Source organism: Cyprinus carpio, chromosome B4 (assembly GCF_018340385.1).
Source record: "Cyprinus carpio isolate SPL01 chromosome B4, ASM1834038v1, whole genome shotgun sequence".
Lineage (NCBI taxonomy): Eukaryota > Metazoa > Chordata > Actinopteri > Cypriniformes > Cyprinidae > Cyprinus > Cyprinus carpio.
This window is the reverse complement of record NC_056600.1, coordinates 5,636,215-5,708,303: the sequence shown is the minus strand read 5'-3', so window position 1 is coordinate 5,708,303 and position 72,089 is coordinate 5,636,215. Positions and strand designations below refer to the sequence as shown.

Sequence of the window (72,089 nt, the reverse complement as noted above, 5' to 3'; positions counted from 1 at the left end):
AAGAAGCACCCTAATCAAATAGCATGACACTGCACTATTCAGACAGCCAATACAACTATGTTAATTGGAATCGACCGAGTGAGAGGTTTCACAGACATGATGTATCTTTCATGATGTAACTGTCTTTAGCCACTGAATAATAATTACTAGAGCCATTCCTCTCTGGCTTCACAGGTTAAGTACAAATCAATAAACATATAATCATAGATCAGTGCGTTTTCAATACTTCTTGTAAAACAGATTCTGATTGGTCAATATGCGGTTCCAATCATGGTAAAGACTTGATATAGCAAGAGTTATGAAACAAAATATACACTGACATTCAAAAGTTTGGGTTCTGTAAGATTTTGTAGTGTTTATGATGCATTTATTAAAATACAATAAAAATAGTAAAATAGTAAAATATTTTTGCAATTTAAAATAACTGCTTTCTATTTGAATATATATTAAAATGCAATTTATTCCTGTGGTGCAATGCTGAAACATGAAACATTTCTCATCATTATCAATGTTGAAAACTGTTGTGTCGCTTCTTATTGTGATATATTTTTAAGGATTCTTTGATGAATAGAACCTTAAAAAGAACAGCATCTGTTTAAAATAGAACTCTTTTGTAACATTCTAAATGTCTTTACTGTCAAATGTTATAAATTTCACGTGTCCTTTCTGAATAAAAAGTGTTTATTTCTTCCAAAAGTCATTTTTAAGTTACCCGACGTTTAGTTATTTATGAAGAAACACTTTGCCTAACAATGCTTTCTTGCCATGACTATATTCACAATACTACACAAACTCTCTGACCTTACCGCTTAATCGTTCACAGTTATGAGTCACCTGTGAAAGACTGGAAGAAACGTCTGTAGAGGTTATGATGGTGAAGACTGACCTCTGACATTTGAGCTCTCAGCAGGGTGCTTGCGTGTGTGTGATCTCCCTGGGCATCTAGGGTCACTAATAAGGAGATGTTTATGCAGAGTGTGTCAGAATCTTGGTGTCTTTTCCCCCCTTTCCTTCCCTTCTCTGTTTTCAATTATTTACAATTTTTGAGAACGAGAGAGGAAGAGGGAAAAAAATAAGGAGAAATAAGTAGTCAAGCTTTTGGACGTTTCTCGATGCCGTACTGCACTTTTCTCAGAAACATCATGCATTTTTAAAGTTAATAAAGCCTATTCCTTACCTTTTATCCAGACTTTTTAATGTTGTGCGAGAGAGGAGAAACTGGGAACATCAGAGTGCTACTCAGAGACATCGGCTGTGTCCTCAGGTTCAGTGTGACGAACCAGACCATGTCCCTGAGGAAACCGTGCACACATCATTATTACACTAATGACACGAAAATAGCACCAAATAATACAGCATTGCTACTCTAGAGGTGCTTTTTGGCTCAGAGTGGACTGCTGATAATAGGCATCATGTTTGAGCTTTGGTGTCATTTAAGTTTTTGTGCCGCTTTTTGGTTTTCATACAGTATTTATGGAAAAGCAGAATGACAAAGAAGAAAAACATGAACAGTTTTTTTCATGTTTAAATTTTAAGATTTAAGAAAGCTCTGTCAAAGCTGGGGTGAAATCAATAATTACTCATAAAAAATGTATTAAGAATGAGTAGATTAATTTGAATATTTATCACAGGCATTTTATGTAGGGGCCTAAATGTATTTTTTTAATGAAATTAAATGAAATTTTAAATTAAAATGAAAAAGAAAAGAAAAATATTAAATTAAATAAAAAATTAAATGTCTACTAAGAAATATATTAAAATAAAATTTGAATAAATCATACATTATATTATTAATTCATCAAAATAAATTTATGGAGAATAAATGTTACAATTTGCAAATGGCTGATTCTATGTTAACAAGATTTACATACAGTAATTACAGAGCAGCATTAAAAAAGGCTTTCTTCTTTTTGCTATTGTCTTCTGAAGACAAAATTGGCAGTCTAGTGGTACACGTCCTATGAATGATTTTTCTTTACCTTGTGTGTTTGCGAACTTTGGTTGTACTATCGGCTCAAACATGAGCATTTCCACTGAGCAAAAAGGTAGCGGGTGGCTTTGGTAGGGAGTCTGACTGAGATGGTCATAAATCAAGGCCAGCGTGGCAGGATTCCGACAGGCTGCTATGGCTTTATCTGCTGAACAGCTTTCATCCTCCTCAACCCGTTTATGCATATCCACTGGATATCCCACCTCCACGGTGTCCAAAGCTCGGGCTCAAGGCCTCTCCAAACCCACAGTCTTCCCAAAGATCCCTTCCCTTCCATGCTTAATTGATTCTGCTGGGGTGTCAAAAAAGAGAAATATATATCTCATCATTTATTTAGGCAAGCTTTGATATGGGTGATATTTAAAAAGGGTTAATACATACAGTATAAGGCTTCATTCTCGTGGGTGGGTTTAAAATTTCATGAACAACTATCCGAAAAATAAAAAAAGAAACAGTTGCAAGTTTAGAAAAATGCTTAACTTGATTATGAACTGACTGACTGAACAGTATGAATGCAGAGTACTGCTCTACAAAAGAAAAAAAAACGTGTAAATATGTAAAACTTTGCAACTCATTTTACTTTAATGTGACGTATTTCAGAGTGTATCCATTGAGGAAAAAATAGGGCATTTTATCCAGCAGGAAATGACATTGATCATCAAAACTGGCCTGCACATGACAGATGGTCAAAAAAAAAAAAATGGTGATGTCATGTGAAATCCATCCATCTCTCTACCAACCCTTCTTTTATTCAGCAATCCATCCATCCCTCTGCCAACACATCTACTTCTATCCATCCATCTATCTACCAACCTATCTGCTTCTACAGTATTCATCCATCTATCCATCTATCTGTCCAACCCTCTATATCTAACCATCTGTGGTACCTACCTACCCATGTAATTCTATCTATCTATCTATCTATCTATCTATCTATCTATCTATCTATGCATATCTACTCATTTACAGTATCCACCTAGCCATTCATCATCCATATCTACCCATTTACACTATCTACCCATTCATCTACTTCTATTCATCTATCTATCCATCTTTTCACCCATTTATCATCTATCCATCCATATATAAATACATCCATCCTATGTATTGTTTACTTTTTCATCTAAACACCAATAGAGAAAATATGTTTATTTCTTGGTCTCAATGGACAACTATCACTGATTTCAGATCTCAGACTCTCAGATCAGCCTACAGTCTCCTGATGTAACATGCCTGTAATCACTAGCACAGAAAGGGGAAAAGGAGAGGAGAGGAAGGTGGAAGCACAGGGACGGTGTCGGCCCGAGATGCCGGCGGAGCCGTGGAGAGAGAGCAGGGAAGGCAGCAGGCTTCAGCCCCTAGCATATTCATAAATCAGCTCTTTCAGGAGCTGTCAGCCACTCCATAATGAGGGTTATTATTCAGCTCGGGTGTCAAAGTTACTATCAAAGGACCGTCTCTGGAAGGCCCTCTCACTCTGCTCCTTGTTAAATAAACAGCGGCGTACACAAAATGGCAAACAAGACGTGGGTCAACCTGATACAGAGCAGGGCCACGCGGGCCTCTGGAGTAATTTACCCTTCGGGAATAGCCGACTGGGGAGATGGATGATATCAGGCCTTTCAGAAAGATTAATGGAGAGAGAGGACAACAGAAAAGAAGAAGTAAGAGGAACTGAGATGTTGGAGAGGCAGAAGGAAAGATGGCATCACATCTTTGTATCTAGAAAGGGGTAATAAAGTTTTTGTTCAATACTGGACATTTTGACCAAGAAATCCTAATATATATCCCCAATAATCTGTTTATGCATTTAAACAATGCATGCTCTTCACAAATTGGTGGTAAAAATAATTACCAACTATAAAAAAGCTCATTGCAAAAAAAGGCTGCTTACCTATATGCCATATATTAAGGCATATAAAATAAAGTTAAATGAATAACGACTAAGCTATCAAAATTGCAGAGCTCCGACAACTGACAGCAAAATTCCCCACATCACTTGACCTCTCATTGATAACAGTCTAATATTAAACCTCTAAGAATATATGCTTTAAAAAATTCATTCTCTTTATTACTTTGTTAATATCAGACAGTGGCCTCAGAGCTGAGGGTAGTATTAATTTTGAATACTTGAAGGGGGCAGAGGAGACGAGAGGGCGAGAACTGAGCTGTATGGCAAATGAAAGGGCTAATCTCTGTTTAACATTAACAAGGGCTCCACACATCCAGAGAGGCGCAAGATTATAGTTCTCAACGTGGGACTCTGGGTTATGGCTGCACTGAAATACTTGAATGTATATTAAAAAATGAACTGCGTTTTCATACACAGTGGGTAATGGAGCAACGTACGATGAAATACTTGAGTAATACTTTATAATATTTATTTAATAGCGTCTGATTAGTCAATAATGTCATTAAGTGGTCAAATATGTTTTCATAATGATCACTAAACTGCATAACTAACTATTGCTATAGTTGAATGTCTCTCATATCATATAACCATATTGATTCTTTTTAGATTAATTTTAAATAATTTTTAGATTATTTAAACAAACAAAATAAAACAACAACAACAATAAATTAACAAAATAAATTATACTTTTAATAATATAATTGCAAATATATACTTTATACAGTAATATAATGTAAAATGTAATAATAAGCATTTAAATAAACTTTAAAAATATAGACCTTTCAAAGATTCATATTTAAAATATCATGAAACAGATCTGAGACTGATTCCGTTGAATTATTTAATAAATTATTTAATTGATAAAAGTGTCACAATACTGAAAACAGCAAATGTATGAATTAATTTTAAATTTATCTAAAAAAAAAATTAATATAAAAATAAAAAAATTTATTATCATTATTATTAATTTATTTTATTTAGTTTTATTTTATTTTATTAGTATTTATATTCTGTAATTAGTATTTATGATTTATATTTATAATCTCGTGAAACCGATCTGACACTAATTACATAATGTTCAAATACCTATTTATAAATTAATTAGTTAAAAAAATTCACAATACTGAAAACAGCAAATCTGCTAAAATCAACAAAAATAATTTATAGTTTTAGAGCAGCAAGACGCATGTCACAGAAATGGAGCACAAAAATTACTTTCTACACAGAGAAAGGGTTTATAACATGATTATATTTAGTTGGCTTCTTGGGTGGTAAAATCAATTAAATCCCACGTTGAGTAAATGAGAGGAAAGCACTGATAGTTGCAGGCCATTCCTCAAATTGTCATAATTACCACAGCCAGAGGGGTCACCATCACAGAGCCCGTTCAAGGACAAAAAAAAAAGAGAGACTTTCCCGATAGGAAGAGGAAAAGCTTTCCTCTTCTGTTTAAAGAGGAGAGCAACTCCAAACAGTCAGGAGTCGTCATCGCGGGCATTGATTTTCATCTCACCTACCTGAAGGCAACAGATTAATCTTTTACATCTGTGAGTTTCAGACAGGCCTTCATACTGTGCGAAAAATCACCAACGTACCCGAAACCAATTAATGATTTTGTCATTTCGGTGCCAGGACACGGCATGTTTGTTAAAGTATCTCTGTGACGGTAATTTGCGCCATCTGTTCTCATAGTAGTGAAGAAAGCTGAAATATGTGATGCGTTTAAGCTCAATAATGTGTCATGTGACTGGTGGGGCCGTGTCTGGTGGACATGAAGAGAACATATGTTGTCTTCCAGCCCGCGGGCTGACATTGAAGATGAGAAAAGACAGTACTTCAAGGCAAATGCCGTCCCTGTAGAAAGCCTGCCAGAACCTATATGGCTCAGTGTATTGACAAATCTCTTGTGGACGGCACAGACATGGAGGTTTACTGCACTAGTCTCTTTCAGTCCCCATCGCTGTGATGGGAAGGACTGAAGTCTTCAAAACAGGACACCGTCCCGGGCCGGCTCGGGGGAAGCCTGATGACACATTGACTGACACCTTATGGGGCCGATGGTAAAAACAGAGTGGAGGTAACGGCTCATCTCTGAACTGAATTAAACAGCTGAAGATATGATAACCCGGTTTAACATGGCCCACTTGTTTATTACGCACAAGAGGTTGAGGTGTAATTGCAGTGCTGAGGTGAGACTTTGGCCTGAAGATGGATGAGATGGAGATAGACTCCTGCCATTGGAGACTGCAAAACAGACCAGAACCACCGGTGATGAATGACGAGTCAGAAGCTCTGTTTTCCCCAAGGAAACCATCCTGTAGAAAAGGTAGGAAAGATGACAGCCAACCCCTACTGCTTCTAACTCCTCATCCACACTCTTAAAAATCTTCCAAAACTGGGTTTTTGCAGTGATGCCATAGAAGAACCATTTTGGGTTCTCCAAAGAACCTTTTAGTGAACAGATGTTAAAAGAACCATTGATTTTCTTAGTGTGAAAAACGATTTATAAGAACATCTATAAAGATTCCATGGATGTTCTTCAAGGTTCTTCATGGAAACATAAGATGCCAATTAAAGAACCTTTATTTTTCAAAGTGTAGGCTAAACAGTGGAAGATTCTATACAAATCACTCACAATACTTCAATGGTGGCACAGGATAACGCAACGTTTAGTGTCAAAACATCTCAACGGACAGACGAGAAGAAAGGGAATGGGGTATCAGGGGAAGTAAGACAAAAAATAACAAGTGGCACGTCTGCAAATTAGCTTTGACTGCTCAACAAGGAGCTTGTGTTGACAAGGGAGAGCTGATCTGATTTGCTGACACCAGCAAAGGCAAAAAAAAAAAAAAAAAAAGACAAAACAAATCTAATCATCCCTTCCCATCAAGAGGAAATCACTGCCTTCTTTCCACAAAGACCCCCCTGGCTTAAATCAATTTCTAACAAACTTGATTCTGAGGCGGTAACGGGGGGAATCAACAGTACCTTTCAACTTAATTCAGTGCCGCGCTCTGGGAGAGAGCAACTTTCATCCATCACCATCATGTGCCGGGAGCACAGCTGTAACTCTATACTCACACGCTCATACACAACACAAGACCCGGCGGAGGGAAAACCCCTGTAAATACATCTCAACATCAGTTTACATGCCCAATCCACTCAATATTGGCAGGTTGTGATGGGAATCACAAGTGTTTCCTATAGAGTTCAGTTTTTGAACTACATAATTAAACTATAGTGTATTTCCAATTTATTAAAATTTAATTTATTGCCACAAGACACTTTTGTAAATGAGTATCTTTATACACCGAGAAATATCCAGCCAGTAAGAAAGTTGAGATGTTCAGTAACTGTGCTTGGATAAAAATTGTGTCAATCAAACATTTTGTGCGATTCATTAAAACTGGCTCATAAGAGTCATTTGTTCTTAAGCAAACAGTATGCTATCGACATTGCACAAAATATTGCATACTAAACTTTTTTTTTTTTAGAAAATTGAATTTTTTTTACAATGTGTTACAATATAATTTCACAGAATATCTAACGATTCATGAAAAAATGACTCTTAAGCAGGTTCTTTTAATGAATCAGTCAACAAGATTAACAAAGTTATGAGTTAACAAACGAGTCTAGAAGAAATGACTCTGAGTCAGTTATTTAAATGAATCCAAAGACTCAAACTTACTGAACTAACATCTGACTAACTGCCTGTCTGGATATATTTGAAAACAAAGTTATCAACATTTTCAAAGAGAGTTAGTTGGCAGAGTCAATTCAGTAGAAATATGTGTTACATGTACTAATGTATTTATTGCTTTTTTATTACAGTATTTTGTGGTAATCAGTGGCAAAACCATAGCTTCACAACACTATCTCACATTAAAAAGGATGCTATGTTTAGCAACTTCTCCATTTATGATGATTGAGAAACACTCATACATGCCTAAAAAGTCACCTGTTCCTCCTGAGATTATAAAGCGGAGGTGGTGAAGTTTGCACTCAGTTAAAAGCAAGATGAATCTACAGAGACAAAAAGTCAAGAAGATGCATTTAATAATGAATTTTGTTTTATTAACGTGGTTTTTAAATTGCTTAACGTGGTGAAACCGTTTCAGCCTTTAAATGTGGTATTATTCAGGTAGTTTAGCAGCAAATGTGTTAAACTTCATACTGTTTCTTTACCAGTTGACCTGACAGGGAACACTGACAATAGAAGGACAGTTTAAGCTAACACACGCTCCAGTGCCCCTAGTGGTGCATCGAGAGTGCAATGCATTCTTGCTAGCATAAAGCGTCTGCGTTCCCATAATCGCATAGAGAGTGCGTTTGGGCCCAAGACTGGCAGCTTGCACAGGTGAACATGCCTCGATGATTTGCGGACGGAAGTGAAGACCCTTCTGAATCGTTTCCCTTCTTACTTCACTCTGGCCATATCCTCCCTTCCCTCCACCCCCCGCCACTTCCTGTCATTAAGCCTCTCACTGCCTGTCCCTAAAATAATCCCAGCAGTTTTTTGTCAATCCACTAATAATTCAATTTAGCAGGCCCGGCACAGAGCTCCGCCATTAGTTTTGAGGACGTGATTTAAGATTGATGACTTGTGCCCCTTGGGAGTCTGTTTCATGAGGTGCTGGGGGGTGGCGGGGGGCGCCGCGGCCAAGGTGCGGAGGGAGAACAGGCATGGGAGTCGAGCGAATTAAACTTTGGAATTGATTTTCTTAAAATTTGAGTTGACTAATGTGACAAGTCGCAGCGGTGAACGGCGGAGCGCTGGGTTAAAAAACCCGTGGCCTGTCTCCTCCAGGCTTCTCACAATGACACGGCAGCGAGAAAGAGAAAATGTGTGTTAGGAGGCCTTGTGCGCGCACACACACACACACACACAAACATATGCTGCCGCTCAGTCGTCAACCTGCTGTCACTGACACAAATTACAGCCAGGAGAGAGAGAGAGAGAAAGCAAAGAAGAGAGACAGACCTCACATCACCACAGCCTCAGAGCTGCAGGTACTGCAGGTAGTGCTGACAAGGGACAGGTCACTGCTGTGACATTGTTGAATAATTCAAGAAAAGAAAGAAGGAATGAGGGGGGAAAGAGAGAGGGAGTAGATAAGTCAATGACAAAAAGTATAGAACATGTATGGGTGGATACTCTCGGCTTGTCGTAACACTCTGCTGCTGTGCCATCAAAAGCAACATATTGCAGTGTCTACAAGTTACATCACCGCAATACAATACTTCTGGTCTGGGAGGCCACATCTGCTAACATTTGCATCCGTCTGCTTGTCTGAGCACAAATCATGGCCTCTCAATCCCCCTGAAATTAAAGCTGACCTTAAAATTAAGATTCTTAAAGGCATATCCGCTATTTTTTTCTTTATGACAGAATGTTGACCAAAAAAAAAAAAAAAAAGAATACTTTGAAAAACGTGTAACTGTGTGTCAGTAGCACAATAAAAGCAGTTTTATTTTACATGAAGCAGGTCACCTGATGGAGGCTGCCATTTTAAGATCACATGATCAGTCAGCACCCCAATAGATATTACACACCAGTGTTATTTTAGTAATATTGAGATACTACTGTAGTTTTTATTAATATTTGTAATCATTCATATCTCGTCATTTTATTTTTAAAATTTCCCTTTTCATTTGAGTTAAAGTTTTAGTCAACATGTTGCATTTTTGTCATATTTAGTAATATATTTTTGTATGTCTATATAGTTTTTATTCATTTTTATTTCAGTTGTAGCTTTAGTTATTTTAGAACATCAAGGTAAACTAAACTCAAATTAGAAAAGTTTAGTTAAAGGGATACTCCACCCCAAAATAAAAATTTAGTCATTAATCACTTACCCCCATGTCGTTCCAAACCAGTAAAAGCTTTGTTTGTCTTCGGAACACAATTTAAGATATTTTGGATGAAAACCAGGAAGCTTGTGACTGTCCCATAGACTGCCAAGTAGGTAACAGTCTCAAGGTCCAGAAAAGTATGAAAAGCATCGTCAGAATAGTTCATCTGCCATCAGTGATTCAACCGTAACGTTATGAAGCGACGAGAATACTTTTTGTACGCGAATAAAACAGTAACAACTTTATTCAACAATTTGTCTCCTCTGTGTCACTCCACATTAGCGTAGCACCATTTTGGAGAACATGAGCTATACGCAGGCAGCTTACGCTCTTCTGTATCAGCCGCGCTGCACTGATGCGCTGTTTTTTTCTTTTCAAATCAAAGCATAAATATATGTAGAAAACATATCCTTGTAGCGCGGCTGACACAGAAGACAATCTGACACAGGGACAGTCACAGGCCTCCCGGTTTTCATCCAAAATATATATGATTGTGTTCCGAAGAAGAACGAAGCTTTTACGGGTTTGGAATGACATGGGGGTAAGTGATTAATGACAAAATTTTCATTTTGGGGTGGAGTATCCCTTTAACCTTTATACACACACAAAAGCTAACATATAAAAAAATCTATTCTATTATTTTTGAAAAAAAAAAAAAAAAAATTGGCTTTCATCAAAATCACTTTTCAAAACTACTTTTTCTTTTTGTTGTGGCAAGATTATTTTTTCTGATAATTTTTTCCACAACTAACACTGTTTCCATTCAGGTGTTTCACACACCCTTTTTATGATCCAGTGGATTGCTGATGTCTCGCCATGCATTTTTCCTCATAGAAATCACAAATACATCACACTGACAAAGTACAATGGGTTGTGAAGGCTGTTTTGTTGAATTGGGGTCTAGGTATTAGGCCCTTTCAAACTTCACAATAAAACATAGCACGTTTACACTCAAAATTACCACCTACTAGACCACCAAACAGACTGAATTATTTTCTTCATTAACAGCAGCGTGGTTGTAATTCCCTGGCCAATGCGAGTCACAAAGTGTTCCCGTTTGATCCAATGGTGCAATTCAGAAACGACTTAAAGAAGCGGTAAGCAAAGACAGCCAAGCGATGTGGCCCCTGATGAGTGAAGGCTGGAATTGGTTTCACGCTCGAGCGCAGCCTTTAAGACAAAGTACCTCAGGAGATAATTATAGTGTCAAGCATCCGCCAGGCCAGCCGTTGACGATTGGCCAATATTTAGCTTTAATTAAATCAAAGCAGAAATGTAATTTCTCCTGAGTGATCTTTACACAGAAAGTCGACTTTAGAAAAACACAACATAAGTCTTAACGTGTCTCCTTTCGTCCCCTTTGTCGCTGCCTTAGTTTATTTTGCGACTAAACACAATGGCCAGCATACGTGAAACCTGAAAACTAATGAAACGATGAACTTTGACAAGTGTTCATTCACCTGAGAGGCAAAGATTTAATGTGTTGATTTCAGACTTTCTCAGCTTGGGCTCATGTGACATCTAGGTCTTATAGGTCTTAACTAAATCACAAACTTTTCTGAGATTTATTATGATTTCTAAAACATAATTTTGAATCAAATATACATTATTTACAGACTGAATCCCTGCATAATAATATAAGTGTTCTTCTTAAGGTTGGACAGGCTGCATTAGCATGAATAATACAAGTCACAGGAAGTAACAAAAAAAAAAAAAAAAAAAACTGAAAAAATAATTTTCCATAAAAATAAAAAAACACAACTCACCAAGGAACAAGCACGGCTGCTTTAACCCAAAAAAAAAAAAAAAAAAAAAGACGGACAAGCACGGCTGATTTAATTAAAAATGTGTTATTATTAAATAAGGTGGATGTGCTGATTCTTTTTGGTTTATTTGGTTTTTTTAATTGGGTTTTAAATGTTTTTGCAAAATTTTTGCCAAATATATATTTTATATATGTTTTTTATTTAGATAGGACAGGTCAACAGGAAGCGAAGGCCATTGGCACCAACCAGCTGTAGAAATATACGATCCTACATTAATATGAGCCATTGGACCATAAAGTTAAAAAACACGCTTCAACATGAGGCCAAGCTTTCCGAATATTGCTGAGAATGGCATAAATACAGTGAATATGTGCACATATCTGCAGTAAGAGTATCCTAAAATAGAATTTAGCTGAGGGTGGAATCACACTTTTCCTTTCCCACAGACTTGACTTCCCACTGAGGTGCCTTGATACAGCACTCTGGGAACCTCCTCCTCCACAAAACGCTCACTGGAGACATCACAAATATTTGAGAAAATTTTTGGGTTTTCATGAGCTTGTATGCCCTAGTATTACTTTCAGTGCAATGAATCTAAAATATATGAAAGTTAAATTCAGTGCCTGAGCTTAAAGTCGTGCTATTGATTTCATTTGCTGGCATCCAACAGAAAGGGCTGAACTCTTCCCTGCCTGCTGTTTGGGAATATGGGAATGTTTGGCTATAATCATAGAGTGGACTATTGATCTTGCTATTTTAATATGTTGTGTGAGCAGCTCTGTTTGACTGCCTTTTTTCATTAGCCGAGGAGTATGTGTCTTTGAATTCAGGGAATTGAATTTGAATTTTTTTTTTTTTTGTTTGGTGTGTTGGGTAGGGCAGGAAAGGAAAGGTCAATACAAAATTAATATGGGCATTAATATTCTTAATGCAAACCTGACGCGTGCAAAGTCTTAGTTTTGACTGAGGTCTGCACAAAGTTAGATATGATTCTCTCGAGGCGGCCTGAGGCGCAGAACACCTGCAAGCGCAGGGCGCGCATTAATTGCGACTGTCTTGCGCACATCATAAACTCGCAGCTGATGCTGATCAGAGTGCTTCGGCGATGACTGTGAATCTCCTTCATTTTAATTGATTGTAAAACAGCGGGGAGAAAAGTGCTTCAGCAGCGAAAACATTCAGAGGTTGCCTCTGTGTTAAGAGATTTAATTACATTTATAATATGAGAAGGGATTTGACTATGCAAATTCCTTTAAACTGAAGAGTGTTGTATGTAAACACGCCAGTTGATCGGCACCCGGGAGGGGTGTGAAGGGATGATCTGTCTGAAACCGAGACCCTACACAAGATGCCGAAAAAATAATAAAGAAAAAGTACCGGGGTCTTCCCACTGGCATCTACTGTTCTTAAATTAAGCTAATTATAATTACTATAGACTAACTAACCCAAAGCTCAACTCCACTCTAAAGTTTTGCATTTAGTTTCATTACGGTGCTGTTTTACTCATGGGGTCAACAAGGTAGCTACATTTCTCAGATTTGACTATCTTAATGAGGACATCTGGAAAAATCTGGAGATATTTGGCCCGTATAAAGAAAGCAAAACCTGACAAAAGTACACGCATATACATACACACACATTGGTCTTGAAATCCAATCAGAAGTGGTCATAAAAGGCAATTTAAAGACTTTAAGACATCTGCATTACATACCAGGTGTAAATAGCAATCTGTCTCAGCTGACCACTTGGGATCAAATCACCAGACAAATATTAATACCAGGATAAATAGGTTTGTTTATGGGTAAATAACCAGAAAGTATTACGATTCTAGGCCAAAGACTTTGTCTTACCAAACTAGAAGTACAGTAGTGTGTTTTCCAAGTAAAAAGAGGGCTGTGCTAGAGAATTCCCATCTGTGTAGATGTACCTGCTGTTATTTATGAGGGCTCTTGTTTAGGCATGCACACCCAGATGCTTGTAATTAATCCAGCATGCAATTAGATATTGTTTCAATTCACAGCTGAGTGTAATTAACTTCTGCGGTCCTTCTCTCTGAGCAAGATAGCACTGGTTTGAATTAGATAGTATGAGCACGATTTCTAATCTCTAACCTAAGGCAAAAAGTGCAGGACTAATTTCATGTTTTCTTTCAGAAATAATCAATTTCCTTTGAAAGTGTTTCTGAGGCTGATTAGTTCACAGAGCGTTTAATTGGCATGTTGTTCAGATCATATGAGGACAGAGGTCACACTTGCAAACGATCTTGAAATGAGGAGCTAATACAGTAACTTTGGGTGCCAAATCCAGGTAGTGATGGGGTGTACTTGTTTCACCAGTCTGGTGAGGGCCATCTTATTTTTTCAATTAAATAATTATATTTGCAAGTACTGAAAGAACATTTGAATGGTTTATATATTAATACAGCCAAATTGTTTAATGCTAAGATTTACGTTTGAATCCTTTCCTTTGGTTGAAAGAAAATCTGGTCCTCCCAAGTCTTTATCCTCTAACTTTCAGCTTTGGAGTAATTCTATGGCTGCCTTCCATAAGACCTCCCTTTGGTTTGTGTTAATGGGGGCCGTTAAGGTCTTTTCAGAGTGTAGACGAGTGGAGCAAAGCTCCATTTATGTTGCTTATGAGGCTTTGGGTGAGCTGGGAAGCGGACCACCTTTCTCTCTGGCTCTGCTGGGCCGTTCTGCCATATCCTTCACTGGGGTGACGCTTCACGGATTCGCCTTGACCTCCCCACCATTTCCAGCCATCAATCTGAGGCCAAGCTGCCTTCTGCCTTTGTAGATGGGCACATCTTTTTATTCTAAATCCGCTCTCATTACAGTTCCTCTCAGCCGGTCAGTAAGAAGACCTCAGCTGAAAGTTGGGGAGGTAATTGAGCGTACCTTTCCCTGCGCTTCAGACCCAAAGCAAAGGCTGCCTGCCCGGCTCCTATTTGCCTAGATTCAGGATGTAGCGGCCATGGCTGGGCTGTCGGCCGGACTTCATCTGAGCGTTCATGTCTGGGCAGTGGGTTCGTCGCCTCATTATCAGCCGGTAGAACTGTCAGAAGTGGGAAAAACAAGGTTGTAATGTAATCTGGTCACTGGACTTTTTCCCTCTTCTTAATGACGGCCTTTCTCGTTCTCTCTGCTCTTCTGCTCTTCCTAGTCACGTCTGATAGACTCACGCGGTAAGGAGAACGGGCCGATTGCATAATATGATATTGATCTTCACCCGCGGGCAAGTGCCATTATCGCTGATAACCATGTAGACGAGACAAACAATCTAAAATTAAGAAAAAAATAGAAGGAAAGAATGCATTAATTCGCAGCGCAAACCTCTGAACATCTGTTAACTAGTTAGGCTTGGTTAATAAGCAAAATAATTAGGGTTTCATCTTGTTTGATTCCCTCAGCTTCTTCTTCTGTGTTCATATCTGGAGAGCAACGAGCGCTGCTACCCTCAGGCAGAGGAAGCAATAATATGAGCCCAGGAGAGCCATTCACAGGCAGGGAGAGAGGAGGCATCCAGAGGAGGCTCCCCGGCTCTCCACCTGGGCGTCTGGGAGGCTAAACGGTGCAGATATCGCTTATTAAACCATCTGCCTCATGCTAATTAGATTATCGCAGATAAAGAGAAGGAGTTTTCTTTGTACATTTTAATGAGATAATGTGTCAACCAATTGCACAGGGAAGATGGATGCAATTCGGGGACTCCGACTGCAGAATTTCAGGTGAAGGTGTGCAGAGGAACAGATGCGGGTTTGAGGGTGATTAATCGCGTATATCCAAAAAAAAAAAAAAAAAAAAAAACAGCTAAGGGGAATGAAAACAAAAACAGAGTACAGAACCTCTAGGATAAAACTTTTTATTCGAAAGCTGCAATGATGTCTTGGATCGACTTCCTGGTTCGAGGACACCCGAATCGGCAATTCACAAGCATTACTGAGTATTTCTTCAACTCACAATCCATATATCATTAAATATTATTAAGTAAATTTCAGATGCCCTAAAATCAGTATCAAAACAAACAGTGAAATAAACAAAGCATATCAATATTTATTATGTGAAAAAGATCAAAATCATTTCAATACTTATCGTGTGAAAAATATCAATTTTAAATAAATAACGACACGCTAGTGTCATTTCCTCCACAAAAAAATAATTTTATAACACTTTTTCTCAAAAGTGAAATGAGTGAGACAAAGTTATCATTTTATAACAGTCAATCTGTAATTTTAAATTTGTGTGTGTATGGTGATGTATGATTTAGTATGGGTTTATGATATAAAAAATTGCTAGCTATTAAATATGCCTTAAAGTTAATAAACAAAAGCCTTAAAGTTTTTTTTTTAAAGGTCAACATTTTAAATAATTTGACCTTTTTAAAGATTATTTTCATCACTGTACTTTGTGGTAGAAATTAATGGATGAATAAGAGTTTGAACTGAATAGAGGTGGTAGAAATGAAATTAGTTTGGAAATGTTCATGACTTTGGGTGAAAAAAAGTGAAAAGAGTGTAAGTGTGTTTCCACACATACATATGACTAAAAGAAGCCCCAAGTTAAAGGAACACCCTATTATTATTCATACTAAATATAATCGTAAATCTGGCACCAAACAAGACCAGTATTGATTTAGTATTGTACACCAGTAACAGGACTGACATAAAACACCTGGTCTAACAAGCACCTGGTTTCCCTTTTTGCCATACGTAGATAAATTTCAGCTTTGAAGGAGGGAAAACTGAGAGCTCTGCTAACTAATGAAGCAAAGGATATCGATTAGGCCCGTCACAAGAGGAAGGCATAAAAGTACACATTCAATAAGGGACTTCATATCCCGTCCAGCTAGTGTAAAGGTTAAGTGCTAAGAAATATTACCAAGATCAATACGCGACTGCAACTTCACATATAGCACGCCATGTCTTCTCACCTCTTCACAGGACAACTTACAGAACGGAAAGGAAGTCCCATTTCCGTGAAAAAGCTAGGAAGCTAGCACCCTGTGGCAAAAACCCCAGTTCATTGCTCGCCGCTGGTTAGCGGCGTCCTGTAATAAAGCCTTCGCTGTCATCAACAACTCAGCAGTGTAAACTGTAGCTTATTAAAATTTAATAACCGTCACTTTGTCTCTGTTCACAATAAATAACAAACTCAATTTCCTCCCCGTTACAGCAAGAGAGGCTCCTTAAGCAAGACAAATGAATGGTTTGCAGCACAGACTAACAACATTAACTGGCTAATTAAACAACAATAGAGGATGCCGGGGCTTCTTGTGATAATTATGCAATGTAGTTTAATGAAAAGGTTAACTGTGCATGAGGAATACGATGTCTTTGTCTCAGTGCCAGACCAGCGGGGGAGCAGAAAAACACATTTTCTGGATTTTCCTCACTAAAGGCGGCAAATGAAATGTGTTGCACGGCTTCTGCTTGGTGTTTTCTACAAATGCTAGCCATAAGTATCCCAGACAGCACAAACCTTAAATGAGGTATAAGCATATCCTTCGACGGCTCTGTGATGATCTATTCTCAATTCAGTTCAGTGGGGCCATGGCCTTGTGGTTAGCACGTAGCACTGTAGTGCTCATGTGGGAGATGTGGGTTCAAATCAGGTTCACATCTGGTCCCAACCCCATTCAGTCCTTTTCATCCCATCATTTCCAGCCAAATATACATTTGTACTGTAAATGAAAATATATATATACACATATACATCCACACACACACACACACACACACACACACACAGTTTATAGAAATTAGACATTTTATTTAATAAAGATGCAACAAACTGATCAAAAGTGACAGTAAAGTCATAATGTTAGAAAATATTTCTATATAAACACTTTATATAGTGTAAAAGTATTTTGCTCCACAAAAATATTAATCAGTACAACACTGATAACATTTTTAACATTGAAAATAATAAAAAAATGGTCATTGAACATCAAATCATATTAGAAAAATATGAAAAAAGCATATTAGAATGATTTCTGACAGATTATGTGACACTAAAGACTGGAGTAATGGTGCTGAAAATTCAGCTATATGCATCACAGAAATAAATTATATTTTGAAATATATTCAAATAAAAAACAGCTTGTTTATTTATTTGTTTACATGGGATATAAATCATAACATCTAAAGTAATGGATATAACTACATTACTTTCTTTTTGAAATGTAGTGAGGTTAGCCAGTTTATCATTGGTTTTGTCAGAAAATAAGTGCAATAGTTTTTCACAACGTCTATTTCCACAAAGATCTAAAAGATTGACCACAGCGCAATCTAAGACCCAGTTTACACTAGTGCATTTTCGTTTTAAAACGCATAACTTTTGCTATGGTTACGCCTATCGTTTACACTACTCCGGCATTTTCGACCCTCGAAAACGGAGACTTTTGAAAACAGCCGTATTATAGAGTTGTGAGCTCCAGTGTGGCTTCCTGGGGTTGGTCAGGTGTCTTACTGAGAGATCTCCTCCACTGGCCTTCTCTCACTGAAATGCTCTGAAAATGTAATTACAGCCCCTGCTGAGAGGTATGGATAGCCATTTCAGTCAGCCACATTTCCATAAGCTAAGCCTTTAAATATTCCATTAATTGATAATGTAAATGCCCTTGAGACGCAGACTTTAAGCTGGTAAATCACTACTGGGGCCTCCTTTCCATTGCAACACTACCGTCTCAGCGACAAAAGCTCTTCTAAAACCTTCCAATGGAGACCTAACGACCCTCCTGTTTCTACATCTACACAGCAAGCTGTTTTTTACATCTACATCCCACCACAAGTTTACTAGTATGAAGGGTTTAGGTGTGGTTTCCACTGTGAGCTAAACTCAAGCAGTCCCTTGGATGAAAAGGCCACACTGGCCTTGTTTGCTAGTCTTCAGATGATATTGTTAAATGTCACTCTAGTTTTGTGTACTGTCCTTCAGAATGGCTTTTTTTTTGCTGGATTTGAGATGTAGCAGAAAATGACAGGAAATTAGAGATCATGAATGCAATCTGAAGAGCTCAAACCTGTATTATTCAAATGAGAATCATCACAGCTCAACATGCCTGGAAAATACACAACACTCCTCCTAATCTTCTGAGCCACTGATGTTCTACAAAAATGAGAGAAAAAGGAAAGTTTATTAAAAAATGAATACATATGGACAGCATTATTTAAAACATAGCAAACCATGCTTAGAAATGTGTGCATATTCCAACCACAGAGTGTTTATTAATTGAAATAAAAACCCTCTAGAGGAGTCAAAAACAACCAAGGGATCAATAATGTATGGCTGCGCATTGTGCACACGATGCAGCTGTTAATTATTCAGTAAACGAACTGACATACAAGTCCATTTGTGGTTTTTTTAAACACAAAATTACTGTGCAGAAGAGCAGCTAGCTTTCATTTTTTCATGGCTTACGAGCTTAAAGAATTTATGATAGAAAAATATTTATCTCGTTTTGAAAGCGTAGGATGCAAATCTCCAATGATGAACCATAATGGATGATGTCTTTTCAAAAATAAATGCGCCGTACAGAGCATTCCCACTGCAGGCGTTTGAAAGGCTTTTGTCATGAATTTGTGATGAACTGTTGGTTGACAAATAGAAAAACATGAATATTGTAAGCATTTACACCGTTTTACTTACAAGTTGACACATTTAATATGCTCACTAAAAGCTAACAGGTTTAAATGACTTTTTCTCTTGCTGAGTGCAGAAATGTATTTTGCAGGAGTGATTTAAAAAAAAAAAAAAGTCTTGTTAAGAGATGCATTTTTGTTCTTATATAACATAGCATCTGTGCATAACATTTATATTAAAAAAAATCAGAATATTACCTTGTTCAGCACCTGGTCACTAGCAGAAGCATTCAAACTCATGCGGATACAGCAACAAAACTGCCACTATTAACAAAAATCATTAAAGCATGATTATATAACAAGAAATTATTAGGGCTGTTAAGTAATATATACAAAAAAAATATTCAAATGAATCACATAATATGCCGATTAATTAATCAAATGAATCACAGTTAAAGTTAATTGCATCAAATATGTTTTTAAATAACTATATATATATAAATATATATATATATATGATTTATAAATAAAACTATATATATATATATATATATATATATATATGATTACAAATAACTATATATATATATGTGTGTGTGTGTATGTATGTATATGTACATGTATATGTATGTACAGTATATATGCAGACTGACATGCAATGAAGTCATATATTTTTAAGATGCCTCTATAAAGTTCCAACTTCCAATGTTATTTTTTACTGAATTGTTATTTATTTGTGTTTTGTAATATAAAGTACAATTGCTAGTCTTAATTGCCAATCTAAGCATCTAACTATAGGGCCCAAAAGATATCCATCACACCCGTTTGTTACTAGTAAACGCCAGTGCCTTTGATCACTGGTTAGCTGCGTATACATTAATGATTTATTTTCCATACACCCCTGGAGGTATGCTTAAAGTATTTTCGCACCCTTTCTTTCCACCGCCTCATCTATCCCACAAACATGTCACCTCGTTACGCAAACTGACAGGAGTCAAAAAAAGAAAGCAGAGACGGTAAACAGCTACACGACTCCGGGACCGAGCATTGCTTTCAGAAGATCACAGAGCTGAAATTGCACCTGACATTTCAAAAGACAAAAAAGTTACGCGCGCACACGCTCCGCTGACAGAGTTTCTCCCCCGTTGCCCTCTCTGGGGTGTTTCTTTATTAATGAGCAGCACACATAAAACGCAACAGTATGACTGAGGGTGTCACTCATCAAAAAAACTCCATTCACAGCCGTCTCCTTGCATGGAGAGGAACCATTCTTTCTTATAAGGACCAGAGACAATCGCTGATTGCCCGGTCTTTCAGATGACCAGACCTTCAAGCCTCATTTTTCAGACACGGTATGAATATTGTATGCAAAGTGAAGCTAGTTTTTGGCAGCACAGGGAGGCTAGGAAGGAGCCGTAGATATACAGAGGAAGGCTTTTCCTCAAAGACGGCTTTACTCTGTGGAGATGTGTGTGCGTTTGTGTGTTTTTGTGTGCAGGAAAAAGTGAAACCAAGAAAATGCTTGAGTGAGTGACACTTTTTTTCTCCCCCAAGCAAGAACTGTTATTTTATTCTTCTAACACAACCTCTGGATGTTTTTTTTTTTCCTTTAAGATGTGAAGCAATAATGCGCAAATTTCTTTTCCAAGCAAAAAATCAAAGACAAAAACATTCCCAAAATAGGATCAACTCTGCATTTAATTGTCCGTATAATCAAAGAAGCTGAGCACAACAGAAGTTTTGGTGTGCACAGCAGAGGTGGCCGCTGTAACTCATAGCTGTGGGGCTAATAGGGTGGAGGGGGGAGAGTCTGGCAGGGACAGGTTTGATGTGGAGCTGTCACTGATGGAGAAGGTAGCTGAGCATGTCCAAAACACCAAACACAGACCTCTGCTCCTCCTCTGCTCCAAAAAACAGAATACAGGAACACAGTTGTTTGAATAATAAATACTTGTGGCACTCGAGTGGCGTGGTGCCTGCAGAGACGCGCGCCCAGAAAACGATGTTGATGTGTGGGGAAAGCCAGGCCCGACATATGATGCCATGAATAAGGTATACCGGAGACATCAATGCAGCTTCCGGATTTCCAGGTGCAGGAGTTTCTCTCTGGCGTAAATTGACACATCCTGAGAGGGAATAAACTTTTGCAGGAAAAGCAGCGTCCTTCGAAAAAAATTGCCACAATTCATTTCCCGAGTTGCTGACCAAGTCTGTGGAAGTTTCTCTACTGGTTTATGGTATCTTATTACCTGTATAAAACCCCACTGGAGGAATAAAAAAATTGTCTCTAGCTGGTCATTAGCTGGACTACTAGCTGATATGGCCGAGGTGACCATCTTGGATATTAAATTTCTGGACTGCTTATCAGTTACTATCATGTTACAGCTGACAACTGAACAACAGATGATGTTAAAATTCTATACCATTTTCTCTAAATAAAAATATATAAATAAAACTAAAATCAACAGTTTCCCAGAATAGCTTATTAGCTTTCTAATAAAATTATTATTGTTGCCTGTGACACATTGTAAGTTTTTCTGGACAAAGTTGTTCTGAAGTGAATTTAGAAGTCAAATTTGAAATTTGTATAAGATGGTTTATTAAATTATTATTTTTTTTATTATTAACTTTACAAAAAAATGTACTTTACAAAGGTGATCTAAATGTAAAAAGAGGAAATGAATAAATATGTGATACTGACTGATACCAGCAACATCTAATTAATTTATAACTGTCACCTTTGTAAATATGGAACAAAGTATTTATTAATTGTTATTGTGTCTGTTTAATGATCTATCAATTTTTGTATCTTGGGTGTGTGTTTTGTTTAGTGATGGATGTGATACATGAGATGATTTATAAAAATGAGAAGATACATATCAAGGGGTTTATGATAATAAATAATAAAAAAAACAACATGATTCATATATACTGTGCATCCTCAATCTCGGTCAGCATGGTAAGAGCTAGAAGACCGCAAAATTACATTCAGGTCTGGCTCTGTTCTGGTACGGAACTCTATTCACATTGGAATCTGCCAATCTGGTTAGTGCTGGCTAGTTAATATGACAACAAATGGCCACACTTACTTTCTAAACACAAGTCCCTGGCCTCTCTAATTCATCAGCATACTAAGAAAAATATGGCTTTGGAAACTTCATAATGACATTTGACCTTCATTTCTGGCTGCAAGGATGGAAAAAATAAAGTTAACTAATAGTAAAATAATTACTTATTGTTTTAGGCTACTTTAGTATGCAATGCAGCAGTTATTGCCGTTGAGATGCTCTTGAGGGCAAACTTCAGCATCCACCTCCCAGACAAAAAATCTAAAAAGTGGCACCCGGTGGCGTTTCAGGATGGGACATCGTGAACTCACATTCAAGGCTGGCTCCATTCTTGCGTGTAACGCTTTTCACATCTAATATTCTGTTTTATTCTGAAATATGACACATTATGAAGTAAAATGGGTTGCAAATGTCATTTCTGACTCAAACTATGTTCCAAGACACAGTTTGACCAACTAAACTTAGTATAACTTAGTTTTTCCACCAATGGGTCTACTTTAAATACAAAAAAAGGTTTAAAAGTTTAAAAAGGCTCTTCGTTCATACTTTGATAAAAATATCACCAGGCAGGTGACTAATAAAAATCAAACCGTATGCATGCAGGTACTAGTGGCGGAATATTTCATCCACTTTGGGACAGCTGTGCCTTTTGATGGCCCTGGGAATGGAGCCATTTTAGTAGTTGATGTGTCCATCTGTCGCCGATATCTAATACGCGGTTACACCATGCACCGAACATGACAGAAAATCATTAGCCACCATTGGCTGCTAACTGTCACATGAATGATTGAAGAAGCAGTGAAGCATTCAGTTTTGCGTGGCAGTTAAACGTCCGCCTGAAAGACAGAGAGCCCGGCGAGACCCATGATGAAGCATCTTGGGAGAAGGCCACCGTCACCCTCCAACAGAAAGTGAGCGGGAGGGGAAAGAGCACCTGTGTTACAACCAGCTAAGATCTGACACCGGGGTCAGTTGAGCCATATGGTGTCTGTTCTATACCAAAGAACTCTAAATGCCAGCTGATAGTGCAGTGAGTCGCTTTGCAACAAGATGTGGCTTTGCACAGCTAGCCGGACACAAAGAGGAAGTCAACACTTGAAGGGCACAAAGGGGAACGGAACCTTCTCAAAATCTCAGTAATCCCGTTCCCAAGGTGGTTTGAAGGGAGAGGATTTGCCTAGCAGACCAGTGGACAGGTGTGATGCCTGCAGACTGGAGGAAAGAGTCATTCTGACATCGCTCCCCCATGTGTGAGCCTCTATACTGTAACGAAAGGCCGTTTCCCGTTTTCTCCCCATACTGGGCCATGTAGAGATTCTCCACAGAGTTCCCCTGAGCCCTATCAGCTCCTCCTGAGAGAGAAAGACACACACACACACACACACACACACACAGAGAGAGAGAGACTCCTCAAGGGATTGACCAGTCTGTCTGTGTTCACTGACTACAGACGGTGTTATTCTGGCTCCCTCTCATCTCCGCAGTCCGTGTTCATTAAGGTCATTACTGTAAAATGTTTTTCCTTGGTTTCAAAGTGGGAAACACGTGAATTAAAAAGGTGGAAAATCGTCAAATTACAAATTGAGCCAGCACCTCAATTATTTGCTTCATTTGATAATAACATGTGGTTAATTATTCAAAGAGGTTAATTAAAACGAGGTTGATGAAACTGGAATAATGTGAGGGCTGCTAATATTTTCCCGTTTGTCCAACTTGCATGTCTGAGCTAAATATTTTTGACAATTAAATCCTAATTAATATAAACATCAAGAGATATTAAATCAACACTCACATGTTCACTCAATCATGTGTCTCAGCGCTTAATGGGTTTACCATAAAATGTACAGGAATATTATATTACTCTCATTCATTTTCTGTATGTCTACATCAAAATCATGAACAGCTTGAGACCTTGTTCTTTCGTTAAAAACTGTATATTATAAATATACAACAAGGATTATTCTCACCAACTAGCATCTAGTAAAGAAATAAGCAAAAACTAGCAGAACATTGCTCCGATTTACTACAGTTAACTGGTGTACAGTGTAGCTATGCACCATGAAGCAGAGAAACTAAAACCTTCTCAACCTGGTAAAATTACTGTAATAAATGACAATGTGACAAAAGACACAATGCCCAATACTACTACTACTACTACTAATAAAAAAAAGTAATTATTTGTTAAACATGAGGCCTTTTGTGGTCCGCAATTATCATCATCAATAATATAATAAAAGACACCCAAAGAGCCCATGTTTAATAAGTAATTACATTTTATTTTTATGTATAACTGTAGTTCATATACTGTTTTCATTTTTTCTGGTTTATAATTGCATTGAATTGAATTAACTGAACTGATAGGTGGTCAATGATGGCGTTATATCAAAAAGTGCTCAAAAATGGCTTGTCGATAAATTTATAAATCTGGAATTATGCATTCTATAAATGTGTAATTTAATCATACAAGCAAGCAGTACTGAAAAAAAGCAAACGTTGTGTTTTTATTGGTGTCAGTGTCAATACCGGGTTAAGTTAGCGAGCGACAAACAGGGAGGTGAAAGCACTTGCTCAGTCCCACTGGAGAGTCTTGACGTGAGCCCTACGGGGCATTATTATGGGACCTGGAGCGATGTTTCTGCTCCCAGTCTAACTGCCCCGCCAGTCAGCTTGTTTTATTTACTCTGAGCGCTGTGTCCGTCTCACTGATGTGTCTGCGAGGGCTGGGGAAATAAAGCTGTTCGTCTTTTTATGGCTGCCGGTACTGTTTACGGCTGATGTGTCCTAACCGCCAGCCGAAGCTATTTATCTGCCTCCAGACGTCCGGCTCACTCGCTACAATTCCCTCGTGCAATATTTCACCTCGAACTCCATTCTTCAAATGAAGTGTGTATACACGTGTTTGGCGCTCACTAGGTGAATATCTACACACATGAAAAGACATTCAGATGATCACAGTTGTTTAACAGTTTAAAAAGGGTTAAAATGGTTAGTAAAAAGGTTCAAAATCTTTCTTGCAGTACTTGTATGAACTTTAAAGGGATAAGTCACCCACCCCCACCCCAAAAAATAAAAATAAAAAATTGAATCTTAAATTACTTATCCTCAAGTTGTTTCAAACCTGTATGATTGTTTTTCAGCTGTTGAAAACAAAAAAAAGAAGATATTTTAAAGGATGTTGGTAACCAAACATTTGACGGCAGCCATTGACTTGTGCGGAAAATATACTATAAAGGTCAATGGCTACCATCAACTGTTCTGTTACTAACATTCTTCAAAATAAAATATTTGTGTTTAGCAGAAGACAGACACTCATACAGGTTTGGACCAAGTGGAGGGTGATTAATAATGACAGAATTTTAGGATTTTAGACACTACCAAGATTTACAATATCTCAAAATACGGAGATACTCAAATACTATAACTCTCCTCAATAACAATACTATAAAATATTTATATTTTATTCATATTAACTATTCATTAAATATGAAACTCTAAAATAATAGATTTAAAAACAACTTTTTCTTAGTAAAACTGTTTTGTTTTTTTAGGATTTCTCACTATGTATATGAAAACAAACTTGTTTCCACCAAAAGCATCATGAAAGAGTCTGCTGTTTTTCCATTTCCCCTCCCGTCTCCAGTCAGTAGGAACTGACCGGGATTTTCGACTAAAATATTTTCATCATGGGCTGGCAGCACCCTTTCATGCTTTCTCCTGCGGAGTTCATATAGACATGCTTGGTTTAAACCACCTTATTAAAGAAAAGAAAAAAAGAAAAAAGGGATTGCAGGAGGAGGGTGTGCATGCGGGGGAGAGAAAGAGAGAAAACGAGAAAGAAAAAAAAAAGATGCCGGGGCCTGTAGTAAATCCTGACACTTCCACGCACACTTGAATTTGGTTTCAAACACTTGTCTTTCCGTACCATAATAGATGTCAGCTCCTCTGATGTTGCACTAGCAGGAGGCTGAATAAGGTCTCACTCTTGTGCGTTTTGAAGCTATCAGTCGACGCGACTCTGTGTTGTGCCACATCAAAAAGGGGAGACACCGCGTCACCTGCCGTGCTCTGAGCGAAGTATCTTCAAATCAGTTGTCCAAGACATTTCCCCCTATTAGTGATCCACTCCCACACAGGCTTAAAGACGCAGACAGGCCCCTTTTGGATGTGCTAAGCGGGCCTCTGTGTTACAGCTGATAGATCATACAGCCTCGCTGCTTTTATTATTCCGTGTGGTAACATGTCCGTCAAAGCTCTGCGTGGAGAGGCGAGAAAAGAGGCTTGGGATGTAACGCAGGGATGGAGACACAAGCTGGTACGCAACTAATAAACAAAAGCGCACTTGTGTTCCCCAAGCCACTGCTGAGTGTGTTTGAAAATGCCATGTTTACTGCAGAGCTGCTAAAAAGGCCGAAAAGAACAAGAACACGGCAGAACGCATTATTACAGCTAATAAGCAGGCAGCTGGTCACAAATTACATTTATTTTTTCATTCCCATTTTTGTGGAAATCCGAATCATATAAAGTAGTCTCAGATAGACAAAACATGCACAATATAAAAAAAGTAGAGTTTCAGTCACAATATAGCACAACCTATTGTTACCTAACGCTTAATCATTGGGTTTAACATTTACATATGGTCAATTTGCAGTTTCACTGTTCGGAAAGACAAACTATGTCAAGTAACATGCATGCTTTGGAAATTTCATAGCTCTGGCACTCACATGGGTGACACAGGTTCGAGTCAGGCCTGTGATGTTTCCTCATCTATTACCCCAAATCTATTTTATGTCTCCTCCTCATGGTTTCTCTCTAAAATTCTCTCTCAAGAAACCTCAAAAGTCCTAAAATGAGAAATGGATCGAATGTAATTAAATGAAAAAATGAATAAAAATAATAATAAAAATGAATTCATTATGAATGAAACAAAACACATTTAAATAGAAATATATGAAATATTATTAACAAACTGCAAAGAAACTTAAAAATAAAGAACTGCAGATAAAATAAAATATAACTGAAACTAGTTTGAGGTGATGTTCTTGATTTCAGAAACCCCTGAAATACATGAATACATAAAAAGAATGAAAAAACAAATATACACATAAATAACATTAATAACATAATTAATCATTATTATTATTATTATAAAAACCCTTGCGAATGTGATTGACTGCAATGGAAGTGGTGTTTGGTGTATATGAAATACACTATAGGTACATCTACACTATAGGTATGTATACAGATGCAAGACTCGGGGGTGTCTGTTTGCCTGTGTGTGTGCATTTACTAAAAGCACGTGGGTACTGGAGGTGTGTGTTTTGGGGGTGAGTGTAATCTGAGTAGATCATGTTTTCCAGACCTCAGATGAAGAAAAACAGCTCTGGCAGTCTGCCGTTTCATCTCCTGCACTGGGGTCCAAAACAAAGAGAAGATGATTGATTGGATGATGAATAATTTAGAGGCGGAGAGCTGTGGGACGAGCAGCACAAGCGTGAGGCTGCCCCGCTCCTAGTCTCTTCTTAAAGATCGCATTACAAGAAAAAGTTGCCCTGATTATACTAATGTGTGTCACTGTTCATTTGCTAAACTGATGTATGGAAAACGAAAGAAGCCAAAACAGAGTGGCACTTTGGGAGGAAAGAAAACGGAGGATCCATGTGCAGCCCAACATGAACTTCCAGTTGATATAGTGCAGAGCGGATTCAACGTACCTGCTCACACTCAAACAGAATCCCTTCCTACAGATCTTTAGGCTGAGGTGGGCTCCTTATTACACGTCTCTATAATGTTTGAACATATTTAATGAACATGCGGTACAGCACACTGAATGAGCATAAATGTAAATGAGAACATCCTTAAAATAAAGCACCTCTCCTCTCAGTTAGGAACAGTTACAAAGATGCTGGTTCAACACCATCCCCCATTGCAGTTACAGGACTGACCACAGGGGGCGCTGATGTGACGCATTTGCAGCCACACAAAATGAAGTGAAGATACACACAGGGCTTTTTTCCAATATCAACTCCTGTGAAATTTCATTTGGATTGTAAATGTACAGTAATTTACTGTCATAAATGTGTAATGGGCCCCTGAATCCACCGACATTGTGCTGGCTAATCAACTCATTTGAAAATGAATAGAGATCTATTAAGAAAGAACTCAGCATTTCGCATGGTTAAAAATGGACTTTTCCGTTAAAAGCCAGGAACTTTTTGGGGGAGCATTGTCGGTGCTAGTCCCATTTTGTACAATTTCCTCTAACAGCCCAAACTTAGTTCAAATTTATCATAGCCATTTCAAAACAGATTGTTTGAATTAGATTATCGTACATGAAAACAAAACAGCATTAGCAATGTTATTTAAAATGTTAAAAAAGACCTTTTAAATAAAGAAAATAAAAGAGAAATTTTAAAAAGCAACAGGACAGTCCACTACAAAACTGTTTATTGCTTATGCTCATATTTATTTATTTTTTATATTTATTTTTTAAAGATTTAATGCAAAAATAAAAATGTAAAAAAAAACAATTAAGAGTTATCATATATAATATATATAATATATATATGATTTGCATTTACTTTATTAAATGAACAACAACATTAAAAAAAAGACAAGTCTAAAACAGAAAAAAGAAGAAAACGATATAACTTCACAACACATTGATGAAAAACCACTATGCTAATATCCCAAGAGGCAATCCACTGTAAAAACATGTAATCAAATTGAATTTCAATTTTGTGACCAAGTGGTGTGTAATGGAAAGATTGCTGGATGCAAATCACCTCCGCTCCTAGTCAGAAATCAAGTGGCGTGTGCATGCGTGAGTGTGTGTGAGAGCGAGAGTATAATTCACCCCCCGGTAAGAGTAAATTCAGAACGGTGAGGGTGAATCAGTGTCGAGGCGAATGATTGAGCCCTCTTCCTCAGATCCCGCCATCAACGTACAAATGAACAGCTTGGAGGTGAGATACCCAGTGAGGAAGAGGCGCTATCACACCAGTCGTCATCATTCGTCTACTCTAGTCCCTGAGAATACTGACGCCGAGGGTCCGGGAGGGGGTGGACCGAGATGGTGTCCTGTTCCAGGCTTATAATGGCCTCCAGGACAGAGAGATGGAGTACTGACAGACTGAGGCAGTGTGACAGGGCGCTGCTGCACTCTTTTAATTCTTTCACTTCTCTAGCCAGTCGCTCCTGCATGGGGTACGGCGGACAGCGCTGGGAGGGCAACTGTGTGTGATATGAAGCGGACCGGCATCCACACACCCACATGTGCTAAAAAAATGACTGAAGGCTCATCTATCACAGGAAAAGTGCTGCTGTGTTTCTGGTTGTGGGGTGGTGGGAAGTTGTAAGGTCATAGTAATCAAGAAAGACCTGCCTTTAAGGTTAGGATATCTCTGGCCACCTTTAAAAGTCCTTTCAAACTGCATTTTCAGTGCATTAAAGTGAGCTTAAATTTATCATTGCAATGTTTAGACTCTGTCGAACTTTGAAGCTTCTGCATTGAAAGAGGTAAAATTTTAAAAAATAGCTAAAACTTTTACTCACCCTCACATCATTCTAAACCTGTATGTCTGTCTTTCTTCTGTGGAACATAAAATAGTGTTTATCCAAAAATGACAGATAGAACAAAAAATGTTTCATAAAAACCCTGTAAACATGAAAAAATACCAAGGTCTTGATAAACCTTTATGTGAGGGAGGAAAAAATAAGTAATTATTTGCTCAGATTAACATATCGAATTGTTGGTCATAAATGACATGAGACTCAATTGTCCTTGTAATCATTTACATCAAAAACGGCATGATGTGTCTCCATGCACCGTATCTGAAAGTCCACAAACACAAATGAGATTTTAATAGAAGTTTTTAGACAAATAATGGCTTAAATTTTGGCCTATCGAAAGGGTCAGACTATAATGAACAAGTAATAAGGGCCACTTTTATGGTAAATAGAATATTTTACCATTAAACACAGTCACTATAACCTTAACATTACAATGATGAAGCGCCGTTCATGGCATGAAATAAAGTTTCCAGTGCAGCTGACTCTATGAAGAATCCCAGCTGCTGCTCTGTGTCACAGAACTCTCAGGTATTTTTGAGGCGAGGTCATTTTAACCTGTGAACACACACAGGTTACAGGTGAAGTCTCTGGAAAAGAAATGGAGGATGATGGGTAAGCAGTAAATACCAGTGCCTGTGAGGTATAGTATTATACTCCTCTGACAGGAATGAGACTGACATCACTTGAAAACAGAACAAGAACACCACACATGCCGAAAACATCAGTGTGAAAGACATGAATTTTGCCCATTTATATCATAAATTGAGCATTCTAAAGTTTAAGATGATTTAAATTGGTTTAGATGTATTACCATATCTCATTTCATTGAAATAAGGTTGTCTGTTGAATTAAGTGCTCAATTTTGTGTTAAATGATTGACAACTATTTGTAGTAATTGATTCTATAATGAGATATATTTCTTAAAAGAACCTCCTGCATTTGATTACATATATTGCATTATTGTATCTTCATGCAGCTAGTGAGTTTTCTCTAAATAATTAGAGAAAAAGCAATCATCTCTAAACAATTTCACACTAGTCTTGTTAACAAGTGCAAGAGAACATTACTGTAAATGTGATTTTTGTTTATTTTTAAAAGCTCATTTTCTAATGATAAATGACAGCAGGCCACAGATATAAATACAGCCTGTTCTCATTTATTTTATATTCCAGTTCCAAAATAAGAAAGATGTTTAGCAATTGTAATGCTAAAATGTGTTTACCCAAACTGTCCTGCTTAGATGCTTATCCTTTATTCTTAATATTGTGTCTTACTTTCTCAAGCATTAATGGTTATTTGTAGCCTGTTGTGATAACTGAATTCTCTCAATCATTCTGAGTGGTAAAGCCTGATTTCAACATCACTGAGCCGATGAGGGAAGAAACTCATATGTGCAGAGCATGCTGGGAGACCAAAAAGTGTATAGGACCCGGATGATTTTTAAGAATCGCATGAGGCTTTACAACTGTCACTGATGCTCAGTGAGGCCAAATTAATTTTGAACAAAATAATGCAGAAACACAATATCAGTAGACTCGAATACCTACTTCAAATGACTTTGTGCAAAACACACCCAGAGACTCCAAATGCCATCAGAGCAGCACTTTAACCGTCTTCTCCTCAGTACTTCACTGGTCAAAGAGAATGCAAATGACATGCCAGTCAAATCACCTCAGAGGCATGGGATGCGTTTGGAGCCTGTTTAAAAGGCCAGACACATAACTATGGTTTACAACACTGTATGAGTAGGCAGAGAGTGAGAAAGAGACAAAAACACAGCCGATATTTTTGAAGCCGGCGAGCGCTCCACATGGGGATTGCGAGCGCTCATCATCTTGTTTAGAGTGCATTAGCAGGCAGCGCCTCAGCCTCCTTTGCTCTAGTTTTCTTGTTGTCGGGGTGGAGTGTCCTGAGGCGATAACAGGAGCTATCCCTCCCTCTCTTTTCATTCGCCAGTACGCAGGGGCCTAATTTTCCATCAGCAAAGCATGAAATCAGCTGAGAATGCCACACAACAAGAGTCGCTGATGCTTTGCCACGTGAATTTCGGTCTCTAAATAAAGTTAAACTCCTGGGTGGAAGTAAAGTGGCCATGCCTGCGGTTTGAAGACTTGTTTCGGGTGAGTTAAAACAACACACGCCAATTATCTAGAAATAGCCTAGAAATTATTTATCATACTAAGATTAGGGAATTAAACAAACCACAATCAACACATGTGACTGATACCCCAAACCAAGTTATTACTTTTCTAAGTGATCAGACTTACCATTTGTATCTGGCAGATAATAAATTTGGTGAAAAAAGCCATATCTACACTAGGTAGTAGAATATCAAAAAGATTTGGATGTGGGCCCAAGAACGAACTGGCAATCACCTAGTAACTTCATCAGAAAACCAAAGCAAATGAATAGCACTGCCTGACAACCATCCAAAATAGTACACACAACTCACATTTTTTATACACTAAATGTACTATAATGTTCAAAAGTTTGGGGTTGGAAAGATTTTTTATGTTTTTGAAAGAAGTCAACCAAGACTGCATTTTATTTTATCAAAAATAAAGTAAACATGGCGATATACTGAAATATTCTAACAAAACCAAAACTGTTTTCTATTTTGATACATTTTAAAATGTAATTTATTCCTGAGATGAAAAGCTGAATTTTCAGCATCATTACTCCAGCCTTCTGTGTCCTAACGATCCTTCAGAAATCATTCTAACATGCTAATTTAATGCTCAAGACACATGTTATTATCAAAATTTAAAACAATTGTGCTGCTTATTTTTTTGGGTATTCTTTAATGAATAGAATGTTAACAGTATTTATTTGAAATAGAAATAATTTATAACGTTATAAATGTCTGTAACACTTTAAGATGTCCTTGCATGTTACATGTACTTAGTATTATAATAACAATAAATTATACATAATTACATGCAAGTAACTAAGACGAACCCTAATCCTAACCCTAACCACATAGTAAGTACATGTAGTTAATTAATATTACTCAGTACTTAAGGACACAAGGACACCTTAAAATAAAGTGTAACCTAAATGTCTTTACTGTCACTCTTGATAAATTTAATGCATCCTCATCAATATAAAAAATTAATTTCTTACTGACTCAAAAGTTTTTTTATTAAAAGAATCTTACAATAAACATTTGTCTATAGAGGAGTATGAGGAATGTTTAAGTTTTGAAGTTGCTCAGAAAGTGAAAACTTTTAGAGAACAAATACGAGTCAAACCGATGTGGTACTTTGCACTCCAGCAGCTCAGACTCCAATCGCAACTTCTTTCTCTCATTCTGCTACAGAAAACAACTTCCTTCATCAGAGGACGGTTACTCCAACAAACACGCACCCTAAGAGAGCAAGAACACTAGAGCTATTCCTCTGTACTGACTGACAAAAAACCATGCAAAATAGATGACAAGAACACAAAAAAGGGCACATAACAAACCGGAGCTCAGTTACGATGGTTTTCCCTCTCAATAATGAATCGCCATCAGCATAGCATCAACATGCAGAGAAGAGGAAAATAAGCTTGGCTCTCTCCGAGAACAAAACTTCTATATTTAATCTGCGCAGAGAGCGTCTTGTGTGCAAAGTACAAAAAAACAAAATGGATCACAAGTTCTGTGGCATGCAAATTGCATCCCGGATACACTCTGAGCTTATCTGGCCTTGTCTTTGTGATTGACAGGATTTTTTTTTTTAAATGTGCAGATTATAAATATTTATAATTGGGTTGATATCAGCGCCGCTGAGTTGCCAACTGCATCTATTGAACTAAGGGAGGCAAGGAGACAGCGCTGTAAATCTTAGAGCACAATATGGCATGCAGATGGCATGGCACGCTGATAAATAAGCCTAGCTTTTGAGCGCTGCCACTTTTTTCCGCGAGTTAATGAGTGGAGCTATTTCAGTTTGGAGCTGTCAGTGCTGACGTGCAGTGCGGTCCTCTGCGGACTGCGCACAGCTCCTTGGGTTCAGGGTGAAGTCAACGGGAGCTCGCCGGTTCTCGCGTAATGGGAGGTGACAGTGAAATGAAGGGGGGAGACGGCGGGGAAAATTTGGAACCGGATATCCAAGCGCAAAAGAACCTGATCCAGAACCCGGGAACATCACTGAAAAGCATTTGAGAGCACAGGAAGAGGCACTGTGTCTGTCTTTGCATGGTTGTCGTGCACGTTTTACCCCAGACTGCATATGTCTTACATAAGACGTATGCTATATATTGCCTGACAGGGGCGACTCCCTTGTTCTTCCCGCCGTACAACCTCAACAGAGCCATCCAACATCAACATCTCCTCTCCAAATAGGAGCTCCGAGCTTCCTCTGGTCCTCGGAGTATTGCGGCAGACTAAATCTCCACACAGTGGGCACTATTCTTCTAGAAAGGGCTTCAGGGTGAGGAATTTGGACACAGCCACAATGGCTTCATTATTCTTCTGTTGCCTGGCCCGCTTAGAGTCTAAAACAGCTCTCTCTGGACTGCTGTCAGCCTTCCCCGTCTGCCCCTACAGAGCAAGAGAGAAAAAAGGGAGGGAAAGAGGGCAAGCAGACTTGATATGACGGCATGTTTTTTCCGAGACACAAACAGTTTGCCTTGAAGAAAAAAAAAAAAAAAAAAAAAAAAAGAGAATTAAACCGGGAAGCCTCAGCAGAGGGCCAGCGTTTGACAACTAGGTCAACTAAAGGTTTGCTTGCACATCTCTGCTTAGTGTTTTCCATTAATAAAACCGCAGAATATTAAAGCTTAGACTGAAAACCACAGCATGAACCATCTTGGAGTTTTCTGCCACTGTGGGAATTGCCTCGGTTGAGGAGCTACGGTTGTGATTTCAGCAATACGGTCATGTGTGGCCTCGGCGGTAGTATTGAACTCGAATCTACTGAACCTCGCCGAATCTAAAATAGCCACCCGTCTTTGATTGCTTTGCGGCACGTGGACTCATACAGTATCTCACCATATTGTATGCTCCTTCAGCCTCGGATCAAACGTGAAACACCAGGCTAGGCCACAAACTGTGTAGTGCATAAACTCTCCCGGCTTTCCAAGTCAGGATCGAGGGCAAGCCTGCACATCTTCTCGCTCAGCGATATCTCGGTGTGTATTAAAAAGAAAAAACGGCACGACTTTGGGCCAAACTTTGACAATTAGCTAGTGATCTGATACTAAGTTGCACATAAATACATGTTAATGCACACAAACAATTTGCAAACAAACAAAACTAGTCACATTTTTCCCTTCGTCCTCTCATTCTATGCTTTATTAAATCTCAAGGGGTGTTTGAATTTAAAGCAAGCATGAAATCCAAACCCTTCAAGCAGATTAAATTCAGAATCAAGCAGCCCATGTAAATGCTGTGACAACAGGGGGCCCTGTGCAATTAGCATGCTGGCTACTGCTAGTGCAATTAGGCAAACCAGACAGCAAGAGCTGGGAGCCGGTGACATTGAGAAAGGGCCCGTATTTCATTTTTTTCCAGAGGACAGAAGTGTGCGAATCAGAATGAGAGAAATAAATGTTTCTGTTTCCTAATTTAATACTTTACTTTATACACTGAAAATAAACCAAGAAAAATAAACGTACTGTTGCTATGGGGAAATTTTTCAGTAAACAAGCCCAGAGCAGAGAGGCTGCTGGGAGAAAAGACCCATTTAGAGGAATATCTCATGTGGATCCATCAAAGTGGCAAGCTGAGGAACACAATGGAGGACCACCTAGAGGAATAAAATGCTCTCATTTGAGGGTACATCACATAAACAAGCATGACAGACAAATTCTCTCTGAGCGTCCCACTGGAATTGCATGCAAACACTTCAGATTTAAACAAAAGGTAAAATTAACATCAGTAAACAAAATCTGAACCCAGTGGGATACAGAACGTAAGATGAAAATCATTTAGAGTACTTCACCCTCATACCATTCCAAACCTGCATGAGATTCTTTCTTCTGTGTGAATGAAAAGATTAGGGTTTATTCAGCACAGGTACAACTGATCAAAAGAGAGAGTAAATACATTTACTGTATAATGTTATAAACATTTCCATTTAAAATAAACGCAGTTCTTTTAAACTTTCTATTCATCAAAGCATTCTGAAAAATGTTGAGCAGCGCAACTTTTCAACATTGATAATAATAAGAAATGTTTCTTAAGTAGCTAATCAGTATATTAGAATGATTTCTGAAGGATCATGTGACACTGAAGACTGGAGTAATGATGCTGAAAATTCAGCTGTGACATCACAGGAATAAATTACATTTTAAAATATATCTAAATAGAAATCAGTTACCTTAAATTGTTAAAATATTACACAATATTGCTGTTTTCATTGCATTTTGGTTCAAATACAGGCAAGGTGAACATAAGAGACTTGTTTTAGAAACACTAAAAAAATCTTACTGACTGAACTTTTGAGTTATCACAAAGTTAACATGACTTCAGAAAGCTAAATAATAATGCAATAATGCAAAATAATAATAATAATAATAATAGATAGTCAAACATGTTTGGCATGACACGCAGGTGTGTGAATGACAATTTAAATTTTTAGGGTGAACTCACCCTCTCAAAACATACTATCAAAACATACAAAGAACGAGACATTTTTAATTTTTTTTTTTTTCAGTTTGTCGGCTGATTGATCCCTGATAGGTCAAAATTCTTGGCTCCATTTTGTTTTCACATTCATGCATCTTTCCAGTGTGTTTACGTGTCATATTGATGTGGACAGCTCCCACGAGCGATAGTTCCAGTGCGATGTGCCATTCCCAGACTGCTGATTTTGGAGAGCTCTGTGATCTCCCATTGGGTTGAGTGTCTTTAGCCCAAGGGCTTAAACTCATCTCACACTCCCAAAGCCCAACTCTGGACACATGACTACCTGTCAAGGGAGAGGCAATTGGGCTGCTTGACTGCACCTGGGGTCCAGTACACACACACAGTCATTTAATGGAGCATGCCAAGGTGATGGCAGGCTTCTCCGGCATGTCTAACCCTTGCTGCTCATTTTTCCCCCCAGTCAGTCTGGGGGGTCTTATTTGACATCTATTATAATGTGGTATAGACTCCATAGCACTCACAGCATGGTGAAACCGGAGATTCAAACACTGTGGTGAATATTACACTTTACTTTCATAGACTTTAGTCAGAGCAGATGCCAAATTCAATTCGACAAATGAAAACAAGGCTTTGGATAAAAGTACAGCCTGTTCAATATGCCGTCCCTTTCAGCCAAAAAACACTAAAAACTTCAAATTTCCAGTGGTCATAAACTTTGGAAAATGAGTTGTGGAAATTAAACAGGACCTAAGACCTTAAGGCAGTATGACATAATAACCAGACCATACATCTGACCATCACAACCTCATTTTCATTTGTAAATTGAATACAACATCTACTGGAGCAAAATCAAATATTAGATATACAGTTTGGAATTTACATTATATTACATTATATTATATTATATATTCAGACTTATTCTCAAAAGAACTAATAATGATTAATTAGATATATCTCATTATTAGTTATCTTAGTTATATTAATGTGAGAAATTATGTCTCTCTTTTAATGCAAATCTAAACTGTGCATATATATTTTACAATGCTATTTTATATTTAAAAGATTATAATTAATATAATAAACATTAATATTAATGTTAAGATTGTTAATATTGTAGTGCTTTGGATATGAGAAAAGTATATTATAAATAAAATGCATCATTATTATTATTAATAATATTTTTATGATATATTTTTTAAGTTGGGTCAAATTGGGAAGGAAAATGACTTTCAAGGATGACTTTCAGGAGGATGACTTTTAAGAATCTAAAATAAGAGTTTTGATTTGCCAAATATTTTTGGTTACTGCATAATTTCTATTCTACCACTCACTTCACTATTATTTAAAAATACAAACAATAGCAATAGTGTGTGTATGTGGTTTTAAAAAAGAAAAGAAAAGAAAAGAATGTAATGACTAAATTCCAGCCGTTGCTGGCATTATGTCAGATGCACAGAAAGAGGATCAGTGCAGGTTTTCTTTCCTGTTTCCTGTGGTTCTCTCTTCCCCTTTAGGCAAGCAGTACTTCCTCCAGCTTAGGAGCACATGGGCAGCAGTAGAGAAGACTTCAGCTGTCCTGAGCAACCATAAAACACAACCTCTGTGCAGCAAACCACAAAAACGGCAAGACGGCAAATGTTGGTTTCTAAAGACATCTTATTAGAAGTAACACGCTTCGGCAATGGTACAGAGAACACTTTTGGTAACACTATGGTACTTTTTAACCAAGGTAGTACACACATTATACTACAATCATTTCTCTACAAAAACAGTGCTATTTTAACAGATGCTCAATGACTCATGTGGCTCATAATCATGTTTTTCTTGGCAGTTATTCTAGCTTACTCCAAACATACTGATCACTAATAGGAAAAATACTGGAAGTGTTAAAACAAGTTCAATTTGCACATGTGTGACTGCAAACAGTGAATCACAGTTGGTCTAGTAGGGCCCTCTGAAATCTGTTTTATTTTTCTCCAAATTCTGTTTTCTTAGGGTGAAGTCAACAGTGTCCTTTACAGGACGTACTTCTGATTCCTGATCATACAGAGATAGCAAGACGTTAAATGCTGCTTGTGTGCTGAAGAGCTGGGTTATGCTATTGTTCTCAGATGGCAGTTTGACAGAAGGGACTTCAAGACTGTATAATAATGCTTCACTTAAGAACAAGTGACATTAAAGACATGATTATCGTGAGGTGACTCACTCTATAGCAGCACAAATGAGAGCCACTGCTCCTGAAGATACATTACAATCTAGAAATACTTCAGAATGATAGCTGACAATGAAGCATATGTTTATATAAATAAATAATATAATTTGGAGTGACTATATTTCACTCCAAGATCATTATTTTTGATGTTAGTACATACACACACATATATATACATATATATACATATATATATATATATATATATATATATATATATATATATATATATTCTTTTTTTTTTGAGACATGAGAATTTCTAAATTTTCAGTACTGTAATAAAAAATGCAAAAAAGTGATACAAATTGTATTATGACTAATATTACTATTAGTCTTTTTACACATATATACTGTGATACAGTGATAAATCTTAAAAAAAAAAATTTTTACTTATTTACTTATATATTTTATTATATATACATATATACATTTACTGTAACAAAGTGACAAATATTGAAGTTATTTCTTCATACATTGGCTCATTTATTATTTTATTTATATTTTAGCACCATGCTAATTGTGAAAGAAAGAAAGAAAGAAAGAAAGAAAGAAAGAAAGAAAGAAAGAAAGAAAGAAAGAAAGAAAGAAAGAAAGAAAGAAAGAAAGAAAGAAAGAAAGAAAGAAAGAAAGAAAGAAATATATAGAAAAGATGGAAAAATATAATTTATTTCTTTGTTTTGCATAAGGGGAAATATGATCGGAACTAAATATAATATTGCATTATCAGATACCATCTATGATACTTCCTTGACGTTCTTCTCAACCTGAAATCTTTCAGAATTACAAAAGAGCTAGGCCTAGATTAAAGATTTAGAAGAAAAGAAAACAGATGAATGAACAGAGAGAGAGAGAGAGGTAGATACAGAGCTTGTGCCATGAAACTCTCATGTGGGTACATAAACATTAAGGCCAAGGAATGGAAAAGAGCATATTTGAGTGTAAACTGATGATCGTATTAAAGCACTGTGGGCTCACTCTGTGGCCTGTTACTGCTTTAAAACATGGACTTCCACTTTTTACAGAGGGGGTTTTCTACTCAAGGTTTGGCTGCACAGTGAGGTCTTTGGACAACGGCCCCTTGCTGGCACGGACAGCCTCTCGGCACGGACCAGAATGTTTCAATTACAGTCCACGTGAGCGAGGGAATTCAGAAGCGCTGACAAAAATGACAGAACAGATGCAAAACCGAAGCAAAGAACGCTGCAAACTGCAAAACTTGTAGACACATTGCTCGAAAGCAAAGAGGCGAAAGCTATTTTCATCTGCAATATCACAGAAAGCAGTGAAACAAAAGGTTTCACTAACAAAGCTTTCCACAGAGACTTGACACTGGTGTTAGTATCTATTTACATACTGAGAATGCGCTCGCAGCAATTTGCATAATGTTTTTCTGTAGCCGCGTGCTCTGGGGAGCTGCATTGTAACATATTGGTGCTTAATGAACTCTGAAAAAATTGATTTTCCACAGAGTAAATTAAGAAATGCATTATAGCTGTTAAAGCAATCTTGGGGGAAATCTGAGACTTCCACGGCGAAAGTATGCTTAGAAAGTAATAAATTACACGTTACACTTATTTGCTTTAATTCATGCTAATTTCACCCAATTAATGTATCACAGAAGCTTTGTGCGCTGTCACAAGAGATTTAATTATTTATCCAGGGATTTTGTTTTTCTTCTTGTATGTTTGCCGCATAGCGTCTACCTCAAAGCACGTATATTGGTTGAAGTGTTTATGCTAATAAACGTCTGATGTATTTGCACTGCTGTCTTAATGACTCTGTGTGTTTACTTTATACACTGATTCTCTGTTATTTTTATTGCGGCTAATGAGCATGGCTGTGTTCCAAATCACACTAATAGTATGTACATCTCTGATGATGAAGTACATACTTTAAATATGTCGTAAGACAATGAACCAGTGGTCTCCCTCATCATAGCAAGCATTAAAATGTAGCTTATCCAAGTCATTTAACTTGTAACTTTATATATTTTAGTCAACACTAAAGCAGCTTCTTACTTTTGACCGCAATCTGACATATTATGATACAAGACAGGACATTCAACGAGATAGAATCAGTCAAAACAGAGCAATTATGCCACAACCTCCTCTTTACAGCACATAGAAAGAATGCACACTTTGAAAATCTACCAGAAAAAGTATGCAATCTTTGACATACTTTTATTTGAGGTGCACTGATTCTTATTTTGCATTAAGTATAGTATGTGTACTGGCTAGAGATGGGCGATATGGTCAAAAATATTATCATGATATTATTTTCCATATCATGTGGTTTAAATGAAATGCTTTTCACAATTAAACTCCAATAGAGCCACAAAATTATGTGTTTTATGATTTAATACAAATATATCATCAAAATTGTGTCTAATAAAAACAACTTTGAAATGTAATCAAATGAATGCAACAATTGATTTATAATAAAATACTGCTTTTTTTTTTTTTTTCTTAAATAAGATGCGGCACAATAGAACCGTAAAAATTATGAAAGAATATCTTGGGTGTACAATATTCCTTAAAAATAAAAATACTATTATTACTACTACTAAAAAAAATACATTTTAATATATTTATACTGTTACCAAACTTTTGTTTTGGCGGTTTGTCATGAAGCATTTGAGTTTCATTGCATATTTGACAGTAGCTTTTTCTCAAATGAAATGGTGAAAAGCTAAAAGGTGACTCTCAGAGCAGCTCTGGAGATGAAGCTCATGATGCAGACATTGAAAATATCAGGTGTCATGTGTTTGAGAGACATAAAACATGCAGACTTACTAGTGACATGCACTGACTGGCTGTTGAGTTTATTTCTTATGTGTGATAGACTGTTAGATTAGTCCATATTGAGCAAAAATGTCCAGAGCTTATCATTGTTTAACAATATCATTTCAAGAGGGCAATAAAATGTATCGCCCAGCCCACATGCATCACATAACATGCACTGCTGAAAAAGAAAGAAAGAGATAGAAAAAAAGTGGATAGGAAAACCCCTTCTGTGTATTACACAGCATGGCTGGCCTACGGGGGGCTTCTCGTGAAGCATGAATTTCTGATTTGCAAGACTAAAACAGAGGCCTGATTGTGTCTGTGTCCAGGCTGCAGTGTTCTTCCTGTGAGCGACATGGACAGGAGATCTGCCTTCCTTCCTTTGCGCTCTGGCACATGCCGATGAGTCATTGTTTACAGACTTTTCAGATCTGCTGCCCTCAAAGCAACCTTCCTGACAGGACTTTTCCATTCACTCAGAATCCAGGCATTTCGAAGCCTGACACTGTAAAGTCGAACAAGCCCTTTTGATGAACTAAGGTTAAACTCTTCTTCTTCTTCTGGGCCATGTTGACATGAAATTAAAGCTAACTGTTCAAAAACATACTCTTACTCCCTCTCTCACACACACAAACACACACACACACACAAGCTGTTGCGTCTCACCAGAAGTCCTATAAGGCATCCGTGGACAGTTTCAAACATTTGCACTCCATGCAACACAGTTCCACTCACTATACAAGCCAGTTGTTATGTCTTAAGGCATTGATACACATCATTAAATCCCACAGATTCTGTTGTACATGCTGGAATCATTTTGCTTGAATTAGAACATTTACATCTACCACCCAGACTTTTTACAGCCTGTATTTATGCACTAACTATTTAGGGGTATTACAAATGCATGTGTTTGATTTTGGCTGTATTTGTGTCTTTAACTTGAAAAACATTTAAACTAAACTATTATGCAAGTAATTAATTTTTTTTTTTTTTTGATGAAAAATATGCTTTATTCAAAAATAGTTTTTGCTAAATTTGTATTTTTTTCTTCTTCTTTAGAGACATGGGTTTCAAATGCTGCTTTATTAGAATTTTTTCTTTTCTTTTTTGCATAAATTACCTTTGTAACAAAAAATATATATTTATTTTATTTTTAGCCAATGACAATGTTTTTCTTGAACACATGGCATTGAAACGCAGCTCTATTTATTTATATACTTTATAAACCTTATTTATATATTTAGCTTGGCAATGACAGTTCTGTTTTCTCGATCACAAGAAATTGAAATACTTTATTCTAAAATAGTTTTTGCAATATCTTGATTTTGTTTTGCATAAATTATCATTTAATTTTATATTACTTATTTGCTTAGCCAATAAATATTTAGTTTTAAATACATGGGATAGAAATTCTGCTGTACTCAAAAACTGCTTTTTTTGTGGTACAGTATATTGATTTTTTTGCATAAATTATATTCAGTACATGGAAACAAAGCTAACTCCTGACAGATAAAATCAAGTAAGTTCCTAAATTGTCACACTGTAGAAGTAGAATGGCTTACGAAGGCAGTTTCATTATGACAAACAAAGAAATCTGCCCACAACTGACACATTGTAGCGCTGTCAAAGAGTTTTAGTCGCAGACTAAACCAAGGATAAAGAGACCCCCTGCCCAGCACCCCCCTTCTCGCGACACCTTCAATTTCTGCAGCAGCTGTGACTGTCCCATTCTGTTGATATTAAAAAGCTTATGTGCTGCTGGTTTTTCCAGTAAATTAGAGAAAACAAAATCTCCTGATTAGTCAATTAAGTGCCACATTAGTCTGGGACTTAATTAAAAGATAGGGCAGCCTCTTTATGGATATGCTACGATGTGTACGGAATGTTTAAACAGGACATTGAACAAATGGAGCTTGTTAAAACTCACTGTGAATCACTTGACATCTTACACAACTGCAACTACAGCTTCACAAATAGAATGTCAGGCTGCAGAGCTCCACAGATCTTGCTATGCTAATCTGGGACGGGGCAAGAAGAAGTGCCACGCAACACCAGCTGGCACAACAGGATGTAAACACTCACGGAATCACAGGCTTGGCCGTCCAAAGAGCTGATACAAGCAGACACGCACAGATACGCTCATGCATGGTCAGATACATAGGTAACCCTGCATAGATTGCACTTTGGAAGACTGAGGATACCAGAAGAGACAGTATAGGGAAGTAAAATCCTAAACGAGATCACTTTATAATCTCATTTTTTTTCCTCCTAGACAGCAATGAGATTAAATGGAGAGCAAATGTTGAGTTTTCCTCTCAAAGCTCCTGTTTCTCAGATGTTTCTCCTCTCATGGATGTGTCAAATTGTGCTGACAAGTGCAATCAAAGTCAAAGATCTCAATTTGAACTCAAACCCTTCTCAAATACTTCCAACATCAAAACGCTATAGATATTCACTCCCTACTGTATGTCAATAATTGTCTAATTTATTTCTGTTCTAATAATTTTAGGAGAAACATCTGAGGAGACTTACAGCAAGTAAAAGTCTTCATTTGCTCTGCATTTACTCTGAGTGCTATCAAGGACAAACAAATGAGATATTAAAGTTGAAATAAAATGAAAACTGATAACTTTAAGTTTCATAGGAAAATAATTAAGTAAGTTAATTACATTTCTGGAGCTATAAAACAGCAATCTCCAAACAGTAACACTTTAGCTTTGAATTCCTACAGTAGGTTTGCATAATAACAATTTAATAACAATAATGTCAAATGCATAATTATATCGCTCCAAAAGCAACCTTAGGTGAAATATCTAAGACAAAGTTTGTATTAAAACATAACTAAAATCCTATGACAAAGCAACCTCTGAATAATAAAACTTCCTTCTGGGTAAATGTATAACTGCTCATTGACTTCCTCAGTAGTTGCGAAAATAATAATAGTGATGATCAGGTATATCGCATCATTTTCAGGAAATGGCGACTGTAAATTCACAGAAGACAATCCAGACATGGTGCTACCAAATTCATATCCGTAATTTAAGAGATGAGAAAAAGGCGGATATTTCCTTTTGAGGCGGAATAAATTATGCATCATTTCATTCCAAAGAGAGGTAATATTATACTGGCTTTGTCTGTCCTACTTCATAAATCCTGAGCTTTAAAACACTCACGAATGCACGCACACCAACACGATCCCTTTCACGCTAACACACACACACAAAAGACACGATTTTTGCCAGTGCCGCGAGATTTAAGAGCCGGTACACTAAAATATCACAGTTCACTGGCTGTGTTGCCGACTCAGCGTCACATTCTATCCAGAACAATGCGACAGCTGACAGCTTGCACAGAGATTCATCCCGCTAAGCGGAATTATTTCTGCCATGTGCTAATTTATTAACAACCTGTGCATGCTCTAATGTAGTAAATTTGCATATACATTTTTAACCTGGAAGCCAGATCATGAATATTCCTCAGGCAGTGGAGTATTTCTCTTTGTTAGTCACTTTCGATTCTTAGAAGAGGGACTGAGATGAGAAAGAGAAGCCAGAATCGCTCCAATCTTCCGTGAGGCACGTATTCTTCCAGGGCCGTATTCTGGTCCTTCCTTAACCTTTTGCTCAGAACACAGCAGAATCCCACATTACACCAGTTATGTTGCAATTTACTGCATCCACATGCGTTTGACCTAAAATAACGTAATAATGCGGGAAATATATCACATTCAGTAATGCAGAAGTAGTGCAAGCACAGTGGAATGAGGATGGAGATTAGATGAATGAATGAACAAGTCTAGGAAGCTGGGGTGGCGGATTTCCATGAAAGACCACAGGACGCGCAGCTATTACACAAGTGGTTATGCCTGCGAGAGCAGGCTGCAGGTGCATGTTGCACACACCTGTGAAGTTTCCCTGTATTCCCTTGCGTCGCCCAGCGATGCAACAATCAGATGCAGGCATAAACACCACACTGCTGTGGCAATGCAACAAATAGTACCTGTCAACCTGACAGGTTGCCTCTGAATGGTGAATAAACAAGTAAAACAGAGACATAAACAGGTGTAGCTATTGTCTGAGGAGCCTGACAAACAAATCAAGAGCATCTGTAATGGTGTAATTACAGCAGAAAACTTGTCTTAGCCTGTTCTGACTGATGATCTTGGAGGAAGTTGTCATGAAAATAAATGTCATAATGTAAAAATCAAACTGACTGACATCTTAATGATCCTAAAATAGGCCTCATTTTCTTTAAACAAAATAAACATTATTTCATTTTTCAGTTGATTCGAGGGTAAAATATGGGATTTGTGATATTCATACTAGCACACTCTATCATAACGTTTTGATGTCAGTGTAAAGACAGCATCAGATCTGCACACTGACAGACTTGAGTAAATATGCTAACCAGATTTGACATGCCACTGACTTCAACACAAGATATCATACTGAAAAAAAAAGCGATTAAACTGTTTATCTTTCATAAACCATGCATTCCACTGCTGATTGACAAAACCATAAATAGCTAAATGTGCTGCACGTTCAGATGCATATTTAAAGGCCAGAAGAAAACTGATATCATGTTTTTTTTTTCTTTACATAATTACTGTCAAATCAAGAGTGAGTGGATCGCGATACACATGCTCAAAGCATCATGGCAAACAAAACTGCCAATCATTGAGAATGACTACAGGCTATTGAGGCATTTCATTTAAGTGATGTTAAGAGCAAACAATCAACCCCCCTACTTTGGTACCCACAACACATCCATATCAAAGAATGATAAGTAACAAAGGTGACATCCAATTTATAGCTCAAGGACTACGAACAAGCAAATAAACAGGCATTTCCGAACCACGCGTACAATTCAATTTGCCTCTCCCATTGTTCAATGCATTCAGGGGGCGCAGAAAAAAAAAAGAAAAGAGAAAAAAGTTGAAGGTGCAACTTTAATGTCTTGCTAATAGACTAGACAAGCCTTCACAGCTGACTCTTGATAAGCAGTTGGAAAAGTTGGGAAAATACATATGAAAAGTTAAGACATGTTTTCAAAATATGTCTCAATGCGTCTCTTTCATTTTAAACCCAAAGCCGGTGTTGTCAGTGCTCGACTTCAAAAAGACGAGCCGTAGAAACTTTGAACTGCTCTGTGCCCCGTCTGTGGCTGTGGGCTTGTTTTCCTGATCTCGCTAACTACCGCTTGCTGTCGTTACATTGCTGTTGCTTCGCCTGCAGGTAAAGAGAGATTAAACAGCATGCGGTGCCCTTGTAAAGCAGCAAAGGTTTTATGGAGGGGGTCTTTAAATATTTAAGGTGTGAGTACAATAAGGCAGAGCTGAAATAGAAAATACAAACCTGAAAATCATTTACATTTCATTCGCTGTGTCTATTTTACACTTAATATAATCATAAGTAACAAAATTCCAAAAAGGAAGATAAATGCACAATATGACAAGCTGTTTGTCGTGAGGTGATTGTCATAGGTTAGAAACAGGCTGTATTTTTCCTCGTTCCCAAAAATAATACACAAAAGATTTAAAAATAAACATCTCCCACTATATAAAAGTTTTTCATGTCACCATTTTTTGTCACTTCACAGCTAATTTCAAATCTGAAATTACAAGAAAACAAAAATATTGAATGCAAAACATCCCCAGTCCTTCTCACAGTCAATTAAGTTGGCTAGGTAATTAATGCATTGTAAGGCATCCTCCATGTGTGAGGGTTTTAATGGGGGCAGGGCCTGAGGAGATTAATTGAGAGTGACATTTTTTGAACTCTGTTTTTCCCCCTTCCATGTCCTCCACGACTTGCCTTCACTTACCTGACTGACAGATCTACCTTTCAAACTCTACTATCTGAAAGACTGTCCACTTAAAAGCCTCATTGACTCTGATGTTTAAAAAGGGCAGGATGGTACATTATGCATATGGTGATGAACAGAAGTTCTTGACTTAAAGACAAGGGATCGATTTCATTATTAAACACTAATTTTACACAAACTGATTCAATGACACTTATTACACATTATTTAAGAAATCTTTCAAAACAAACAAATAAAAAATGATGTGCATTATGCATTGCAAATAATGTTGGTATGTTACTCAGATTGTGTTCTGGTCATTTTGACCGGGAGAGGAACTTTGTTTTCCCAAATATGCTAGTAGTTAATGTTAATTTTATTACACTGGACTAAATCTGACTGCTATACTCATACAAGGTAAAACAACTTCCCACCCAAAAATGGTTCATTTTTGTACTTTTTGGAAATCTTCCCATTCAAAAATTATCAGCCTACTACTCAATCTTTGTATCAACTTGCTTTTTTTCCCAATTAGTTTTTTTTTTTTTGGAAATGTTTGGTTGTAGGTCTTGTTGATCACTGACCTCAGTTTCTGAGTGAATATTGCCAAAATGATCCACAAATAATGCCTTTTTTGCATAAGGTGCATAAGCTCAGATCAATTAGGCCTATGACCAGTCAGTTCCAAATAGAACAAAACCTCTGCTAAAGGAAAAAAAAAAACAGGTTGACAAAAACTTGATTCCAAGATCTGGTCATAATATAGTGGGATTTACAAGCAATTTTTAAAAAGCTGATTTTCAGATATATTATAACTGACAAATAAGGAAATATTTCTGTTAATTGATAAAGGGGTTAAGAATTTATCTATACATAAAATATAACATTTGAAGGCCACATCTCTGTACAAGTCCATATTTCAGAAGAATGAAGCATTGCTTTGGCTTTACAGTCCTTCTGACATAAATATCACTAAACCAGCCATAATACTGGGTTAGCTAAGGGCCAGAGGCCGGTAGTTATCATCTTTAAGCTCTTTATCATTCAATATACTACACGCTTGCACAAATCAAACTGCATATTTGCGTGTCCTCTTATGATGCAAGAACAGTGCAACTACAACTCTGAATATGCAATTTTAGAGTACTATAAAAGGTGCCGGGCAACGGCAGATATTAATTTCTGCCATTGGGGTGGGGGTGGTGGCCACGGGTCTCTAATGACTTATTTAATATTGTAAGAGAAATGACCCTGGTACCAAGGTGCGCTACATCTCTTCAGCCTGAAAACAGAAACAATGGAGCCACCTTAATTGTGACATTACAAGCGGTGGCACAGAGAGGAACAGAGGGGGTTTGATTAAAAGGAGAAGAGGTGGATGACTTTGTGAAAAGGTCACTGCACACTTACCTGGACTTCTCAACTCCCCCTCTTTCTGAACAAGAAAAAAAAAAAAGTGGAAGAATATGGAGGGAAAAGAACAAAAAAATCTCTCCCATGTGATTAGAGTCGACTTCCAATATTTTCAGCAATGCCATTAGTGAAATAAGATGGTAATTTTCCAGCAGGCGGTATCTGGGCAGAAAATGACAGAAGGAAGTGAAAGGGCGGCAGCAGGTTGTCGGTGGAAACAGAAGGTAGCACAGGTGGGGTGGTGTCGAGGTCAATTGAGAAGTTAACAGGGGCAAAGGTTTGTCAAAGGTCAGGGAAGACCACCAGCCAGTAGGAAAGGCTCCGGTTTCTCCTGACTTATGCAATGCGGGTGGCCATGTCCCTGAAGTAGCAGCACAATCCCTATTTCTTTAGTAAATGAGTTTTATTAAAAGGCAGATTTTAGTCATTAGAAACCAAGGTGGCTAATGACCAATATAATAAAATCTTGAATATAAATACTGTCCAGACATTTGGGGTCATTAAGTTTTTTTTTTTTTTTTTTTTTAGAAATTAAAGAAATTAAAAATTAATTTTTTTTTAGAAAAATTATTCAGTAAGGATGCATTAACCTGATCAAAAGTTACAATAAAGATTTAAAATATACAATAAAAGAAGGTTATAAAAATTCTATATGATTGAATGTTTTTTATTATTATTATTTTCTATTCATCAAATAATCCTGAAAAAAAAAAAAATCTTATTTCCCACAAACAAATTAAGTAGAACAACTGTTTTCAACATTGATAATAATGATAAGAAATGTTGGATCATGTGACACTGAAGCAAAAATTCAGTTTTGCCATCACAGGAATAAACTACATTTTAAAATACATTCAAACATAAAACCGTTTCAATTGTACAATGATATTTCAGAATATTATTGTTCACAGACCCCAAACAGTAGTGTTAATATAATTTGTTTACCATATTTTTTCTATAAATATAAATATACAAACAAGTTTAATCATAGCAAATGGGCAATACTCAAAAAAAAAATAATAAAAGAAATAATTCACCCAAAAATTAAAAAAAAATTGCTGAAAATTTATTCAAGTTGAGGCCAATTTTCATTTTGGGGTTAACTATTCTTTTAATTTAACAATTAACTATTCTTTTAATTTAACAATTATTCTTCAGCTTTTTACTAAAATGTACTCATTAAGACTTTAAAATAAACCAAAAAGGTTTCAAAACTAAATATGTGCATTATGCATTGCAAAAGATGTTACGGTATATATATTACGTTATGTATACTACAGAATGTAACGGACAAAGGGGGAAACACTTCTGTCAATTGACAAAGGGGCAAAGTCATTTTTGGAAGCATAATCAAACACCTTCTGTTGTACAATTTAATAGTACAACTCCTCTAACAATTAATTCAGCGTGATGTACCATCCTGAATCTATCACAAACCTTTAAAATCTCTCTGGAGACATTCCAATTTGACCAGCTGACTATGATGCTAACGATACACATTATATCCATCTCTGAACCTTGTACAGGTGAGTCAATTACCACATGCCTGAATGCGATGGGAAACAGCCCAGCTGCACTGATGCATGACATGCACCTGATAAACATTCAGACCACGGGCAGCTTTTTCAGAAAAAACGTGTAGCCAATTATCAGTGAATAATCACACAATTCTGCATCACAAGCAGGTACAGACATCTTAGGCTCCAGTTTAACATTTTATTTTTATTGCAATGTTGATGGTCCATTAACAAAACAGCCGTTGGTACACACTGAAAACATTTATAAAGTGAATTGAGGACAAAGAGGAAAAACACAGAAACATCAAAATGGGCTGAATACAGTATGAATACAGATTAAAAAAAAGGCTAAGCTCTATTCACATTCTTTTAAAAAAATAAGTTTCATAATTATGGCACCTGAATTTTTATATGTGGAAAGCATGATTGTTGTTGTTTTTTTAATAGATTATTACATTTTTGTCTGGTCGTCTGAAATTGCAATTAGCTACAGATGAGCCTTAGAAGACACATGTGTGTTGCAATTAAATTTAAATAACTGCCTATTTTCATTTTTATCTTAATCATTTTATAATTAAATGGTTGTTTTGCTCTAAGCAGGGAGATTTTACATCAATTTATTTATGTCAATGTATATATTTTTGTACTGATATATTTATGTGCATTTTTCAAGTTCTCTTCAATATATATATAATAAGAAATTCATTCAAATTAATTTGGAAATTAAAACCTCAAGAAAATGACATTAGTTTTAGTTTGCTTACTATTAAAATGCATTTCTTTCATTTGAAAAGCCTTTACAGTAAAAACAAACCTAAAGCATCTTAAATCAATTATACTTTTGCATATTTTCAGTGTAAAAGAGCCAGTCTATGTAAGTTGTTTTTAAAGTGAGTCTCAAAAAGACACACAAGAACTAGTTTGCTTCTGGAGAGGTAAAGTCTATAGAGGTAAAGTTGTTTGTTTTGAACCGGGTTCAGCTGAATGTTTCAGGTCAGTTCAGTCACACTGTGTTCTGAAGTGCAGTTTGGCAAATATGTCATAAGCAGTTCTGACGAGACGAGTTAGACGAATCACAAGCGCACGGCGTACCGAAGGCATTGGGCACTATGAACAAAAAACCAACTGTGTTAACGTTATGATGCTAACATTAGCTTACATAATGCTGACAAATGCCAGCTTTGTACAATTCACTAGAAGGCCTTAGGCAATGCAATCTGAACTACATATATGATTTAACAGTCAAGGAAAATAACACTTTGTAATAGTGTATTTAGTATTCACTTAAGTACTAAAGCAAAAAGGTTCTTTTATAGGGTATCTTAAGCAGAGGATTAATAAAGAAAAAAACCAGTACATTTTACACGTAAAAATCTTGCATAAAGTGGATTTTGGCATCTGCATTCTACACTATTCTGTGTATCCAGTTCATCTGTGTGTCTTTAAAGCACCAGCAAGCTAACTGCTAATGTCGTTTCAAGAACTTAGGGAGATTTCATTAAATGAGCTACAGTAGACAGTTTAAATAAAGACTTACAATTTTGGCATCATTTAAACAGCCCTCTCTGTTTTTCAGAAACAGTTGAAAATAAGAATCCCACTTAACACCCACAAAGGCTTGACCTCTGACAGTGTGAAAGCATCGCGTTTCCATTCAAATTACAGTGATGTGCAGCACAACCAAGTTGTGTGACATCCACCATTTTAATTTCAACATCTGCAAGTTTTTAAAATTATAAAGTGTGAAGTGTCTTTAAAAACAAAATGTCAAAAACCTCTGCAAAGAGATGTAAAAACAGTAAATAGAACAAGCTCTGATACATTAAAAGCATTTAATAAAAAGCGCTGAATATCTATGTCATTATGCACTTTTAGCCTACGTGGATAAGTGAAGTATGTCATGTATTTTAGTCCTTTTTTATTACCTTTATGGTCATCTTGAGCTCAGGAAGAGATTTTTCACAAGTGTGAAAAGAACGCACTCCATAGCTCTCATTCACACAAACACACATACATAGACACAGTCTCTCACTCAACATCTGTCCTGGCTGTGGCCTGCATGTATCAGGGCTTTTATGTTGGGAAACAGATCCCGCAGCACTCCATGCAGATCTCCAGGCAGTCTGAGGACTCACAGCATGCATCCATAATGCCACAGTCCATGTCACAGGGGCAGTTGCAGTCGTCTCCCAGGTCTTCTGCGCAGCAGCAGCAGCAACAGGCTTCTGACGTGCAGGTGCCGCACGAGGCCTGAGCCACCACCATATTGCACAGAGAGAGAAATTCACAAAACAGGCAGGCCAGGATGCAGTGGACACAGCAGTCTGCTCTCAGAGTATTGCAATGGGCAGAACAGAAAAAAAGCATTGAATAAACATACAATATATATATTTTTTTTAGTATTTAAAGTAGTGTTTTACATTTCTTTTTAATGTTTTTTTTTTTTTTAAGCAAACCTTTATTTTCTGTTTTTTTTAATCATAATATAGGGTAACAAAAAAAGCTTTCTTCAGTCTGTGTGTGTGTGTAGGTGAAGACGGTGGTTAAGCAGCGGTGAGAGCAAAAGAGGAATCAGAGAAATTCAAAAGGAACGAATTCCACTTTTGGGTTGATTAGTAGCTTTGTGAATAATGGGGTTATTATCATGCAAAAGCACAGGGTTGGTCACGTAAAGCTGATTAACAGTGTCCAACATTTTCGCCAGCAAATTGGCGTGTTAATGCTGTCGTTTCTCTCATCTCTGATTAACATTTAACCTTCCTCTCGCAGGGCCGCCACATACGATGCCAAATTACTGTTACTGTCGACCATCTTTTCGGAAATTGTGTAAAAATAATAAAATAAATTTTTTTTAAAAAACCACAATATATTAACACTGAGTAACCAAACAGTTAAGTGGCCTGTTCATGAATATATATTGTTTTAAAATGACCACCTGTTGGGATATTAAACAAACAAATAAACAAAAAGATAAATGTTTGCATTACAAAATTAACTTTTAACCGTTTGTATAAATAAAAAAGGTATTTTGTCATAGCACTTGCCAGCAATCTGTTGGGATACGTAAATAATTATTTATTAATAAATTTTAGCATAACCAAAGTATACTGTTTGTGTGTAAAAAAAAATAAAATAAAAAATAAAAATCACCAAATGTTATGGTGTACACTAAAATAAAATAGTTTCTTGAAGTTGTAAATAGACTACTGCAGTATAAGAAAATACTATTTTTGTCTAATTTTCAAATTTAAATTAATGTGTTACTTGCCATTTTTTTTTAAATAACTGTGAAATTAACTTTTTAGTGTATTTGACTTATCAACAGATAAAGCCTTACCTTTATCAGTAGAGGTAAATACTCGTATTTACTTTATAATCAGACTGTAGTGTGGTAATATGTACAGGGCATACAAACTTGATGTGAATTACAGAAAAACCTAACTACAACAAAATGGCAATGTAAAAAGAGAAAATCTTTCACTCAAACTAAGATTACAGCTTCAATAAGCAGAAAGATGCACACATTGCGCTTCCGCATAAACAGTGCCATAAACGGACCTGTAATCAACTGTAGAACCCAAACCGAGGTGCATTGGCGAAATCACAGTGATGTGGTGTGTATCGTTATCAGCCTAAAACGTGAATTTGCATGGCTTTCATCAGTCCGTGGTGAGCTGTCAGAGAGATTGCTGGGTTTGATTGGGCTCTGGTGAGGAGGGGGAGAGAGAGAGCAAGGACGAGGCCTGAAGACCACTGGATGTTCATGTTTGTTTGATCAAAGTGATTTTTTTGTAGGCGGTAGAGCTGACCAGCGGTGGTGCTGTGCAGCCTGGACAGTGTTTGAACATGAAACAAGTTTGCATGCAGCCCCACCAAAGGCTTAAAACACCAGCTTTCTGAAAGGTCAAACAGCTGTACTTTTAGATTTTGCCCACGCCGACTTATAGGACATCCACGTCATCCATTTACAAATAAAGTACTTACATACGATACATATTACTCAAAAATGGCATGCTTGCTATTTGATTAGTGATTAATTTAATAGTGATTCTATTTGCGCCATACCACTGATATTTTAGTATCCTTGAGATACTATCCTAATTTTTAGATTTTGTTGTGTTTTTGTAGTTTTTTTTAAATGTATACTTTATTCATTTTATTTCAGTTTTAGCTTTAGTTATCAATTTAAGTATATTAAGTTAAACTAAACGAAAGTGAAAAATGTTGCTTTGGCAACTAGCTGATCCTTTGTTTATTAAATGTTTTATTTTAAAATGTTAGATGTTATGTTATTTTATTTTATTTAAAGTTCTATTTTTAGTTGTATTTATTTTTTTTTTTTTTTTTTGTTAAGCAAGTATGAAAAATTACACGTGTCCACATCGATTCTTTTGCTCGATTTTCCTTGTCCTTTTTTTTTTAACTAACAATTTCTTTCTAGAAACGAATTTAAAAGCTACAGTACATAATGAATTCCCTTGGATGTATAATTTATCAGCAGCGATTAGTGTGAATCTTAAGGAATGAGAGTCTGTGTTATGTACACAGGAGACGGGCTGCCTTATCTCAGCTGCAAAACCGACACCAGCCCAATGAGAGGGTTCATGTTTAATGTCAGCCCGAGCGGAGGATGCCCAGATTCCGCCAGGCCAAAAACAGCCCCAGCGCCTCAGAGGAAATAGTTCGAGACATCTGGAAAACTCCAAAGGCTAACATCAAAAAGAAAGGCAGCGTGACATAAAACAAGCTGGAAGAGTCGCAGACCGGCGAGCAGTGCGGGAACGTTCAAATGAAGAAAGACTGACTGCTGCATGGGTCGTACGTGGCAGCTTTAGAGACCAAATGAGAGGGGGATAAAATTAAATAAAAAAAACAGTTAATTTGCAGTCAATACGGAAGTGAGGGCAGTAAACTTTTTGAAAGAGAGATCCAGATACGCTAGGGAAGCTGCAAAGATGGGAAAACATGGCATTACGATGCACTGCTAATGACCGCGCTAGCTTTCTGCGTACACCCCGCAGCCTTAATTGAATTTGTCAGAGGGATTTTAGACGACTGCCTGCTTACAACACAACACAATCACAAACACACCATCACTCAAGGTCCTAACCCACCCGCAATGGAACAAAAGATCTCTCAATTAGTTGATTTTCTGCTGGGGTTGCTGTTATCGCAGCCGACGTCGACGGCCAAGAACACGAGGAATCGCAATCCCCTGAGCAGAGATCTTGTAAAGCTTTATTCTTCAGCTTCCCGGGCTGTTTAGAGGCTAATTTCACAGGCAAACAGATTATGGTAATCCGTGTAAACATTAAAACACAACAGCTTGCTGTTTTCCAGGGGGAAATTACTACTTGAGAGAGAACATATTGATTCAAAACACAGTTCTACAAATAACGCACACACGCACACAAGCTGTAATGAGACAGACTTATTGAACTGTTCACCCACCCCCCCTCCAATTAAGATGTGAAAACTATGACGCCTTTTAAGATACACATTTCTGTTAAATCCGTGGGGAGATGATAACGTTTGCTACACGCACCTCACAGTAGGCTCCTATTCGCAAATCACCTGAGTGATAAATCCTTTTGAAAACTTTCCAGTCTTGGAAAATGTTCACATAGTTTCCTGCCTGTTCACACACACAGGATCATGTGTCCCCCAATACATGTGTGTGCCTAAGGTTACTTTTATAATAAATACATCTTAATATTAAAGAAAATAAATCATTAAATATAGAAAGAATTAATGACTCAACCTACATGTAAGACTGTATTACTCAAATTATTTTTATAAATACAAAAAAAAGTACTGTCCAATGAACATAGTACAAGAAGGTCTTCTCTTAATAAAACCAACCACTGTAGCAAAAGCAAACACCAACAATGTACTATGCATATAGCATATAATTATGGTTAGTGACTACGAACAAAAGGCTATAAATAAATGAATAAACAAACTAAATTAATTTAAAATTAAAATTAAATTTAAGAAAAAAAATGTAGAAGAAATTAGAATAAAATAAAAAACAAGAAAAATAAAATAGAATAAAAAAAATAAAATAAAAAAAAATGACAACTTTTTTCCAAACTTCCTGAAACCCATCAGCAGGAAAAAGTCACATTCGTAAAGCTATTTCATATTTTTAAACGCATTTGGGCTTAATACAGTCACTGGTGGAATCCCAAGCCATTCAGAATGATGATTCCCAAATTATCGCTTCTAATTCAGCTGAATGACAGGTCACGTTGAATGAAACATAGAAAACATATAAAGTGCTTTACAGAAAATCCAAAGTGCTCAGCAGGTGCAAGATTTTGCTTGATTTAAATGGGTTATGGTATCAGACAGGCATGATTGAACATCACGCAGTAAAGAAACCACAATACATGAGTCAGAAAAGCTTCACTGGTACACAGGAGCAAGGCAAAGAGCCGGTCTTAATGAGAGGACACTGTGAGAGAAGGTAGCGTCTGCCCCTGCTGAGGTGGGGTTGACACATGGCAGACCCCCCGCTCTCCGAAGTCTTGTTAAAAGGTCACACCTTGGTGACCATTACTAATGCACCAGCGATCTCCTTCATTACTGCCCTCTTCTTACCATCACACCTGACAATGTGCAAGCTGCTTTTTTCAGCTCGGCTTTCTGTTTTTCCTTCCCATTTGTGAGACAATACAACACCACAGAAATAAAGAGATCAATCTAGTTGGAGTTATGAAAGATGAAATAAAGCAGTGCATTTATGGGAAACAGAACAGAAAAGTCACATATTAGTTGCGGTTAGACCAAGGGAGGGGAAGACCAGGAAAAGATATCTGCAAGCACATACAAGTCTGTGTGCGAGTGTATGTTTGCATGTATAATACCACGTACCCTCTGGAGTTGAGCCGGGTTTATGGGAACCTGTCGAGCTGCTTTTGCTCCTTTTACTGCTGTCGCTGTTGACGGACAGACTAGAGCGAAGCTTTCTCTGCACGCGGTGTGAGACGGGTGACGGATGCTTCCTGGACTCAGATGTGGGGCCGGTGGAGGACGGCTGTGTGACCCCGCAGGGCGTGCCATGGCCGTTACCTAGTACCGCGTGCAGGCCGTTCTGCTGTCTGGCAGCCTCTCCGTCGATGCCATGTTGCAGGGATGTTGCTGGCTGGGGCAGAGGCTGAGGCTGAGCTAAAGAGAAAGAGACAGAATTTTTTGTAATCATCGGTTTGGACGAGAGACTTCACAGCTGGATTGGTAATATGGTGTTTTGGCTGAATTACTGGCCTTTTATAGCTTTTATTGCAATATTAAACATTTAAAACAAGAAAAGAACTTTATGGTGAAACGTGAATGACAACTTTAGTAAATTTCAAGTAAAAAACAAACCAATACTTTTATATTTAGCAAATATTCACCAAAATTGTATTCACAAACTTTACACAGGGGATTCATATGTTCCATCATGCCCTGTTAAAAAACTGAAATAAGGACTCTGTCTCCCATTCCAATTGCACGTAACAATCCCCATTCATTAATGAGCTAATTATAAATATAATTTAGTAATTTCAAGGGAAAAAAGGAAAATAAAAAGCATGGAATTACTTTTTCAAATTTAGTTCAACAGTATTTATTATATTAAAAAACAGTTCTCAATTCCCAATCCTAACACTATGCGCTCCATAACCTGAATCAGTCTCCAATAAAACCAGGTGCTATCAGTCTTCGTACATGTGACACACATGACAAGGTCGCAGTCTGAACTGAGAGGCTCTATCTGATGCAACAGTAGCCATAGCAAAGTGAGTACTGTCAGTGACACTAGTGTGCATTCAGCTCTGCTGGGAGTCTTATGTACTCTCCTTCAGGATACGCACATCATGTTTATTGGGCTCCTTTGAATTATTCATAATTTTCCTGTATTTCTGGCTTTTATGCAATGATCTTTGCATTTCGTCTGGTGTGTTTTAAGGCAGCGACACCTGAATTTCTCAGAAAGCGTGTGAAATGAGTTTTCTCTTAATTACTTTTTTCTTTTGATGGGAGGTCCACACTGACTGTGCTATTATTGTTAACAAGAGAAGAAATCCAGCACACCTCTTTATAACAACATATCATCCTGAGAAGACGCTGAGGGGAATGTAAAATAACACAATTAAAAACAGGCCATGGCGGCCTCATCAGCCAGCTGTCCATCTGCATGTACACTACAGCTAGCAAACAGGAGCGATAACACTGTCAAACACATGTAGGGAACCAACAGGATACTCTATTGGCTACCAAGAGGCTTCATTTGTTTAATTATGATTCAATTAATTTTTGTATATTTTATAATCACTATACAAAGTGTGTAGTAGTGGTCACCAAAAATCAAGGCTAGAAGGGTGCTGGTCAGTGTTGTTATTGTTAACTAAAACTATTTTAAAATGTTTTAGCTAATTGAAATGAAGCTAATGAAAACATGATATAAATATTAGATCAAATATTTCTGAATTTTAGTAAATAAAAATTTAATAGCTTTTAAAACAAGTTTTCAAAAAAGATTTATAATGTTTAAATGTATTCAAATTTGAAATAACTTCAAATGATTATATTTCAGTTAGTTGAAAGGCCACTTTCCTAGTTATTAAAGTACTTTTCATATTATTACGGTAGGGAATTTACAAAATATCTTTATGGAACATGATCTTTACTTAATATTCTAATGATTTTTGGCATAAAAGAAAAATCAATAGTTTTGACCCATACAATGTATTTTTGGCTATTGCTACAAATATAACTGTGCTACTTATGACTGGTTTTGTGGTTCAGGGAAGGGCTGGGCGATTTCTATCTCAGTATTTTCTGGCCGATTTGTGATATTTTCGTTTTTGAATTTGGATTAAAAAAAAATCTGAATTTAATATACATTATATATAGGCCTACATTTCACTTACCACCCAATGTTGTCCAACAAAACAATACATATTAAAGGCTATGAAAAGAAATAAAATGAATGTAACCATGAAAGCCTTTATATTATGTGCAAAAAAGGGTTAAAATCAAATCACATTTCATTCTAACATTGCAATCAAAAAACAAAAATAAGGCTTTTAAAGCAGAAGTTAAATTCACTAAACCCAAAATGAAAATAACTGAGAACAAAAGCACAGAGTTGTTAGGCTATTTTGATTACCCCAATACAGTCACTTTACAGCCAGTGCTATCATAAAAACAGACTTACCTGTATTTTTTAAATTCTATGTCACATTTATTGTCCAACTACAAATATTTCAGCGAAATGTGTATTTTAGTCAGAATTATTGCACTCCTATTTAATTGAGCTCTGTCTGTTTGGTGAGCATGTTTAGCAGAGAATCCCAAAGAAGGCGGCTCATGCACTTCTGACAGAAAAACAGAAATATTTCCATGGCTTTCTAACATTTACAGATGGAGAATGTACCTGTGAAACGTAAGTTATGCATTCAGGAAGACAGCACATCTCAAACACATTAAACAGCGCGAGTAGCCTAGTGTCTCTGTCAGTGGCACATGCAGCCTTTCTGTCAGAGCATATGACAGGCCGAGCTGCTTAAACTAATATGCGAAACGAAACTATAAACTACGTCTTACCAGTTTTTAAAGGCCTTTATATGAAGCTTGTCACATGTTTAGAACAAATTGGATTATGCACTTTCTCCGCAGCAGCTCAGTCTGTGTCCTCCGCTATATTTTCAGATGCGCTCCTATCAAACTACTTTATATCGATATATACGGTATTGCTCATATCGAATCGCTTCTAAAGAAAATATCGATATATCGTACAAACTCGATATACCACCCAGCCCTAGTTCGGGGTCACAAATGATCTTTTCACCAAGAAAATTACAGAGGCAGTTTATATCAAGCTTTTTTAAGTTAAAAAAAAAATAAATAAATAAAAAAAATCAAGGAAAACTTGAGTTTCTTAAAATAACATCAGGTTGCTCCAAAAGGACTGTCCTTATAATAAAATTTACTGTAAGATGTTTTATTAACACATTTACTTAAAAATCAAATACTGACTTGGTAGTTAAAAAAAATTTTTGCACATCAACACAGCCTTTGAGGTTTTAAAATCCTCAATACAAAAGATCTTTCATTGTCACTGCATGCTTGGTAGATACCTTACTTACAAAGAAAGTCAAGTTTTAAAAACATATAAAAGCAACAGCAGTTATTAAAAAGCAATGATTTATTAACTGATATTTGTACATCAGGACAGTCCACCTGGAGCGGCCAGGTGTTAAGTGTCCTGCCCTAGGGCACAACGGTGAAGGTTTATGGATGCTCCCTTGGAGCATTTTGAACCAGACCTGATCTTTAATCACATCACTACATTACCTTCTGCTTCACCAGACAGCCTCAAAAGCGGCCCAGTCAGGAACACACTGCACATGCATCTTGCAACATGTTGCCAGAACAATGGAACAGAGATTGTTGTGGGCATCTGGTGCACACCTATAGGATTGCATGGGCCTGACGAAAGCCCAAAGGCCAATGCAACCCAAAAGAGAAGTTCCCTCTTGATAAAATATAAATGTTCCCTTCAACCCAAGGTATGATAGGTGATAAAAATTGAATACCTGCACTAAGTGTAAAAAACAAGCATTGTATTGCAATCAGTGATTGTACACAAGCTGACAGGTCGCATTAAAACACCATGTTATGGTGCGGAAGGGAGGGAGGGGCGAAAAGAAAACAGTCCAAATTGGTCTTCTAACTGCTCTGCTTCCAACATATCAACAACTGTTGAGAGTGTACATTTGTAGTTGAATAATACATGGTATTCCTCTACACACTCTGTCAAACACATCAGAGGCAAACAGGGGGTGAGTGCTTCTTGACTGTCTAAGCAGCATCCCAATTTGGTCCCCTGGATCTGACAGCCTCAAATATCCTGGGAGCATTTTTAAAAGGCCAGTGTTTGATGGATTCATGAAGAACACACAAATATAATTGCCATTTGTCACCGCACGTTCGGTGCACACCCCACGCGGGGACGGTGAGCCGGGACGCCCAGGAGAGACGCTGCGCCACCGTGGCGTCGCTCTCTATGTAAAACTGTGGATAAACACCCCTTTGCCTTGGTGTCACAGAAAATAGCTCCGCTGGAAGAATTTCGAAATTGTACCCCAAAGACGTGGAAGCAGAGCATGGAGGACCTCCCAAGAACGAATATGTATGAACGTCAACAGCGTGGAGCGGCATAAACAAGACGGTGAAAATTCGGTCAAGCAGGAGGGATGTCGGAAAGGAGGTGAGACGGGGCAGGATGTTCTCTCATTTGTGCAGCTCTCTATGGAGACTAAAAGGTAAGGAGAGAGAGACAGGAGAAAAAAAAAAGAAAAGTAGGTCCCTGTTTTTTTGCGGCTCAAGGCCTTTTAATATTTCATCCTAAGAGTGGAGCTGTTTGCTGTGCCCCATTAGGACACCCATCAAACGGAACATACATTAATTCACTTGTCAACTCATGTCATCCAGCTAAACAGCCCCCATCCATTTCTTATCATCATCTGCTAATGGCTAACAATCATTACCTGTACAAAAGAGTTGGCCAACGAAAAAAACACAAAGTACTGGTCGACAGTGAGGACATGAGCGTGAAAAACATCTGAAGTTGAAATGGTCAAGTTAGTGAAAATTTCTGCTTAAATGGTTTGATCTTTTGTAGGCTGAAGTTATAACTGATAAGAATAATAATAATAATAATAATATTATGTGATTCTTCCAGTTTTAATCAGGTTTTATTACAAATGATATAATCCACCGAAAGCCTAAAGCTCTGGTTTTTATAAATGTATTTTAAAATGAGATAATATTATAACTTTTTAAATTGAAAAAAAAAAAAAAAAACGAAAATATTAAAAATGATAATTCATTACATATAATTATTTTAAAAATAATTAAATGAAAAATTATATTAAACTGACAATATTATAACTACATAAACCATAATATTTTTATTTTAAAATTAAATTTATATGAAAATATCAATTCTCTAATATAAAAAAAAAACATTCTTTGAAAAATACTAATATTAAGATTGAAAAATAATCCTTCAGTCTAGGATTTCTGTATTAGAATTTGTTTAGCTCTGTGTATATAATATGAATGCAACACAAATAACTGTTTAATGTTCCATGGGCCCATCTCTCTGATTGAAATGCTAATTTGTAAATGTGCACTGACCTACCAGGAGAGTTTCCACCATCTCCCAAAACAGCCCGGGGTGGCATTTCTCCTAACAAACACCTATGGCAAGCTTACACCTTTCAATCCAAAGCAATATACTCTCTCAGTTGAAATGATGTCCCCATATTTGGTTGGAGGGAAGGAAAGTAGAATGAATATTATTAAAAAGGGCTGCGACAGGAAAAAAAAAAAAAAAAAAAAAAAAAAAAACCTTCAGCATATTAAAAATCGTTTACGTCTTGACCTTCCAACTCTGTGGCAAGGTCTTACTTCCTGACAAGAGAAGTAAGAGAATTTAAATTTTCACTTAGGTGATCTATTGGCCAAGCCTGATCCATTATGTACATAAGATGATTTTAAACCTACCAAATAAAGTGTAAAACGAATGGTGCAAATTGCACAAAGGTGTCTGGTTCACCAGAACTTTCCTGATATTGTCTCATTCACAACAGCTATGTATATACATTTTTATTTTATTTAAACTTTTGTCCAATTTGTGTCTTTAATACATTTATTTGAGACTACTATGTGTCTTGATCACAGTAATTGCCCTGTTCTTTGAAGCCGTCCCAAATGTCACATGCCAGAACTACTTTAACTCTATTACGGCACCTCCTTCGGTTTGCTGGCACCCTACAATATCTAATTTCTGAGAGACACCGTAGCTCACATCTTATTTTATACTCATTTCTAGCAGAAGATGAATAGGTAGTCACTATTACTCAGCTTTTTTTGTGCTACGGCACACTTTTAATTCTTTCTGACAATCATTTAAATTTGGCTGTTCGAATGAAACCTGCCGTAGAGAGGTGACACCTGAGAAGGCGTTTAATATTCCAGGGCCACCCTTTTTCACAGTCATTCACTGTCTGTCCCGCTCTCGCTCGCCTATTCTTTCACTCCATCTCTCTGTAACAATGACAAGCTGAGCCAGGCGCCTGGGATTTACTAATTTCAAATTTAGTAATTTGGCTGCTGATTGAGTGGAAAAAAAATAACCCCTTCGGACCTTGTTCTGCTTAATTACATTTTATAAGGCAGCCGGCAACTCCAAAGACAAGGAGAGAGATTGTGAAGGCTTGAGCTTTTCATCAATTATACTTCTATTTCGAATCTGCATTTACGCTATGTGGCATGCTAGCCATCAAAATCATTCAAACCCTCCAGAAAACCCTATGATAGCATGGAACAGGTACAACCTATTTTCAATTTAATACTAATCGACTGAGTGATCTTAAGGAAGTCCTGTATTAAGCTGGTTTTGGATTAACCACTCTTGGATTGAACACATTTCACCATACACATCCAACAGATTACCTACGTAAAGCAACGTTTATTTGTTCAAACACAGCTAAACATAGCCAATGATATAGAAACAGAACTAAAGTTTTTTTTCTTTTTTTTTTTCAAGACGCGTTTTTAAAGATTTAACATCACGCAGTGTTTGCCATACATTGATTTATTTGTGGCGGCCTGCCACATTATCAAAACTGACTGCCACAAATAGATTTTTCAAAAGGCTTTTACTTCGTTGAATAAACATGAGCACTGCATGTGTCAAAACCGAAATGCGGCATGGGTGTATTTATATCACTGTAACTCTGAAGGAAAACAACTGTCTTTAGAAAATTTTTGATGTCATTTCCATTTCATCTTTCCTGTAATGCCTGATAAAGCAGCGTTTGTGAGCTCAGCGCTGCTTTGTGTACAGCTGTTAGCAGGGAAACCTCCCGCTCTAAAAGCACTTCCTGCTGGCAAAGAATGAATTTGCACATCTTGAGTGCAAGTCTGTGGGAAACACTGATCATGCATTGTCTTAAATGCAATAACCATGGAGACATGCTCTAAATGATATTTCATTTCTTTTTAACTGCAAATTTCAACTGCAAAAGGACACAAAGATGGAAATGAGAAAAAAAATATACACATAAAATAGATAAACTACTCAAACTTAGCCCTAGAATGAAGATTTTATCCAAGACTGTTTTATCCAAAATGATTTGCATTCTGCATTCAAGTTTATATAATCAAATTGAACCCATTACGTTAACACTGATATCACCTTGCTCTTCTGATTGCACTACAAGAGCTTGTTGTTGTTGCTTCTAAATTAGGCCAAAACCAGAGTTTTCCTACTTTCACCTTGTTTTGAAACAACATTCATGGAATCCATATCCGCACCTCCTTCCCCTCTACCCCTTTCCATCACGATGGAATGGAAGAATGCCATAAACGCAGAAGTTCTTCACAAACGCAGTTATAAATGCACATCTTGCACAGATTTAGCCATTTTACACAGCTACCACATTTTCTCGAAAGATCAATTATGACGTGACTCAGACCGAGCCTGAGGGAGCTGCCAAACTTCATACGGCGAAGACTGCTCCACCCTCCCTCCCGACGACTGCAAACAAAAAAAAACTCCAGCAACACAGATGTGAGGAGGCTGGGGATGTATTTTCAGTTACATCGGTGACTCAAAGATTCCACCAAATCCACAAAAAAAAAAAAAAAAAAAACTCAATACGGACTTGCATAAGGATCCAGATGCAGCATGCATCTCTTGGAGGCTGTACAGGACCAGGCCAGACATAGAGCGATCCTTACAGAGGCACTCCAGGGGCAACTAAATCCAGCCAGGAGAGTTTATTAAAAATATATATCTATCTATGGACAAGGTTCCTTTATTTGCTCCGTTTCAATCTCAGCATTAACTGCACTAATGTGACAGCTGTGGGTCACTGGACTCTGTCTTCGGGGTGCCAATCAAGACCTTAAGCCCAGGAATCAGGCTAAAGGACGGGGTGCTCGTCTGTTTCTGAGAGGCTTTTTAACGGGAGATGGCCATATCGATTTTAGCCATGGCGGGAACGCTGTCTGAATGGAGTCGGTCGGTGGCTCCCTGGTCACCCCCGAGTGAACAGAGGCCTGACAGAATGACCTAGCAGAGGTGCAGTGAACCTGCAAACATGCAGGGCAGGAGGGGAGCACATCACAAGAGATCACTGTAATAGAAAAGGGGTTTAACCTTAATGTTGAAGCCAAAACCCTGTTAGAGGACCAGTAATCCCTCCTGCTCAACTCTCATTTCAAGTGCTTTTCTGGCTGGAAAAGGCAGCATTGTGTTCTGGTTGCATTCACGCTCTCAAAGATGCATCGGCGTACTGTTAATCAAAGCGTGGGCCTCAAATCTACATCTTATTAACAGACGGGCACCACTTTCCAATCTATTCTTCTTTGCATAGTTCAAACCCCAGCGCTGTTTCCCATAATGCCCACCTTGCGAATGAAAAAACACCGAGCTGACGGTCAATGAGAACAATCAGAAACTTATAGCTCACAGATGTGTAGATCACCTCTTCTCTGAGGTAATTTAAATAAATTTTACACACATAAATCCAAAGCTCCAAAAGTGCTGTGGTACTTGAGAGGATGCTAATTGAAAGGCTGGGAATTTTTCCATATGAAATATGTCTACACCAAGACAATGAGGAAATAATTATCACAGAGGTAGAATCACAATGGCCATTTTAATCAACCCCTGCGCTAGCATTTCACCCTATTTATTCCAGTTTTGATTCCATGACCCACGGCTAAGTAATCACTTGAAAATTACTCTGATCTAATGGGCTCTTGCGTCTGATGAACACGTGGTCTGAAAAATTTGCATCTTGAATCAATCAACTCTTTCCGCCCAAAATGATCGAAATAAAGGCACTCTTCAAAAGTGAATGCAGGTGAAATGCATGTGTACTCTCTTAGAAATATTGGTTTGATTTTGAGAATTAATAGCAAAGCCTAATCATGAAAGTCAACAATAAATACCTGATCCTAGACCTAACATAACCCCTGAGTGAGATGATAAAACTCCTGACATAACGGAGAGGCACTGTCTGTGCACAGAATGATAAAAATTCTAAAAATGACTAACAATCATGCAAATTTTTCAGTGATTAAACACCTTTTGATCATTACATCATTCTCTTGAAATTCATTCAGGACAGAACAAGCTTTTCTATCATTCAGCTAGGAGGCTGCCACATCCCACACATATGAGACTCTTTGAGAATCTGGATGTGTAAAGCATTTGTTCTGTGTGATTGTACTGTACTGTCTTTATTGCAGCCTAAAATGACACCTATAGCTCAAACACGTTCAACAAATCGTCCATTTCTGTTCACCCATGTAAGTCAACGGACAATGCTGAATAAGTGTGATTCATCGTTAGTGAACTCTGCTAGCAAATTAAAATGGAAATATAATAAAATGAGATTGTATTGTTGTAAAGTGGCCAGTCAAGTTGATTTCCTATCGATTTCCTGCTCTGGGTTTAAAATATCACATCATACTTCCTAATCCAATTAGTGCACTGCCCTACGGCCCTACTCTATCCATACTAGGCCAGGCAACCTCATATACATTGTATAGTCTCACATACAGAACCTTGTGTATATATATTCACTTATAATTATTCAATAATACTATCATTTAAAAGTGAATATATTTTAAAATGTAATTTATTCCTGTGATGGCACAGTTGCTTTTTTCTCCACTCGTGTCTTCTTATTATCAATGTTAAAAATAGTTTAACTGCTTAATATTTTTGTGGAAACAGTGATAAATTTTTTGTAGGTTTCTTTCATTCATAGAAAGCCCAAAAGAACAACATTTAGTTGAAAAAAAATCTTTACTGTCACATTTGATCAACTGGATGCATTCTGAAAAGCATTAAAATTTATTAATTTATTTTAAAAAGAAGAATCTTACTGACCCCAAACCTTTGAAAGTATGTGCATATCACTAGTATAAACTCATCTCAAAAGAGAAAATTAGGACAAAGTCAGCATACTGCAAGAGAGACAGATAGGAAGAGGAAGAACGAGAGAGAGAGAAAGAGAAAGAGAGGAAACAAGGTTGATAGATGAGAAACAGTCTATTTTTGTGTCATACTTGCATCTTGCAGGGAACAGGTTTCTCGCGGTCCACCAGATTTCCACACAACGGGACTGTGGGAAGTGGGTGTGTCAGGACTTTTCCCCCTCCAAAAACAAGTGGTGAGCATTTTCCAATCACATCCTTTGTTTCAAATCTTTGTTTCCCTAATTATTTTTAACCGTCTCAGTGATGAGTGAGATTTTCCATCACTCCACATCCATCTGACCTCATTTGCATAAAACAATGCCTTGAGTTAGTCAGTTCAACAACTGAGCTGATCCAACTTTAATCTTACATGTGGAACAACCTCCAAGATGTTATCAAGCTCAACATTTTTAAAGTACACAAACCCGTATGAGCAGAACATGAAAAGTCCCTATGATGCAACCCCATGCTTTACCAGGTAAGAGAGCTCCTATTTCCAGATTTCCAGATCCTGGCCAAACCACAATGGGATATCCTTGCTCACTAGGCTTCTGAGACTTTGGCAGGAGAACAACTGAAAGTAACAACTTCACTGCAATAGAAAGACGCTGGTTCGATTTCAGTACATTTACTTTTAATTAACACAAACTTCACTCAAACTAATGCCAAGACTCAATGTTACTTCACCTATAGCATTATCTTACCAACTAAAAGAAGCAAGCAAAGCGCTTACATATAGATTATTCATTATCATAATCTCAAATCAAAGCTACCCCCAAAGGCAAAGAATATCAGCGCAGCAGTAAATACTGAAATCAAATCACATCAGTGTTTTTTTTAGATGTAAGCTTCAGTTTTCAGTGGCGCAGAGCTGTAGAAAATGCTGACAAAGGTTGATGTCGGTTGATAATCCCAATGTGATTGGATCACAAACTCTTTGAAGTTTATGGCAAAGTACTGAGTAGTAACAAGAGAAAACCCTTTATATTAGATCAGTTTCATATACATATCACTGACTGATTAAAAAAAATAAAAGTTCAACACTAGATATTTCTGATTCAATAAAACTGTTAAGGGAACTGTTTTTCTGTAGATATGGCATCTGTTACACTGCTTTAGTTGTAGAAAGTGAAAATTATGATTCATTCTCAGTCAAGCAAATACTAAACTTTCGAGCAACATTCACCAAAAATATGCATAAACAATTGTCACTGGAGTCTGGCCAAGGATGTCAAGCATGTTTGGATTACATGACTCACACATTTGTTAACACTTACTTCTAACAAGATCATCATGGGTGTGGACCTCGGTCATGTGATCCTGCCCGTTTGAAGTGGCATCTCCTGGTATCGGAGTTTGGGATTTTTCTGTAGCATCTGAGGATACATCAGTGCAGCTGTTGCATTTATCTGGACAAAAAAAAAAAAAAAAAAATTTCTTTAGAGGTTTTGCTCTACTTCACAGCTGCTTGGAAGCCAAGCATGCAAAAAGCCAATGCTGAGGTTCATACTGGCTCGCCTCAGTATCAAGAATAGAAAGATGAGCTCTAATTTGCCAGATAAAACAGATTCCTTTGTTGAACAGTTGCAAAACCATGTGGGTGGATCAGGTAGGCCTGGGCCAGAACTCTGGATCTAATTTTCTCGATTCTGCTCCCGGGTATACGATACCTGCCAAGGTTTTTACAGCTTTAAAGAGCGCATTCATCTAAATTGGAAAATGGTTGTGAGCAAAACCTGCCTGATAGGCTTACAAAAAGATAAATGCTGCACTTAAACTTACTCAGCTCTAAGTCCATAGTGTAAACGAGGCAGTAAGCTTCTCCAATTCATTCTATTTGAGGTGGCCTTCAATGTGGCCGCACTCGTACGGAGGCAGTAGGCAACCACTCATTTATTTAGTACTGTCATAGCAGTCCTGTTACGCAAACCTGTGTTTTTCCATCACTCAACTGCATGCTGGGAATAAAGCAAGTGACTCAGCAAACAGTGTTTTCACTTTTGGTGCGACTGGAGTGTTTCGTTTTGGGTTTTTCCTTTCTACAGCCCTCGTTACAGCATATTATGGGACAAGATCAATACAATACAGTAGCTCTAGATACAGAGATTGATATCACTTCATCTGGGCTTGAGGCTGATGAATGGAAACCCTTTATTCCAGCCATGACTCCTCAACTGCACATACAGTACCAGCAGCCTTGTGATGCATCGCTGTATTTAGTGATTACAGTTTGAAATAAATTGTTCTATTCTCCAAGCATACACAGTCCCCGGGGAGGGAAATCCAGTCTTAACGGAGAGAGCCTTTGAAGGCCCTACAAAAATCCATTTGTCACCGGAGCCTGTGATTGCTTACTTTGTCCTACTTTGCCATTTTTTGACAGTGCTATAATGATGCTTGGTATAAATAGGATGGTTAACGGTTCAGTGCCTTAGAAAAAAAAATAAAAAGAAGAGGGGGGCCAAGCCTTTTTTACATGTGATAATCTCACAAGCAACTAGAAAGTTAATTAAAAGCTATAATTGGCAGTGGTTCCTGCTAATAGTTACCAAGGCGCTCCTTCAATCTTTATTGGAAAATAATGAAAACATTATCATGTCTACTGGCGCAAAATACATATGGGGAATCTGTTTGCTAGTTGCTATTTATGCAAGTCAGTTACTTGTGGGTTCAGCAAGAATGGGACACCAGGTAAAGTGGGACAAATAATCGATTTTATGATCAATTGTCTTAAAAATAAATCAGGAGATAAAACAAATGTAATAATTAGCAAGAAATGTCAAAAAGCAATTGTTTTAATTTGCCTGATGTTATTACAGTGGGCATTGTCAAGATGCTCTTTTAAATATAAACTTAATAAAAACAATGAAAAAAATAAAAAAAGAACAATATAAATAAAAAATGAAACTGCTCTAATCATGCTTTGTACTATTTAACACACATCTGCTATAAATTCAAAATCATTCTTTGACTTTTGCTGATGATTTCACATCTTAGCTGAAAAACAGTTGTAAGTGTAACGTATTAAATAAAACCTCGAGGCTTTTATCAGTTCTTTATTATGCAAAAACTCACACTTTTGCATAGTCCACCTTATTACTAGCATTATGAAGTACAGTTTACAAATATACATCCACCATTAATGGTCACAGCCCCAATACAAACATACAATTCATCATTTATGTTTCCAAAATATACATTTAATACAATAAAAACAATCCGCACTTCCGTTATATACATATGAATCAGAATCTCAAAAATGGAAAAATCCCTTCTCTCACCTGTTGATTTGGACAGCAGTGGGTTTGTCTCCTCTTGGAGCTGCTTTTTTGGCCCTTCAGGCCCTTCCGGAGGTAAAATAGTCTCCGAGGACATGAGCCAGATGTTTAGATACTAAACACACCCAAAAACAAAAATCCCCCACGCAATCAGCCCTCAAACCTGTAGGAAAAGAACAAAATATGGTAATATCAATCGCCGATTCACTGCGTTACAGTAAACAAACTCGACTCCAGTATCTTTCTTATGGGGTGAGTGACGTCATACGGCGAAATGTCGTTAAACTTAGTGGAAAGTTTTGCTTAGGTTTTTGTCTCCACAAACGAAACTCAAAGTGTCACAAACAGACTCTTAAACATCCTAGCAACTTCTTGCGTAAATGTTATTTGTTCGCCAAACGTGTAACAAATCAGTTCGAAGTCTGCTGGTTAACTTACCTTTCAAACATGTTAACTCCAAAACGCCTTTATTCGCATCCTTTCTTCAGGCGAAACGAAGTCCCGTTAGAAAAAGTTTCTTTGATAGTCTGTTTAGGATTAAAACTCTGTAAAAAAAAAAACTATCAGGTTCCTCCCAAAAACAGTACAAAAATCCCTGTCAAGCAGCCGCTGAATAATGAGTTTGTGCGCGAGGCTCCCGCGCGCTCGAGCCGCTGCTGCTGCTGGAGAAACTTTTGAGCTCAAACATTTTCATCACATCCGGATTCCGATGATCACAACCAGCTGCATTCAGATGTTCAGGCTGAAGACTGTGCATTGTTCGTGAACTGAGACTGTTCTGTCTTACAGACGCTCAGGTTTGTTTACTTAGAGACCTGAAGGAGGACTTCACACTGACTTGAGTTGTTCCCACCATACCTGACTAAAAATGCATCTAAAAAGTTGTTAATGTATTTATAAATAATAATTCAGACTTTTTGATTTTATGAGAACATTTTTAATTTTCTATTAAAATTGTTACCAGCCTTGACAATTGCAAATTAATAAATAAACAAACAAACAAATTAGGCTACATATTAATATAAATATAAATATGAACCCTGTCTCTTTAATAACCCTATAAAATATACTATTAAAAAATAGTATGCTATTAAACAATGTTACTAACCTTGACAATTGGCTGACATTTATTTATTTATTTCATAAATAAATAAATAAATGTTTATCGTAAGTTTTTTAATGGGTCTAACAATATATGACCATTTAAAGTACAAATTAACTTTTGAGTTTGAAGCCTCAAAAAATAAAAAATAAATAAAAACAAAATAATTGTTCTGACTTCTTGATTTCATGAGAACATTTTTACTTTTCTATTAAAATCGTTACCAGCCTTGAAAACTGCAAAAAATAAACAAATTGTGTTACGTCCTGTGACGTAGTTTGTACTGTTCTGGGGTCAGTCAAGAGCTTGTTTGTTCTCAGTCGTTCTTTTCTCTCCTGTGCTGTGCTGATAGGAGCTGAAAACTGACACCTGATACTCATGATGACCAATCAACTCAATCACTGGCTCCTCCAGAGAGGAACCAGCTATAAAAGCCACAAGAAAGCACAGTTGGGGGGAGAGAGGAAAGGACAAAAGTTTATCTCCCTCTCCCTATGGACCCTCTCTGCAGCCCCAGACTAGTGGTGTGGGTTTTGGTACTGTTGTTAGTTGATGCCTAATGCCAATTTTGTGCTAGAGTTTCAGTTTGTGTACTGTTTGCTTTGCTGCCCCCATTTAA

General features: G+C 37.2%; 1 protein-coding gene and 1 long non-coding RNA gene across 7 annotated transcripts in view; both read right to left on the bottom strand.

The window, feature by feature from the left end:
- Positions 1 to 2,279, bottom strand: part of LOC109099797 — a 22,912-nt gene extending 20,633 nt beyond the window's left edge. For all 5 annotated transcript variants that reach the window (XR_006154624.1, XR_006154626.1, XR_006154622.1 and 2 more), the window contains exons 1-3: positions 1,980 to 2,279; positions 1,178 to 1,292; positions 887 to 951 (exon numbers count right to left, since the gene is read on the bottom strand). This is a non-coding gene — a long non-coding RNA (uncharacterized LOC109099797). The remainder of the gene's footprint in view (positions 1 to 886; positions 952 to 1,177; positions 1,293 to 1,979) is intronic.
- A 20,725-nt stretch (positions 2,280 to 23,004) lies between these two features.
- Positions 23,005 to 71,144, bottom strand: LOC109066334 (myoD family inhibitor domain-containing protein-like). Of its 2 annotated transcripts, none has more exons than XM_042722732.1 (5): positions 70,807 to 71,144; positions 70,372 to 70,531; positions 68,368 to 68,499; positions 56,915 to 57,208; positions 23,005 to 23,520 (listed from the first exon to the last, which is right to left on the bottom strand). In XM_042722732.1, exons 2-5 carry the CDS (start codon positions 70,463 to 70,465, stop codon positions 23,294 to 23,296), a joined length of 747 nt encoding a protein of 248 aa, XP_042578666.1. In that variant the 5' UTR covers positions 70,466 to 70,531; positions 70,807 to 71,144; the 3' UTR covers positions 23,005 to 23,293. The 2 variants fall into 2 exon arrangements, with proteins under 2 accessions (XP_042578666.1, XP_042578665.1); XM_042722731.1 differs by lacking the exon at positions 23,005 to 23,520 and adding an exon at positions 50,224 to 52,362 and having other exon boundaries at positions 70,807 to 71,124.
- Positions 71,145 to 72,089: the final 945 nt, after the last annotated feature.

Bases quoted from the DNA above. Each gene is read 5' to 3' on its own strand.
- LOC109066334 (XM_042722731.1), bottom strand. From the start codon at position 70,465: ATGTCCTCGGAGACTATTTTACCTCCGGAAGGGCCTGAAGGGCCAAAA. The intron at 57,209-68,367 runs GTAAGTGTTAAC...CTTTCTCTTTAG, and splicing joins CCATGATGATCTTGTTAGAA to CTCAGCCTCAGCCTCTGCCC. The intron at 52,363-56,914 runs GTACGTGGTATT...CTCTGAGAGCAG, and splicing joins ACCCGGCTCAACTCCAGAGG to ACTGCTGTGTCCACTGCATC.